General features: G+C 35.7%; 2 long non-coding RNA genes across 2 annotated transcripts; one reads left to right on the top strand and one right to left on the bottom strand.

Moving 5' to 3' along the window:
• Positions 1-17,817: 17,817 nt before the first annotated feature.
• On the top strand, positions 17,818-32,338 carry LOC136844075 (uncharacterized). The gene is made up of 3 exons (XR_010854753.1): positions 17,818-17,941; positions 28,722-28,969; positions 30,066-32,338. It is a non-coding gene; the product is annotated as an uncharacterized lncRNA (long non-coding RNA).
• Positions 32,339-35,567: 3,229 nt separating this feature from the next.
• Positions 35,568-54,680, bottom strand: LOC136844069 (uncharacterized). The gene is made up of 4 exons (XR_010854752.1): positions 54,583-54,680; positions 46,003-46,210; positions 44,765-44,894; positions 35,568-43,408 (listed from the first exon to the last, which is right to left on the bottom strand). It is a non-coding gene; the product is annotated as an uncharacterized lncRNA (long non-coding RNA).
• Positions 54,681-72,089: the final 17,409 nt, after the last annotated feature.

Raw genomic sequence — 72,089 nt, 5'->3', positions numbered from 1 at the left:
AGAAGTACTTCATCATCTTCGTTTTTATTATTATTATTATTATTATTATTATTATTATTATTATTATTATTATTATTATTTTAGACCCTCTTTTATTATTACTGTATTAGAATTTATTTTATTACTTTTCTATTATTATTCTATTTTCTATTGATATTCATGAGAATATTGGAAGTCTTTTTTATCAATCAGAAATCGTTCTCTGGGTTCAGGTTCTATTGTAGGTACCGTCGACATGTTTCGACCAGCTCGTTGGTTACCAACCCGAGCACCTTGTTTTTCAGAACGTCCAGAGGATGACCAACGAGCTGGTCGAAACATTGTCTTTATTTCTGATTTGATATTTTAATAAAAGACTTTCAAGATTCCGCACACTGTCCTTTTCCAACATGAATATCGGCCAGTTACTGACTAACATCGCTGAGCCTGAAAAGCGAATCATAAGGAGGATAGAAAAGACACTATATAAGATAAATTCGCATAATACAGCCATCCTTTTTAATATTATTATTATTATTATTATTATTATTATTATTATTATTATTATTACTGATGAGTTTTTATTACTCTATTATTATTCTATTTTCTATTGATGAGTTTATCTATTACTCCTTAATTATTTACTTTTTAAAGTAGCATCAAATTGTCTTTTATTTCATGAAATACAGTAGAATGTCCAATACTATACCAATTTTCTAGTAAGGGACAGAATATCCCTATAGTATTAATATTATAATCAGTGCCAATATTATTTTTTATTATTAATGATTTGCTAATGAACGAGAGGTGGAGCATGAAGCAGAATAAGTTGAAGAGGTTGGAGAGCCGGGATTTTAAGAAACCAATAGGAAGCAAAGATATCTATCTTTGTCCCCATCTAACTTTGGTCCAACGAAAGCGAGAAAATGGACGCAAAGGAGAAAGAAGAAGATTGGGTTTTAACCTTGAAGATGGAAGATTCTAAGAATTGAGTGGAGAAAAAATTTGGAAGATTTTTTATTATTATTATTATTATTATTTTATTTTTTTTTTTTTGCGGGGAGTCGTTTCCTTCACGCATATTTTTGTTGATAATGGTAAACGTGAGACGCATTTTTAGTTAGTTTTCTTATTTCATATACTTTACTAGCGTTTCTACGACGTCTGTTGTATATCCTCACAATATCTAAATAGCCTGACATGAAAACATCAAAATACCTAACGGCCTCAACCCTGAATACTGGATACATAGAATCGCCATCATAAGGCACAAATGAAGAGTGACGTGGAGACGTAGAACAAATGGTATGGAATCAAGAGTGATGTCTGAATTCCAGGAGCAGAGTGGGTTAGTGAGAGAGACTACGTCACCGAGCAAATTCAAGTGCATAAAATCAGTAATTCTTGCAGAAAGGAAGGAATTTCAAGTAATTGCTTGTGTATCTGACAGATGCCATTCTTTCGTTTATTCTCTCTGCTTGCTCTCATATCATATATGAGTTCTGTACTTGGGATCATGGATTTACAAGGTAATGGTATTATAGGATTATTGTAACTAAATGCGTGGATAATATGAATATTAATTAGAACAACAGCAACAATAATAATAATTCAAATTATATCATTTAAAATACACCTGATTTGTGCATTTTAACATAGCTAAAATGAGTCATCCTAAAGTATTTTAACAAGAGTAATAGTGATGGCAAAAGTAACATAAACAATCTTAATCCAGGATAATTTGATTATTTTTGTTGTCGCATGTGTTGCTGAAAGCCTTTTTCATAATGTAACTAGTATCGACATCCTGTTATGAATTAGTTATTAAAGTTATTACACTTCTCTAATATGCATCATTTGTAAGTCAAGGATCTTCACATTTTATTAATGAAAGATGTTGAATATTATATTATTAGCTTTGGCCACTAAATTTAAAACAGGTGATGGTCTATTGATAATGATTTTTATTGCTTAGATAATTTCATTAGATTTACTATAAAAAAATATATGAAACTGTACAAGTTTCAAGTTGTCGGTACTCCAGTAGGTGGTTACCGTCAATAAATCAGTGTTACGTGAGAACCGGGCAGTGAACGGTAAAATTTAAAAGCAGTTAGTTCTAATCTTATGTGTTAGAAAAAATGAAAGAGGAAAAATATTTCTTAATAATTAAAGTAGATCCCATTGGGGGATAGTGCCGTCAGTGCGACTCATGCGGTGCGCTGTAGGCATTACTTAAGATCTTTTTTGCAGCGCCCCTTCGGTCCCTAGCTGCAACCCCTTTCATCCTCTTACTGTACCCCTGTTCCTATTCTGTTTCTTCCATCTTACTTTCCACCCTCTCCTAACAATTGTTTTACAGTGCAAACTGTGAGATATTCCTCCTGTTACACCTTTGGAACCTTTTTGCTCTCAATTTCCGTTTCAGCGTTGAATGACCTCATAGGTTCCAGCGCTTGCCCTTTGGCCTAAATTCTATAGTCTATTCTATTCTTAAATTAGAATGTTAACAATTAAGAGAATAAGTGAAACTCATTGACGAATTCAGATTCATACCGATGATTCGTATAGATAGATGTGTCTTATTATCGCAATGAACTTGATTGAATTATTAGCGCAGTGAACTTAGTTAATATATCCAAGGGACTGTATTGTTTTGTTACAGGTAATGAAATGGGAAAAGGCACGTTAAAAGAAGAAGAAGAAGAAGAAGAAGGTAATGCTTTTTATTGAAGGGATGCAGATGAATGATGGAACATGGAAATTGATGCAGGAAGACTGAAACACTGACAGATTTAAATTTTTGACGTATAGATATCAAAAGAACTTAATATGATGGTAGTCTAGTGAGAGATTTGTCTTTTTTTTTCATGGTAATATTTTTTCATAACTAGACGTGTAAGCGAGCTAAACTTAAATAGACTGGGTATTACGGCAATGCATTTTGATGGAAAGCCACTGTTGTTTTACATCATAAGTTTTAAATAGTGGTCAGAAAATTGTCCCAGAAAATGTGGTTTTGGGAAACTTGGTATCGAAAATCTGATCTTGGAAAATTCGGTCTCAACTTTTGAATGCTACCACAAAGTGCTCTCCCGAAATCGATCTTCACTTTCTTGAGATTTAAATTTGGCAATAGATCTTTGAGTTTCATAAAAGCTGTATCATTTGTAGCTTTTGTTTTGTCAGGTAATAATATAAATGCAAGAGGAAAGGCTTTTCCATGGATATTAACATGTATAATCAGAACTTAACACCATCCACTTTGAGAAACTTCAAAAGTATCATCAGTTCCTAAATACAATGAACTTTGCGGATCATTAAGTCCCTTGTCTGAAGCAAATATTAAAATTATTTTGTCATCGTCAATTCAATTGTCACTTTGTAAAAAGAAAATTATATCATCACTCAAAACACGAAAGACCTGTGGCACTTCAAATCCAGTAAGAGTTAAAGGTAACGAAGGTTCACCAAAAGCTTTATTTCGCCAAATTACTATCTACCTTGAAATCGCTGGTAAACTCGGTATTTCACATCTTGCATTTTCATCAAGTTTATTAAAATCGTTCTTGTGCTAGATGATTCGCCGCTTTGATTTTCAAACTTTTTTTCTGGTATAGAATTTCGAGCTTCTACTATGGCTGATGTAGTAGAATGATTATGAGCGTCGATTTTCATAATAACACTTTGACTATCCTGGATTTTCGGCACTGGGCATATAAAAGTCTTATATTTAGTTATCCTCATCGATAAATTTTTCTTTTCCTCTTTCCGATTTAACGTACCTTGTAGCAGCTCCTATGGGTATTGTAACTAAAATTAAAAGTTTTTATGGATGGTGTCTCGTAGGAATAGTGTAATAATGACAAAACCTACTTGTAATTTTTTTTAACTGTTATTGTAATGTAATTGCCTAGTTTTGTTTATCTGATGTTAAACAACTAATTTGCTGGAAAACGCTTATTTTCCCTGCATCAAATAAAGAAAAACCAAAACTGCTCTACATACAGCTTAACTTCATGAGCAAAATATTGAAAGACCCAATTTTCTAAAACCAAATTTTCTGAGACCTAATTTTCTTATCGTTTACTGTGAAATTTCTTTAATGTTTTAATATGTTTACAATAAATAAAATATACTGAATTAATCATAAGTAAACATTTTTATTCAATGTAGATTTTGAGACCGAATTTTCTGATGCAAGATATCAGAGACGAGTTTTCAAGACCGAATATGCCTAGCACCTTTTAGCATAACAGTTCGAGCAGAAAATGATTCTGTTGGAAGTTACTAGAGATTAAAGAAAACTTTAGTAGCTGAGACATCAAAAGAAAAGAAGAAAAAGAAGACACTAAACATGGAGAATTCTCATAATGAAAATAAGTCTCACTAAAAACAGGAATGTTATGGAATTCCGACTCCTTTATGTACTGACAGATATACAGAGAACCTCTGAGCCTTGAGCAGGTATTCGAGAGCTGTCTGTAAATGTCTTGATATATTTTGCTAACCGAGTTTACTGATTTTACACTACATTATTATTGCTTTATCGTCGCCCAAAAACATAGGAAAAACAAAAACCAAAAGCACATAAGGCCAAAAGAAAAATTCTCAAGCACACTTAGAAGACAGATCAACAGCTTGCAGCGGAGGAAATTTGATATTCACCTCAAAAACTGGAGGAACATCAAGTTCAAAGTAGTGTAAACTTTTGGACAAAAGAGAAGTTACTGGGAGGAAAAATTCTCCCAGAGTAGCCCAAGGACCATAAAATGCGATTGGGAAACAATATTTTAGGAATTCTGTGGAGTACTTTTCTATCAGCATGCAGTCGACCTACCTTTGTTATATTTGATTGTTTGTATAACATAATGGGTGTTCACTCCAGGAATTTTTAGCTATTAAAGGTATTCCGCGGTGAAGTTTATTACGAATTTAATTATTTGTTTTGAAGATGTGTTTTAGAGGACTATAAAGGTGACGCAATGCGTATGTACATTAGCATACAAATTACTTATGTAGTAATGTACTTACACCGTAAAAATGACGGTCATATTACGAGAAGATATTTACGTACTATATAGGGTATTTAGACGGAGAGGCTAACCCAGGTTAAAAGACGACAAAGCCCAACCTTTGGGACATTTACCTCGGACAAAGGTGCTTTCAGTCTGTGGGCTAGTATAGAGGCCATTAGTGAGAGAGGCCCGGACTGATTGACGACATTTCCCGACGCTAGTGATGATACTTATGTATATGTATATGTATGTATGTATATATATATATATATATATATATATATATATATATACAGTAAATATATACAATATATACACACACACACACACACACATATATATATATATATATATATATATATATATATATATATATATATATATATATATATATATATAATATATATATATAATGTATGTATATAATATATAAAAATATAGTGTATATATTTTATATTTTATATATATATATATATATATATATATATATATATATATATATATATATATATATATATACATATATATATACATATCTGTACATAGAGGAGGTCGAGAGAGAGAGTATAAAATTCTCAAAATAATTAAAAGAATCTTAATAAAAAATATTCTAATTTCCCTCTACAGGAACAGATAATCATCCCAAGCTTACTTTTAAAAGTGTTACTTTAATCCTTAGGTAAGCAACTAACAAATGAATTAATCATAAACATTCAGGATATAAAATGAAACTCACGACACCAACTTCATCAGTCTACCTATTTTTTCTAATGTAGTAACATATGAAGGCGTGAGGTCTTTTATAAAGTTATCCATTAATTACATTAGACTCGACATTGAGGAAAATATTGAGAGTTTTGCATGCTCTGTGTAAAGGGGATCAGCTATTAATAACTAACGCGTTTCCTTCATTTACGGAAAAGAGGGAAGATTATTTGAACTCGGTGAATACTTCACTAGTGTTTCTAAATAAATCATTTTATCTACTGATGATCTGGTTACGTTATTGATTCATTAATGACGTTTACAATTATATATATATATATTATATATATATATATATATATATATATATATATATATATATATATATATATATATATATATATATATATATATATATATATATATATATATATATATATATATATATATATATATATATATATATATATATATATATATATATATATATATATATATATATATATATATATATATATATATATATATACATCCACACACACACACACAATGTCTTCAGCAGATAAGATTTTGAAAATTCTTGTCAGGTGTCTATTTAGGCGTTCGGGTCACTGGTTGACCCTTGTTTTATTTCCGTGCAAGCGCACGTACACACAAATACACACACACACACACACACACACATCATAAATCTTAGAAAATGTATAAAAAGGAATCACCAATACAGTTTTGCAACGCTCTTAAGGAAATCATAAATGAAAACAATAAGAAACAATACGAAGACAAAAAGTGTAAAAATAGAGAAGAAAACGACAAGAAATAACACCACAGCAAAGGACTGCTAGAAAGAAATTCGGGACGAAACGCCACATACATCCTTTTCCTCTCGAGAACTTGGGAGAGAAAGTCTCCCAAAAGCAAACAACTTGGAAAACCAGGTTTTGGTTGTCCAGGTACTTCCCGTGAAAGACCGACATAACTTCTTCCCTCATTTTGTTCCTGTCCGCCAGAGTCTTTGGGAACAGACCTATTGGCAGTTGGGGAAAATCTTTCGTCTGCGGTGGCGTTCCTGGAAAGAAGAGTCCTCTCTTTCCCTACCCACGCTTCGTTGTGCCTTCATAGGTCCAGAGACCATTAGGTTGAACAATCCCTTGTCTTTATCTAGCCCAGGTTCGAGGTTGACAACGAATAAGAGGTTTAAACAAAGTTCATCCGGGCCCTTGTGGAAGCGATGGATGGATGAATGGATGTAAAAGTAAAAAAAATGAACCAAGACAGAGTTCCTAAGGAACAATGAGTTCCGAGGATTAATTTCATAAAGAATGGAAGCAATTTTAACATTGGTCTGGATTTCTTTAGCGGATGCGATGTTTCTTTTGATATTAATTATTTCTGAAATAGGAAAAAAGTTTATTATTAATGTTTTTACGAGCTTGTTGGCGCTCGCTACGCACGCTGGAGCCCAGCGCTGCTGCCTCCCCTACCTTCCCGATCCCCTACTTACCCCGCCCCGGACAAACAGGTTTGCAGGAGGACGGTACATGTCTCCCCTACCCTCCCGTTCCCCTACCCACCCCACCCCCACCCGGGGAGGACAAACCGGTTTGCAGGGGGTGGGTGGCTGTGTCACCCAGGGGAGAACAAACAAGATCCACTCGGATTTTTTTTTATTATAGCTTATGACCAGTGTATCCGTAAGTCTAAATTATTGGTCATTTTAGAGGAGGTAGAGATACCGTTCCTGGCCCTGAGGACGTCCCTGAGGTGTGAACTACCGGCATTCATTGGACATTCTTATGTTGGGGACACGTGGGAGAAAAGCTTGACCCGGGCTGGACGACATCTATTCTAAATGCGGAGTTTAGTCCATTCAAAGTATCGTTATTACACATGAAAATAAATATATGGATACACGTTGTTATTATTATTATTATTATTATTATTATTATTATTATTATTATTATTATTATTATTATTATTATTTATAACATGCCAAGTACATTACTTGTCCCAGTTCACCGCTTCCTGAAGCTTATTAATGTAGGGAGAAAATTATCAGTTTGGAAAATATCCTTTGTCATAGTCTTTTGCTAATAATAAAAATAGATAGCTGTACAATAAATTAGAATGGTTTCACATATTTGAATATTGTGTATGGTGTTGGTTACATGTTTGTGTGTGATTTTTGGATATATATATATATATATATATATATATATATATATATATATATATATATATATATATATATATATATATAGTATGTATATATATATATATATATATATATATATATATATACATGTGTGTGTGTGTGTGTGCACATATGTTTGTATATATATATATATATATATATATATATATATATATATATATATATATATATATATATATATATATATATATATATATATATATATATATTGATATGCTAGGTTTTTGTACTTTAGTACAATTACATGTCAGTTCATTTGCGAAATAAATATACTTTAATTTTTATAGAATAATAAAACACTGTTGTCCTTTATGTTTCACTTATTTTGTATCAGTTGGCAAAGCTCTCTGCTGATCGTTTTATCTTTAAACATTTTACAGGTATAGGAAATATATGTTGAATCCTGACAAAATATGGATTCGATCAAACTCCCATTTGATAAATATATAAGGTAAAGTCCGGAATTCAGTTGTATTTTTACGTATATTCAACGCTGCTCACTCTGCATGGAATATTCTTTCCTTGATTGCTGACAGTAATTTTCCTCATAAACCTTCTTTGATGCCTTTATATGTTGAGTTTATGTTAAGTACTCTTTATTATATTTCAACTCCTTGCATCTCGCTACCCGAAAATCTCGAAGTCAGTCTTTCTTTTCATCTAATACTCAGTTCGGTGTTATTGAATCTCCATTTTCACAAGTCTGTTCAATATTCTGAAAGAAAACATGAATTACTATTGTAATGTGAACGAGTATGAAAATCAAGTATTAACAATGTTTATTAAGGCATCATAGCAGTGCCATTTCGTAATATTGAACTAATGCCTCGCCAGTGTCTTAATAATTATTCGTATCAGTTAGCATAATTTCTGTTTCAGATTTGATCTGTTGGTCACTTCTCAGTTCCAGCAGTAGTGGTAACTGGAAAAGCAGTCGTCAGACTACATAGGACTTGAAGGTTTGAATAATTCTCTTGCAGGTAAGGAAATATTAACGTATGTCCTCACCCTAACATCCTGCTATATTTGGCAAGGTAATTATCGTCTCTTTGAATGTGGTAATGTGTGATAAACGAATCATGTGCTAAAGTGATTATATATATATATATATATATATATATATATATATATATATATATATATATATATATATATATATATATATATATATATATATATATATATATATATATATATATATATATATATATATATATATATATATATATATATATATATACATATATTATATATATATATATATATATATATATATATATATATATATATATATATATAATATACATATATATATATTTGTGTCTTTGTGTTTGTCTCGTTGCAATATGTTGAAGTTAGCTGTGTCCATCTAAGGTGCATGGTCGTGCCGTTTGCACCCCTGTGCCAAAACCAGTGATATGAAATTCGCAACATATCTTGGAAACTTATTGAGACTGTGAATGGTTTTCAGTGAGAAAGTAAGAATGAGTTGAGGAATGAATATAAATACGTGCTGATTGTTTAATAAATATTTTAACTGCAAGTTAACGCAGCTCCGTTTCAATTCGGAATTTGGTTAATCAAAATCAGCAGTATGTTTAGAGACTAAAATGATTATTTTCATGTTGAATTCGATTTTACTCTAGCCGTATAATACATGCGTCCGTCCGTATATGGGTGTACTCTTTTCATCTCGTGATATACTGTAATATTAAACTAGGTTTTGATGCAATTCTTTATAACCTGATTTTTTTTTTTTTTAGCAAAATTGTTTAACAAGGTACCGACCATTTTAACTCTAGGAAAATTTCATTAAATATCTAATCTCTGCCAATATAACTCCTTAAATGAAAAGATATCAAGTTATTGTTTGCAGAACAATAAAACGCAGGGCGTAAAAATATTGATAGATGGATATATAGGTAGATTGATGGATAAAAAACTTTACGTGCTTTTCCACCAAAATAGTGAAAGAAAAGTCAAAATGCTAAGCGACAGAAAGTAAAGAGACTTCTTGCTCGGATAATTACCAGAAAGGAGAATAAAAAAAAAAAGCTAAACGCCTTTGAAACTGAAATGGCTGTGTGCACTGGGCTGTATCTATTTGCAAACACAGTTCGCGAAACCGGGGGATAAATGTTTGCTCACAAGCCGTAACGAAAGACCCGTGTTAACCGTCAACCCGTTTATTAAACGTCACTCAGCAGGAACTCGTCCCGCTTCGTTGCGCGCGGTTGCATTTCGACCCAGATCATATCCCCGGGTGCGGTTCGCAACAGATCGAGATCTACACGCAGAGCGCATGGAAGACTTAGTGTGTATGCTGTTTACTGCTAAATATCCCGCTGTTTAAGCTTTTTAGTTTTCTGTAAAAGAAAACTGTTGAGATGGCTTTGTCTGTCCGTCCGCATTTTTTCTGTCCGCCCTCAGATCTTAAAAACTACTGAGGCTAGAGGGCTGCAAATTGCTATGTTGATCATCCAGCCTCCAATCACCAAACATAACAAATTGCAGCCCTCTAGCCTCACGGGTTTTTATTTTATTTAAGGTTAAAATTAGCCATAATCGTGCTTCTGGCAACGCTATAGGGCAGACCACCACCGGGCCGTGGCTGAAAGCTTCATGGGCCGCGGCTCATACAGCATTATGCCGAGACCACCGAAAGACAGATCTATTCTCGGTGACCTTGGTTATATGCTGTACAGAAAACTCGATTGCACCAAAGAAACTTCGGTGCGTTGTTTACCTTTGTTCTACCTTTTTTTTTTTTTTTTTTTTTTTGCCTTAGGCAGTCCAGAAAAAAGTATATTCAAACACGTGTTCTAAAGGTTTCGAGCTCTTGGAAGTCGTCACAACAGCTCAATAGCTAAACGCAAAGCGAATGGAAGATTAAGTGTTTATGCTATTCACTGCTAAATATTAAAGCTTTTTTGCTGTAGGTAGGGATATTCAAATGATGCGTCTAAACGTTCTGGGCTCTTGGAGATCGTTTTGCGAAAACATGACCGCCGGCCCTTTGCCCTTCCAAATGCTTTTACTTTGTGTGGAGGTGAGTGGAAAAGCGCTCGTAGAAATCGTTCCCTGAAGAGGCCTCTGCGTATGTCAACCTCTATTTTCTACAGCTGCAAAGGGACTCTCTTCAATAGCAAAAGGAAAGCAATAGTGCTCTTGTAAGAGAACTGCATCAACAAATATGTTTTTGCTGATATAAAGATTGGCACTTCAGTTTAGAATTTAATGTGTGCTGCTTTTAAGGATTTCATTCCATCTTTATGAGTAAACTTAGACAAAATGCTCAAATGTTTTTCTCCGGTGTTGAAATACAGTCGGTTGTTTGCGAAAAATATATTCTCAGAGTATTGGATGTTCTGACTAAAACGCACTATCAACTTAGGTATAAGTTTAGGTATACGTTCCATTTTCCAATAAAAGTGAAAAAATAAAATTTCCCACTTTCACAGAAATGACTGCAGGAACTTGAACCTTTGAGCAAAAAAAAAAAATATAGCGTTTAAATAAAAAAAAAAAACTGCCATGATTTTTCATGCCATGGCAGTGTTAATTTTTCTCTGAAAAACAAAATGCTAGAGAAACAAACTTCAGAGGTAATGGTGAGAAAAGCTAACTAAAAGCTTCATTAGCCCGGAGAGACATTCCACAGTTTTAGAAATTTTCAAAGAATATGAGCAAAGAATCACAAGTCAGAGGCTTAATTGTTTTCTAGAATTAAGCGTTCACATTATATCTTATGAATCTAGTCACTGAATATTGAGCAGATTTTTTTTAATGTGTATGGTATATCTCTTCATTGAATACATGGTACATGAAAGCTAATTCATTTTAATAAAATTTACTGCTTACGAATGTTTTATGTGTGTTCACCTTTGAAAAACTAAAGTCACATTCTTAACTATCCTTAAGCATATTCTTTCTGCACATTTTGAATGTAATGCCCGATCTCATCAATCTGATGTCTTTAGGCAACTCCCCTCACCGTTACTGTGATTTTATAATTAATCTAATTATACTGCCAGAGCAGTAAAAACACCCCTGAAAAATCGCTCAAAAAATTACAACACTTTTTTTATTTTGTATGTGCTAGGAGAGGACTTAATGGCCTTCTAATCAGGAAGTGGTTGTAGTACACTTTTCTCTTTCTACACATTTCTCTTTCTACTTTCATTTTTTTTCCCCACCCGCCGTTTATTTTTTCATCAATGATTACTCTCTCAGTTGCTGGTCAGCTGACTATGTTCTATACTATCTTAAAAAGAAAAAAAGGGATGGGAAAAAGAATTTCGTGATATCCTGGAATAAGTTTCATTAATGGATAATTACCCAAAATTAGTTCGTGCCTGGGATATTTAGTAAATGTGGTAAATAACCTCGTCGTAATGCCTGTGCAAATAATTCTTGAGAACTTATTGTATTTAGTCACGATAGCAAAGCAGACAATCTTAATTGTATTTAGAATTTTTGGTTGTCTATAAATCCAAAGAAAGCATAAATTTGCCGCTATTGTCGCCTTTATCAGTTTTTATGCTTTAAAGTTTTTTTATTATAAAAAAATTTCTACTTGATCGTTTACGCTGCAAATACACGATACGTATACATACTTTGTAAACTGGTGCTTTTACCACAGAACCATCATCTTCGTTTTGGTGAACAAAATAAATAAGAATAAATGGCAAATAAATAGACAAGTCAGTCTATTTGAGGACTTTCTTCAATTCATCTTGTTAGCAAACTTTTTCAAGACGAACTTGCAACTAAAGCAAGACATCCCTTTTTGGAAAAGTCCTTGACGAAAGAATGAAGATATGAGAAACTAGGAGGTGCACACACACACACACACGGGATGGTGAATCACTATTTTTTGTGTGAATATCTTTCAGTGACTGCCGTTTTAGATCTCACTAGATATAGTATTATTATTATTATTATTATTATTATTATTATTATTATTATTATTATTATTATTGTTGTTGTTGTTGTTTTTGAAAAGGATGGCTGTATTTTGCGAATTTATCTTGTACAGGATCTTTTCTATTTTCCTCAAAATTAGCTTTTCAGGCTCAGCTATGTTGGTCAGCAACTGGCCAATATTCCTATTTGAAAAGGACAGCGTGGAATAATAATAATAATAATAATAATAATAATAATAATAATAATAATAATAATAATAATAATAATATGAAGGAAGCAGACCCTCTTTCAAACAAGTCTTGTTGAAAAGGATGGCTGTATTTTACAAATTTATCTTATACAGGATCTTTTATATTTTCCTTATCATTGGCTTTTCAGGCTCAACTATGTTGGTCAGCAACTGGCCAATATTCATATTGGAAAAGGACAGCGTGGAATCCTTTTCAACAAGACTTGTTTGAAAGAGAGTCTGCTTCCTTCATATTATTATTATTATTATTGATGCTGTAGTTGTTGGGTCGTGTTTGAAAGATCTATAAATTATAAATTAATCTCCATAGACTGTAATGGACCAGAAAATACCAGTTAATGAAATCAGATAAGTTAACGTACAAGTCAGGAGCACAAAAATAAGTCACAAAATAAAAAGAGAGTTTATGCCACATTAAAGCAGCGTTTTATTCCTGATGAACCTTTAAGAGCAACAACGTAGAGGTATACAGTGTTGCGGCTATTAAGATTAATTATTGCAGATTAGAAATGATTGACTTGGTATCCTATCTAAAAGTAATATACCTGAAAAAAAAATATTAATAATAATAACAGCAACAATAATAGTAAAAAATGGGTACTCTTCATGGTTGGTCATCTGAGGAATGTAAAAAGGATATTCTTTTTTTATATGAAATTATAAATTGTTTTTTAAATGAGTAGAGGTTGTTGGAGAATTAAAGAGAAGGCAATAATGAAAAGCAGATATATATTTTAACAAGCAAAAAATGCGCCGAAGTTTCATCAGCACAATCGAGTTATCTGTACAGACCACCGAAAATAGATCTGTCTTTCGGTGCTCTCGGTATAATGCTGTATGAGCCGCAGCCCATGAATCTTTAACCACGGCCAGGTGGTGGCCTGTCATATATCGTTGCCAGATGCACAATATGGCTAACTTAATCCTTAAGTAAAATAAAAACTGCTGAGGATAGAGGGCTGTAATTTGATATGTTTGATGATTGGAGGATGTGATCAACATACCAATTTGCAGCCCTCTAGCCTCAGAAGTTTTTAAGATCTGATGGCGGACGGACAGACATAGCCGGCACCATAGCTTTCTTTTACAGAAACCTAAAAAGCCAGCCCCAGAGGTAAGAACTGGGTATCACTTACTTGATGTTTTGAAGATCCGCATTACTTTATCCTGAGGGAGAGATGGAGGTAAGTTTCACAGCATATGTTACTATGTATAAAGTGATGAAAATTCATACAGTTAAAGGGACAAAGGAGTGCCACAAAAGAAAAAAAACTCTTTTGTTGCCCTTTTTGAATACAGCAAGACGTAAACTTTCAATCTAATATTTCATTCATATATATATATATATATATATATATATATATATATATATATATATATATATATATATATATATATATATATATATATATATATATATATATATATATATATATATATATATATATATAGTAGTATAGGACGACCCGCAAACTAACAAACCATCTGTGATGAAGTTTAGGTCAGTGAGCTCCAAAAAATCATTACAACCTGTAAAATTAATTAAAATGACTACTTGTCAAAAGTGTAAATAGTGAAACTCGGGATGTGGTTAGTGAGTTCTCTGCTTCGGACGACGAAGCTGGTGATTTTCAGGGATTTGAAATGTGTGATGTTTTTTTTTTTTTTTATTTTACAATGCTTTTATTGGTTTAAAATTCCAGCTACAGGCTTGCTTGGCAGCTGATAAAAAGAAAGCAGATTAGTTGTACTTAGTTTATCTTTCTTTCCTATTTACCTTCATCTGGTAGGTGAGAATAGAGGAAGTACATTTTTTAAGCCTCAGTTTTTTGCCCACTGGATAGTGGGGAGTCTTGGTGGATACTATAAATGTTAGGCAAGTATAGTAAGAAATAATAACAGAAAATTGTTATTATTACTGTGAATCTTACTTAATCTTCATATATCTGACTACAGTACTGACAGGAATAGTGGAGTAGTACAGCACACTACAAAGGCTGGTAAATCCAACCCATAAGTAAGTATACCTTAGTTTAACCAGACCACTGAGCTGATTAACAGCTCTCCTAGGGCTGGCCCGAAGGATTAGATTTATTTTACGTGGCTAAGAACCAATTGGTTACCTAGCAACGGGACCTACAGTTTATTGTGGAATCCGAACCACATTATAGCGAGAAATGAATTTCTATCACCAGAAACAAATTCCTCTTATTCTTCATTGGACGGTCGGAGATTCGAACTCGCGGCCAGCAGAGAACTGAAACCACCCGCCCAGCAAGGAACTCAATCCAACCCATAGCAAACAAGATTTGTTTTAAAACATTTCTTCTTATAGGTTTACTCTGTATACATAAACCTTAAGGGCTCTAACTGGATGTAAGAGGACTTCCTCTTCATCCCCCACTAGCGAAGTGAGACTCGGAATAATGATGTAAGAGAGGAGCAATTTGGCTCTCACATAATTTTTTGCCCTAAGGTGAGAGTTCACTTGTAATTTTAGTTTGTAAGTCCAGCAAACTTAGTAACACAGTCTGGTCTATGTACATAAAATAAAGCTCATAGCAAACAAAAATCTTCAATCTTTTCTTTAAAAATTTGCAATGAAATACATAAAGTTTGTATATTTGAAAGTGTGTAAGTTAAAAGTTTGTATGTGGAGGACTGCCTCTACTTGCTAGTGTAAATATTGGATCATATTGGCTTATAAAACACCTTAAACATTCATTACCGTTTTGATTTTGTGAGGTATTTCTTGACATTAAACATGATTTGTATTTTATAAGACAGAAGAATTCTTTCTAACAACATACAAGTATTTTTACTAAAATGTAATCCCAAACCTTGTATAATGTAGTTCTGACTAGAGGCAAATACTCTTGCATGTGTTAACTGATTGCTCGGCAGAAACTTCATTCTGTAACGTCTGACGAGGTTATATTCAATGACACCCGTAAACTTTATTTCATATTGCCCTTGACTGTTAACCACAGTAAAAGAAGGTTGTTTAAGAATGCTGTAAAGGTATTAATTGGAGATTACTAACCACTAGCAAATGGTAATGAGGAGTGAACTTAACAATTCTTGATTTTCAGCTGTTTTACTCTCTGACAGTGGTTCATATATGATTTCAGCATACTACCACAAGAGAAATTTGGGACCCTACTGTGACTGTACAGACAGTCTGATGATGAATTCCACTCTACAGGTTTGGGAAGTTTTTCCTTACCTATGTATACACGAGTAGTCTGGCATGCTCTCCACACATTTTCTTCTTTCCAAAAAATTCGGACAGCAGTGAGTTTGTCACACGTTACTTGCAGACGATAGTCAATCTAAAGCCCAAACTAGTGTGGAGAAAGTTCCTTACCAAAGGCTTGCAATACTCAAAAAAAAAAAAAAAAAAAAATTTTGACATTCAAAATCCCATGACGACTTCGGACAGAATGGCCCTCAGTATCCCAGAATCCCCAGGAAAAAGAGAAATTAAATAAGTTCAGTGAAAATAGAATGATTAGCAAGGAAATAGTGTTAGGAAATTATAAGAAAATGTGTTGTTACCAAGATGGACCAGACATTTCATGCGTGCAAGGTGGAAGGTATAAAGGAAATAAATAGGAACAATTGGTGGTGATATGGAGAAATATAAATTGGTGGAAAGGCAACGAAACAAGACAAAAGGGAGTACTGTAATATGCACTGCCGGAGGTACCACATTCAGGAGGAGACCTAAATAGACATGTTGAAGTGAAGAGTTCCTTTTGAGAATGTGATGGGAAGATACAGCTTTGGATTGCAATAGACATTTTAAGGTGAATTTCACTTTCCGTCTGCATCCAACCTTTGTATCCCGCAGGGGGTTATGCCGTCAGTGCACTGTAGGCATTAGGCATTACTTTAGGTTCTTTGCAAAGTCCCTTTGGCCCCTAGCTGCAACCCCTTTCATTCCTTTTACTGTACCTCCGTTCATGTTCACTTTCTTCCATCTTACTTTCCACCCTCTCCTGACTTGTTTCATAGTGCAGCTGTAAGGTTTTCCTCCTGTTACACCTTAAAACCCTTTTTACTCTCAGTTTCCCCTTCAGCACTGAATGGCTTCCAAGGTCAGAGCACTTGGCCCTTGACTTAAATTTTATATCCTTACTTCCAACCTTTGTATATGGCAGGATCCTGGTATATGGACAATTAGATTAAAATAAAAATTTTCTTACCATTTTTCCTTTTAAAATTAGGCTGTATTTTCGTATATTTAGCTGAAGTACTGTTAAACTGAAGTTGTCTAAAGGAACTTTTTTTTATATATTACAAGCCATTTTCAACGATTTTACGTATTTCATCTGTTGCTGCGTGGAAATCACGTGAAGCAAAGCCAACTGAATATTTCTTTGAACAAATAAAATGCGGTAATGCCGTTTTAAGCAGGTAAATTAAAAACACAAAATTATGATGTACAGTTTCCAATATCGATTCGCGGTCCCATGCGCATTAATGAAGACACCGAAGACTCCGCTAAAGTATCGGAAAAACCATAGAAGAAGAAAAACTCAGAAAAGTAGTCCCGGAGCATCATGAAAATTTCCAACGTCAACTACTTGATCTTTTAATAGTTTAATGAAAATAGCTGCAGAAGTACTCTTTATTTTATGTTATATTTGAAAGGATACATTCAAAACAAAGGCTGTAAACAAACAATTTGATTAGCGGTGAGCTGGTGTTCTTACCTGTCATTTGTATTCCTCCGCCCTTGGGCGTGTGTGACTGTAGTCCTTTCTGGGTTGTGAGTTACATCTTCGAAAATACTCTTTGTTGTGCTTTTATTTTTTATTATGGAAGTTTATACAGCTGTCGAAGGTTGGTAACTTTGATTTTGCCATTACTAGGCATTGAATAGCGAGGGAACTTAATTATTATTTTTCGTTGAAAATAGACAGTAGCCTATATCATGTCAATATAGCTTGTATAGCCAAGCTGAAGGAATAGTTTACCATCAAGGAAGTTTGTATGCATTTTAAATATTAATGTACCGAGAACAAAAGTTATTTTCAATAGTTTATGAAAGTGAGGTAATCATGGAAACGTTTGCCAAAAACCTTTTGCTTTTGTCCTGTAGTATGGGGTCATGAGGTCTTTTAACTTGATAGCGAGCCTGTAATCAAGCAGCTGGGTCGGTTGGTAATGAAAATGTTTTTTTTCGGTCATTTTAATTCAGCTTCAGAAATATGGACATGGCCGGGCAGTTAACATAGTTAAATTACAGCTTATCATATTGCAAGCTTTCAGAAGTGAATATGATTAATGATTTTCCACCCTAATTTTTAATGGACCCTTAATCAAATGATGATCGAGACATTATTTTCTTTGTAATGTACGAATGGCAAATATTAAAAGTGGTAAGCTAAGGTATTACAATTAAATTCGCGCCAGAACCAAATACTTATGCTGAAATCCTTTAAAGGACACCAAGAATATGCTTTAGGTTACGCAACTAGCCAAAGTTGCCATGCATAGGCTATTTACAGTAGGCAAAAAATTTGTAATTTTAAACATAATAATTACAGTTAGGAGTTGAGAGAATGTTTTTCCCATTTTAGTGAACGTTTTGAAAGATTTTTCGTTTATTTTTTTAGCAAATTAACCTAGTACTGTAGTTTTCAAGATGCTGGACCCCCCTTCCATCTGACTGTTAGGGGTACCACTGTGGCAAATTGTGGTTTTTGGGTGGGGAAAACACAAAATGAGTGAAATGCAGAGATGTATTCTAACCTAACCTAACTTGGCGTGCCAGCTCCTTACCTGGTTGCATCCTAGCCAAACCTAACCTAAGATGCTGATTACTTGGCAGGTGGCTGTTGCCCCAATTGACCCCCACACCAAATATAGCTACCGTAGGTCACCAGGTCCTGAAAGGTGTGAACTTCTAATGGGAGCACCTTTATATACCCCTAACTTAGTAACTGTGCCTACACTGCCTCTTTGTTTTTGGAAATTTCACCAAAAGGTTACAGTTCCCCAGGTGTCTGTCTTCCCCAGATGCTCAAGTGCACATGCGACAGAGTAACTAGGAAGAACTAAATGTTCATGAAAAGCAATAACCTGCCTCAGTGGAGCATAAAATTTGGTGTGAAGTTAGGCAAGTGTTTCAAGGCAACATCAAACAAGGTATGGCCAAGAGGCCGAACTGATTGTAAAACTTAAACAGTGCATCAGGACAAACATTATCGTAAACAAAGAACCTAGAAAAGTTTCGAGTGGGTAACAATATTCACAGGTAAATAATATGTTGTTAACAGGAAAGTCATAATGGATTTTACTGTTTATTTCACATTAAGCAGGTTAAGGAGACAAACAGAGCAAGAAGATTTCTATATCTTGAGCTGGTACTGAATAAAAGAATACCCAGTGAGATCATTGGTTCCCATTGCACCAAAGTCACCCCTTGGGACCTGCAGATTAATTTCTGCTGTATGCCAGTGCAGTATGCATAGATGTTAATAAAGTCATGATGGCATATTCCATGTTAATTGTCAAATGTACACCATCACAATACAGTATTTGATTAAAAGCCCTCAGTTTTCCCTTAAAAACTTTTATTTTCAAGCCCTCCTAGTATCAAGTCAGAGCTTAATGTGCTGTCTTAGGTCTGTGTATGTGATCTATAAAATATATAAAGTGTATCTTGACCCTGATAATGAACGTCCATGAGGTTGTAGGTTTGTATTCTTTTTTGAAGAAATATCAGGTTTTAAAAATAGTTGATATTTTTCATAATATACAAAGCAGAGCCATTTATTATAATCCGACCTCCACACATTGAGCAAGGTCCCTGTATGCCAAAGGAAAAAATGATGGGTTAATGACAGGGAAGTGCCTGCCACCGGTTAACAAAGTTTTCAGTCTTTTAAGCTTATGCCAGGAATACAGTAGAGTACTCCTCTATAAAAGACTACAGTATGTGTATCTAAGGAAAATACAAATTATCTTCAGACTATAGTATTTTAAACATTTTGTAAACATTGCCATTCCTAACAATATAGGTTACAACACCCTTTATTGATTTGCTGCTCCATTTAGTATATTTTGTAGTATGTCAAGTAATATCTTCGGCAGGTTTTGGTAGAATACCAGTAGTTCACTTTATTAATGAGACAAAAGTTTCTGAATTGAACAACTCATGATAGCCTATATGTTTATAAAGGCATAACAGTATTTATAAGATGTTATGCAGCAACCCTTACAATCTTACTGATCTGTGTACTGACAGAAAAATATAGTCCAGTAGCTCACATAAGTCATGTACTTCATAAAGTATCTGAACTTGATTTCTGTTAACAAACATGTAGTAGACTTAAAGTTTTTTGCTGAAAATGCACCATGAGACATCTATACAGCAATAGCAGTGGTTATTATTATCATCATTTTACTTTAGTCTTTGGTAGATATTTGACAATAGCTAATTGCCTATCGGTGGTATTTTATACCTACACATGTTTCTGGTAAAGTAAGTTGGGATACACTGCTGCTTTAATTAATAGTATTGCAATACACTCCCTGAACACCTGAATTAGCCCTGGTCACCTACCAGCCCGAACTACATCCCCATAGCTTTTACCCACTAAGTGGGTAATAAACTGTCAGCGTTACCAACGCTTACAGGAAAATCTTGTCAAATGAGTTACCTGAAGTACCGTTGACAACACTGCTGCAAGTCCCGGCCGAGTGAGGCCGAGATCCCCAATTGCTTTTTATTCGCCATGCTGTGGGGGTGTCCCACATCTAAACTTTTGGTCATTTAGCCCAACCCCATTTAAGAATTTGGACATCAGATCACGATTTGGACTGTTTTCAACGCATTTTCTCCTGGATGGATACTTTATTTGATAGGATTTTGGAACTTCTCTCCCGAATTTTACTTTGGGATCGGCATTGACCGCTGATGTCAAACAAGACGCCGCCGCCTGCTGGCCCCATGTTTCCACTTTGTTTATATTCGACGATAAGAGCTTGCCGGAGATGCTGACGCCATCGCCTACACGCCTACAGTTTAGATGAGTGTACTTCAAACACGACGACATTCTGCTTGTATTTTATGTAGGAAGATATGGTGTGGTATCAGCCGATAGGCGGCGAAGGCCTTGGTCGGGTAGATCAGATGGAAGAATTATTCAAAAAGTTAGAGGATAAGTTACTAGCTGAGTATGTCTAGTCTATTTTTCTAGCTATGACTAAGTTAATTTAAACTAGAGATATGATAGCAGTAATAGTGCTGTAGATACTAATCATTCTTTTCAGCCCTTCCTGCCTGTTCCAGAACCAGCTCTAATGGGTGCCGGGGTCATGGAGAACCGGCAAACCTCGAAGCGTAGATCTGCTGGCCTGGCAAGCAGGGACAGCAGGCAGTGCTGGCAGCAGATTTCCCCCTTCCCTCTAAAAGCGTAAGTTCTAAGGTGGATTTAGAATTAGGAATCACTCAGAAGGGTAGGAATTCTAATTTAGGAAGTATTCAGGAAAAGTAGTTGAACGTGGTCGTCTTTGGGTTCAGGTTTTGTTGGGGTCGCTAATGTTTAGGTCTCTCATTTAGATCAATCATTGGTTTTATTTCCTGCTTCGTGCTCTGTGCAACAAAGTTCCCAGATCCGTGGAGGGTCGTTCAGATTTGGTTTCAACTGTATGTGGTCCTGAATTTTTGTTTTCCTTGAATACTCGTTCTTTGAAGGTTTCTTTTCCTTTGGGGGTTTTAAAATTTCTTTCGTCTTGCGATGGTGGTAATTCTGGCGATCGAATTTTTCCAATATTCATGATCATGTCTTAAAGAATTTTCTCTGACCTGATAATGTCTATCAGATTATCAGGGGTGGGGGAACAGAACCAGTCTATTTTCTTTGAAATCTATGGCCTCGGCCGCAAGCAGAATTTCCCGTTTTTCCCTATTTCTTCTAAGCCTTCTTCCATTGCCCTTCTCAATCTTCTTATTCAGTTCTTTGGAGGGCCTCTTTAGGTCTTTGTTGCACATCCTGTTTTCTTTGGCTTTTAACTCAGCAGAACAAGTGCTTTCTGCTTCAACCCTGTATATTAGAGTTCAGCTGCCCTCTCTCTTCGGGGTTAAGGGAAGGGGTACTTTTTACGGATCCATCGTCTTTATCACCTTTTGGAAATCTGGTAGTTTCTCAGGCATCCAGTCTAGTTGCTTCTCAGGTGTTTGCGGAGGCGTCAGCAACTCCTTATTTCATTCTTTATGGGTTCCTAACTGTAATGTATCCTCCGCGATTCTTGCGGATGCTACGGCAGTCGGTGATTCGCCTGCGCCAGCGTTCAGTGTATCAGCACCGATAGTTTCCTAACTGTAATGTATCCTCCACGATTCTTGCGGATGCTACGGCAGTTGGCGATTCGCCTGCGCCAGCGTTCAGTGTATCAGCACCGATAGTTTCCGCAGCCTTTCCATTCTCCAGGATAGTTGGTAACTACCTTCTTCTGTTACCTTCGGTTCAGTACCTCGTAACTTCCCCTTCAATACTCCTTTGAGTTTCGGTCCGGTTGGGACCTTCTCCATCTGTCCAACGTCGGCGTTGGGCGCTCCGGTGGTTACTCCGAGTGTGGCTTCTTCTTCCTCCTTCGACTTCTTCTTCTCAACTTTCCGGCAGGCTTTTTCTCGTCCTCCGTTCAGGCTTCCATGTTGGTTCAGGTTGATCCCGGCCTTCAGTTCCGGATTCCCATTCATGCAGTTTTGATACATCCTGATTTGAGTGGTTCGTGTTGTGGCTCTTCACCTTCTTTGCAGGAGTGGGGCGGGTCCGCCAGGTGTTACAAGGCTATCCTGTTGGTGGTGTGCGGGGTTTGCGCAACCTACTTGGGTGCCTCCAGTATGTTCGCGAGCTGATACGCCAGGTGTCTATCTCATGCACCCAGGTGCAGTGCAAGCCCCAGGTTTTCGAGTTCGGCGCTTGCTAGGGATTGGCCTGTCTTCCTGTTCCGCTCGGTTGGACTTTCAGTCCAGCACTCCTCTAGCTGTTGGTCGGACTAGTCGGACAAAACCTCCGCTCGGTCGAACAGTCGGGTTGGCGATTGTTCATTTGAAGAAGAGGATCTGGTACCGGTTATTAGTTCTCTTCAGCCAATGAGAATGAGTATAGGCGATGGTCAGACTTCTCACTTATCCTCAATCCAAGGTTCCGGAGACCACACCAACGGTTAACGATAAACTAGTCAAAGTATATTGCTTGGCTGGCAGAACCGGTAGTTGCTCAAACAAGATGATACTCCCTCCGGTCCGAATACCGCCTGACACCTCATCACTTGGTGTCAATAAGGCTGGCATACCAGGTTAACATGTCGCCCGACTGCAACAACGCTCAAGGCAGAAGAGGAGGGGCTTCTTTTGAAGCTTCCGCCTCGCTATACGGGCATTCGGAGAGGGTTCTGTTGAGGGCGCCTTTTGCGCTCTGCAACAGTCTTTTAGGGAGGAGGATATCTCCTCCATGGTCTATTTCGTGTAGCCGTCGTCAGCAGTAGCGCCACAGCAAGCTATGATTAGTGTGGCTGCTCTGGGTTCAAGGGATGTGGCCAGCATAGCGAACTTGTTGCTTTAACTCATGCCCCAGTGCGTCGGCAAGTACTATGCACGTTGAAGGCACAAGAATGTGGAAGTAGAGGGTTCCTGCTCCAACAGGGAACAGCCACCTCTTGAAGAAGCCTCTTAGGGAGAATATCCTCCTCTCTCTCTCTCTCTCTCTCTCTCTCTCTCTCTCTCTCTCTCTCTCATTCCAGGTCTTGTGTCTCCGCATGCTTGCCCTTCTCTCAGGTATGTCCGGGAATCGCTGGGACTTCCACATCGAGAATGCAGGTTTAATCTGGAATGATTCTCAAGCTTGTCGGATCGCTCTGTGATAGTCGGAAGAAGCTTATCTGACCATCCAGAAGGTTCATAGTCTCCCTCTTCCCGACGCTCATCTGTACCAGATGCGCCATATCAAGGTTGGGAGCAACCTTTTGAGGAACCCAGGCTTCGCCTTCTGGAGGGATTATTGGGAATGAGAGGAGTCATAACCTTTCGAACTCAACAGGCTGTAAAGGAAGCCCTCAGGTGTTTCTCAGTTCTATGTGCAACACAGCAGGGTCTGCTTTGTGACATCGTGAATGCCGCGGTCGCATCTGAGAACTCTCGGGGGGAACAAGATCATTAGAACTTAGAGGGTAGTATAATTTTCCGCCATTCGGTCTCATTCATCAGGTAATCAGGAATTGCGGTAGTGTCAAGACGTTTGTGACTCTATTCTTTGCTGGCTCTAACGCCTCTCGGTCCCGAATTCCTAATGCTCCTTACATGGAGTTCCACTAAAACTCCTCCTCATGCGGAAGATCTTAGACAACCGCATTTTCACCATTATCATCCAAACTCGTGTGATGAACCTAGCTGCGGCTGCCACTGCCGAGCGAACAGTTTAGACAGTCCAGGAACTCTAAAGCCATGTCTAGACAGTGTTTCTTTCAGCTTGAGAAGTCAACCCGTAAGCTTTACCAGGCTCAATTAATACGGTCTGTGTTGTAAGGAAGGCCACCCATCTTTAGGCCCGCTACAACCGAAATAGCTGGTTTTCTTTATTCCTCGAAAGTCAAGATTCTTCCATTTTCGGTTATTGCTGGCACCGCTTCAGCACTTTGTAGTACATTTTTCTATCTTCCCGAAAATTCTAGCAGGAGATCTTCTTTGACTTGTTACATTCCCTCAGGCTTTCGCAGAGATTCATCGAAGTTCTAATGTTAAGATAATTGGTTAGGTGTTTATTTTTCGGTCGCTATTTTCGCAGATAAAAATGGTGAGCTTTCGAAAGTTTCTAGGTTGGTCTCCTAGGCAGGAAACGATAAGTATTTCTCTTCTTCCGGAAGTCGTAGCCGAGGCTAAAACTCTGCTTCGTTCGTTTAAGGTTCTTTATCTGCAAGTGTTCGGTTCCGGCATCAGCGAGGATGTCTTTATGTCCGATGTAAATATTTATCAAAGGTTGATAAACTCCGCTCGCTTCTGTGCACTTCTTGTCTCACCGCGGAATCCTTCCTGTCTGCTGTCACGGATGCGACTAGTTACTTTCGGAGAAAGGGTTCCTGGTTCCTGGTTCATAAGCGCTCACTATACGAACACAGTTACGAGCACACTTCACGATTCTCGTGTGGTGCGAGGTTTATGCCCTTGAACGCAATTTAATTTGACGTAACATTATATATAGTATTTGACAGTTTTTTTTATTACCGCACAATATTCGGAGTATGTCCACTTCATCTTCCTTTCTAAGGAATGGTTCAGAGTCTTCTATTCTGGAGGTAGTTTACTTGTGAGCCCATCTTTGTTTTCTTCCTTACTTAAGAGGCGCTCAATTCATCCCACTGGGCGATAGTATGAATTCCTTTCTTATCTAGGTGCGCAGTTCAATTAGCTGAGGTGGTATTCTCTTAGAGCGAAGACTCAGAAGGTTATTCACTTAGTCCACGTTTAATGGCAAAGTCTATTATCTAGGGTGCGCTCATTTAGCTAAGGTAGTATTCATGTAGTGCGGTGATTATTAGGTTAACCAGATAGAGAAATTCCTTCTAGGCTTTAGAATCTTAAGCAACAGTGATAGTATAATCACATGAACTTGGTTTAGCACATCTTATATCTCTAGTCTTTGATAGTTTCCTCTACGAGAGTCCGGGAAGAGGTGCTCTCGTAGGCTGTAGCCTAGGTTGTTTCGTCAGCGCTGGATACTTCTGTGCTCACTGCCTTATTTCAGCAATCCTGCAGGCGAGGTCATCGGCCAGCACACTGCCTCATTCCCTCCTTAATGGGTAGGCCTGAACAGTCACTCTGGGAGTTGCATCGTTCTCCTTTACATGAAAGTTATTCTCTTAGTCCGTGTGTAGCCGCTAACCCTTCTATCGTGGGTGCGTTCATTTAGCTAAGGGGTACTCTCTTAGTGCGGAGGTTCTTAGAGGTGGCCACTTGGAAGTCGGTGTCGGTTTTCACGACTTTCTACCTAAAAGACGTTCAGTTTTCTTCGAAGAAGAATTTCTCGCTTGGTCCCTTTGCGACGACCAACTCGATCTTATAATTACGTAGTAATGTTAAGGGTGGGGGGAACTCTAGGTAATGAATGTAGTCTGAGGAAATTTGGAATTTTGGATTCTCTGTTAGTCGGGGTTCATAGTGAGAATATTAAGTTTAACGTTAGTACTGTGAAGATTGGCAGATCCAGTGGACAGGTTTGGTTTCTTCAACCTCTTCTGCGCAGACATCGGGCGGCAACAGACAGCTACACTCAAAGACCTGCACACCCAACTTCTCCACACATGAGAGGCTACAATAGCCACATGGGAGGTTCTTCATACCCTCCATACATGAGAGTGCTTTGATAGGCCACATGAGGTTCATCGTACCCTCCGCACATGAGAGTGCGTTTTTCATTAGCCACATGGGAGGCTCCGTCGCTCTCCACTAATCATGGGAGGCTGTGATTAGCCACACATGGTAGGTTGGTTTTTATTTTTTGCTACTTATCCATGAGGAGTGTTTGAATACCACATGAGAGGTAGTTCGACTCAGACCCTCCATAAAACAGGAGTGTTGATTAGCCACAGGGATGTTCATTGTTCTCACTAATCATAGGAGGCTGTGATTAGCCACATGGTAGGCTGGATTTATTTTGCATCTTATCCATGAGGAGGTTTGAATACTACATGAGAGGTAGCTCGACTCAGACAGTACCTAGACATGAGACTGACATCGGGGGCACTTCACAGATTCTCACTGCCGAGTGGGATAACCAGGTGAGGATACATTCATTTATAATATTAGTAGTATGAATAATGAGTTATTTGTTTTTCCTGTTCGGGGCTGAATTAGATTGATCCCACTCCACCACTTGTTAATCACACCTGGTACACCAGATGTATTGCACATGAAGTTTTGATAATAAAATAATATTGTAATACTTACCTGAACACCTGAATGATTCCCACCCTCCTCCCCACTTCAATTTGAATAGTGGATAACGCAATTGGAGATCTCGACCTCACTTGGCCGGGACTTGCAGCAGTGTTGCCAACGCAACTTCGGGTAACTCATTTGACAAGATTTTCCTGTAAGCTTTGGTAACGCTGACAGTTTATTACCCACTTAGTGGGTAAAAGCTATGGGGATGTAGTTCGGGCTGGTAGGTGACCAGGGCTAATTCAGGTGTTCAGGTAAGTATTACAATATTAGTTTTATTATGAAAACTTCATACTGTATTATTAACACCACTGATTCTTGTTCCTTGGCAATATATAGCACTGACAAATAATGATTTTCAGTATGAATGTGTAAGGTTAATGCTATCTTGTAGACCATCAAGAAATTAAGTTATAAGTAACTTGAGTGTAGATAAGGAAGCACAGCATAATAGACAGGTAATATGGAGCTGTGTGTCAGTTATTTGCTCCTTATACACAGCAGATCGTTACATTATTGATTAATAAGCCCAATAATGTGGTCCTGCTTTATGGTTCACTGTGAAGGCAGTGCTTGATGTGCTTAGGCTTTCATAGCAAAATATTAATTCTGGCCATGCACCTTAAAGTTTTATTTCAGTAGAGCACATTTATTTTTGCCTTTATATGAGTTTTACAAAGCAATAGTAAGGGGGACAAGTCAATTGCTGTTTTAACTAAGATGCATAAAATTTCTTGTGAAATAATACTCGGAATAAACATGGAAAAGGCAAGTAAATTAAATCTGTAGAAATGGTAATAAATTTTAATTAATCAGGAAAGCAAGGATAGGAAGTAATTGTTCAAGAACTGTAACATGTTTATATGTAAAGATTTACGGTACTGTATTAAGTATCTTATTTTCACTGCTTAAATGCTCCAAAATGAAAGAAAAGTTGTATGGATTAACTGTCCTTTAATCAATATTGAATTTTGTCTCGGGGATCGTTTGAAAATATGATTCACTTGATACAGGTGCAGTTGCAACTATCACTGTAAAAACAAATCAAAAAGGGGTTTACACATTTATTATGAGCATTCCCCACCTTACCATCCCCATCATCATCAGAAAAGCCCCCAACCTATTTAAAGCAACGAGTGAAATAGCCATTGACTGTTTAAATTTGTCAGTATTTTGTGCACATTTAATCAGACAGCGTTGTTCTTAAATGGCACTTTATAAATCACATGAGAGCTAGTGGGAAAGGAATCAGCTCAGGTCACTGGTCTGTTAACTGAATATTTACTGCAACATCTTAGGTACAGAGACTGGAATGTTTACTTTGTACTGAATAATGTATGACCTGACGACCTTGTGAGAAAATTTACTCTGAATTAAGTCACCAGATACTACAGGATGGGTTTAATTAGGCATTAAGTCTGTGAAATGACTATTAAAGGTTATCAGCAAGGCTCCTCAAAGGTTTTAATTAATTTTTTGTTTAGGGAACCGATAGTCTGTCCAGTATAGCCAGTGGATGGATACAATGCTTTTTGTAAGCCATACTGTACTAGATGTAAACACACGGATTGTCATGTCTGATTTTTTTTTATTTTATCTGATGGTACAATATGCTGAAGAGTGTTAATAGTACATTAAGTAATCTCCAAACTAAATTTTAATCATCTGTTTCAGGAACAGCTTGAATGTCTCTCTCAGGTGAAGCTTGAACTTGGAGTTTTTGGAGAACTGGTTATACTGTTATTCTGCCATCATCTATTGTGAGAACAAGCTGGTTATAATTTTGCAGTCAAGATCGAACAGGTTATAAATTGGCTGCCATCCATTGAAAACTAGTTGACCAACCTGGCGCTGCCTAGGAGAACTTTGAAGAGCTCAGCAAAATTTTCCTGCATCCTCTTTGAATTGTTTTGTCGAGTAAAGTATGTGTACTATCATTGAAAACACTTATATTTTCTGTGATTAATAATTCTGTCTTGAATTCATTATTTTAAATAAATATATATATATATATATATATATATATATATATATATATATATATATATATATATATATATATATATATATATTATATATATATATATATATTTATATATATTATATATATATATATATATATATATATATATTATATATATATATATATATATATATATATATATATATATATATATATATATATATATATATATATATATTATATATATATATATATATATATATATTATATATATATATATATATATATATATATATATATATATATATATATATATATATATATATATATATATATATATATATATATATATATATATATATATATATATATATATATATATATATATATATATAAGTATATATATATATATGTATATATATGTATATATATATATATATATATATATATATATATATATATATATATATATATGTATATATATATATATGTATATATATATATATATATATATATATATATATATATATATATATATATATATACAGATATATGATTAAAATGGGGAGAGAGAGAGAGAATTATTGACTTGCAGTGGCAAATATTCCGGTTTTTTTCTAGTATGACTTGATGGTTTACCCCATTCATAAATGGAATTTATAAACAAAAGAGAAAGAGATTGCAAGATTTTGCTCCAGATTGTTTGAGTGATGCCTTGAGAGAGAGAGAGAGAGAGAGAGAGAGAGAGAGAGAGAGAGAGAGAGAGAGAGAGAGAGAGAGAGAGAGAGACAGATAGACAAAGAGTGAGTTTGGTGGAGGTGGTTGTGAACTGTTGAAGTTGGTGTGCATGGTAGTGGTGTTGCCAAACTATCTGATAATTAATTTCAGACCTGGGCTACAAGGTGACAATTCCTCATTATTTTGTGGTAATCTTCCACCTGAAGAGAGAGGGAGGGAAAGGGAGGTGGGGCAACTGGAAGATTTAGGTTTATGAAATTGTATTTTATTGTAAAAACATATTTGTTATTACAAACCAGTCTAAATTGCAATTTCAGATCGAGGACAAAGCACATGAGCCGTAGAAGAAAGGAATAAGTCTAATCCCAGGAGTACAGTGATGGACTTCACAAAAAAATCCTCTTTACAATGAGATTTCCCACAAGAAATGGGCTCACAATTAAGGAAAGCCAAACTAGTATACTCACAAAGTAAAAAAAGGCATAACAGGTGGTATTCAGGGATACATGAATCTCCAGATAAATTAATTGTGAATCATGAGAATGAATGACCCGGGTCCCATCTCTTGGAAAGTACATGGCCTTCCTGGGTGTTTGAAACTTATCTACAAGCTCTGAGACAAAAAAGAAACCCACAAAGAATTAGTGGCTCGAATGTGACTGCATCTGATAGAGAATGAAGCTGCTGAAATGCTTAGAGAAGACCAAGGTGATGAACATATTTTTAATTGTTAAACTAAATTAATGCAAAAATACTGAACATTAAAATTCCTGGGAAAAAGAAAACTCCTATACAATTAAAACAGTAGATGCTGTAGGCTACACAGTGTAGCTTGAGGTAATGCTGTTGTTGCTCTCCAAAGGTTAAACTAAATCAAATAACTAAGCAAATATACTGGATATCACGTTTTGAGGATGAGGTGATAAGATGAAAAGGTGTTGAGAAGTGGGAAAAGCAGGACTAGCTCAGCAAAAAAAAAAGTGGTCTTGAAAAATGGAACCATCATCATATGATTGCAAAGTGCACAGAATAATGAGGACTGCTTTTATCTTGTGGCCAAGTTAAGTTGGCTGGCACATTTACAGAGTGGGCCCTCTACTTTTCAAATTGATGTGCCTGGATCAGTTCTTCACAGACTAAATTCTGTTTGATTAGTGGGATTTTTAATAACTACTAGGTTTGTCATTAACAAGCATTTTAAGCCAGGCCTATTGTGATTAAGTATTTTAACTCTTTAGTCTGGTTATGGGGGTGTTGAGTACCTTAACTCAGTGGTTTAGTTAAAGTACCTAATAATGATGTTAGTTTGGAAATACTGTATGTAAAACATATTTTCACTTTCTTTCCGTCTTTGGAAATACTGTGTAAAACATATTTTCACTTTTTTTCCGTCAGCCATAAGTAGAAATGCTGATGCTGTAAGCAAGATGTTAATGATCATTTCCTTTGATGATTTTTGGGCATTAATTTGATGAAATGTTAATAAGGGCACTTGTGACATTTGGCTATATAAAATAATGTATTTCGAGTAATGTTTTAAATACTGTTTTTCTTAACTTGCAACACTGAAGGATCTGGAAGCAACAGCAGAGAATGTGAAAATTCTTTAGCTATGTAAAATAATGTATTTTAAGGGGTATTTAAATGCTATTTTTCTCAATTGGTAACACTGAAGAATCTGGAACCACCGGCTTTGACTTTTAAAGACAAGTTGGCCACTCCAAGGCAGATTAACCAGTACGTTTTCCTCTGTGAATTATGCTTTTGTTTGGTATATTTCAACCAATCTGAAAGAGTTATTTTATAGGGTCTGTTTATTATGGTAAAAGAGTAAAGGAAACATGAGCTGTTAAAGAGCTAATTACACCCTTACCATAGAAAATGCGGGTGCAAAATACTTTTAAGAAATCTATAAAAAAAGAGACCATGAATGATAGAAGATATAGGAAACAAATGGCTTAAGTACTTGCAGAAAGTGAGACATTGAAAGGTAACTGAAATAGTATTTGACGGTGGTAATGTAATCCCAACCCTTCCTACAAATGTAGTGGCATATGCTATACAGTACCTTAACTTACTCTTTGCACACACGAACCGTTACTCGTTTGTTGTAAATATTGACTTTATTCTGGTCCTTGTTTGTAGCTTTCTCTAGTATTTTTATCCAAACAGAAAGAGTTGTAAGGTGCTGAGTACATTTTCTGTGAAACGGGTGTATTTAGCCCTTCAATTATGAAAAACCACGAATTCGAGAGTAGGGTTTACGCAGTTTCTAGACATCACGTCTCCTTTTCCCTGTGGAAGAGTTGTGATGTTTCGAAACTGCTTGCGAATGTTTACTCTGCTGCTCGATTTTGTGGTTTCTTCATATTTATAACAATTCATTGTGGAGCTCTGTCAATCACATCACTGCGTTTCATTGCGTGATTTGTCACTAGCAATGAACGTTATCAAGTGTAGATGAAATAGTGATTGCAATATGAAATACAACAAATATTTTAAGGAATAGGCCTATCAAGATGTATGAGTTAATTTTTGTTGCATGAGAGTACAAGTTTATGCTGATAAGAAATAAAATGTCTAGAAGTCATACACTTTTTATTTATCTTTGTAAAACTTGGTAATACAATTTTAGAACTGAAACAGGAGTAAATAAAAATATTAAAAGCCACTGCAGTGAGTATTCTCCCCAAAGCAAAACGTTCATATGACCGAGCGTTCTCCCAGAAGGCCCCCCAACTTTCCCACGACCACCCCATTTCTCCCTTCCTCCCATAGCCCAGCAAATATGCCTTTGTCTTCGCCACAAAAACAGCCAGATTGCTCAAGAAATAGACATGGCTTTTAACTAGCCACAAGTCCATTTAGACTGATTCATTTCCACATACAGAGGTCGTTCACTCCTTCACTGATGGAGAGAGGGCAGTACCACAGTGTGCTCTTATAAGTACGGTCAAATAGTTGAACTGTAATCCGGTATTTCATTTTGGATCACCCTGTCCATTTCTTAGCTCCAGCTGACTTCCTTTTTTTTTTTTTTTTAACAATCCATGTCAGTATTGCCTTGGTAGTTTTTAAATTTCTCAAACGCTCGACAATTTAGTGTTTTTAGAGTCGAACTCAAAATTTTTGCACAAGATTTACATAAACGGTACTTTGGACTTTCGTTTTCTACGAAAGAGACGTTAGTGAGGATACTTGTATTATTACATAGGTACTTGGAACTCAACAAAATCTGGCTTCAGAAAAACGAAGAAAATTTATGCAAAACTTTTATTGTAGAAGATTGCATGCCATACATAAGACAGGTTTCAGTATCATCGGATTACAATTGAAATATTTGGAGACGGTACAGTCAACGGCAATAAACTGATACCAAAGTCATAAAAACCCCATTTTCTGAAAACTCCAAAAACGAGAAAGTCATAGAAAACGAAGCTTTTCACCGTCCAATGAGCGTAAAATGAGTCAAGAAAGACACACAAGCACCTTTCCGTATCATATACGTCGCACTGAAGAGACAAAATGCCACGTTTCTCTGCATTTCTTAACTGAAGTTCAGCATTTGAGGTCATATGCGTCATGACTGTGTTCGTAAGTAGTGTTTTCACACAAAAAATATTTAAAAAATAAAAGGAAAAGGAAAGCCCACCAAGGCCCTCCCCAGTCCCACCTAGCAACTGAAAACTACTAAATTTTTGTTATGATTAAGCAAAGTTACTAGGCCCTTGAATGCTTTCCTTGTCCTTCCCCCTTTTTTTATTTTTTATTGCAAATTTTACAAATTATTCCAGCGATTGTGAATTAGACACACCAAGAGCAGTATGAAAGTTTTTGAAATCTAATGCTACAGCATTTGATTTTTTTATTGCTATAAGGCAGTTTAACGAGATCTAAGTCACAGTACTTAAAATGAGATATGCACATTACAGTAAGACTAAGTAAAAGGAGTTTACGCATTTAGGTGGGAGGAAAGTATTCATTTTACAATTCTGGAAAACAGTTAATGGCTAAAGTGTAAAGGGGGTTGAAAGGTCATCATCAGTCCCATGTGCAATTTCAGCACGGTTAAGTTACTCACGAAACCTGAAGCCCTGTCAAAAGCAGACAAGATTCGCAACTGACCAAGAGGCCTCTCGCTTTCGTCCCATTTCATGTACTTGATTGAGTCGGGTAAAAGAGAAGAGACACGCAAGATTACTGCCCTGACTATCCGATGCTTCTTCTACCCAGCAGATAGCCAGATCGGACCGAAGTACGCATTCACCTTACGCATGGACCACCAAATCACTTTAGCTTCGTCTGTATAATAAGTTTTCAAATAAGAAACCTTTGGAGTGCAACGTGGAGAGGCAAACTAAACCATAAGACAGACATACTAAGGCAACACACAAATATTATAATATATATATATATAATACCATAAGACAGATATATATATATATATATATATATATACTAAGGCAATATACAATATATATATATATATATATATATATATATATATATATATATATATATATATATATATATATATAAAACTAGAAAAACTGAAACCTTAGGGAACTGGCTCCTATTAATGCAAACAAATGAACAGCACCTAGAAAGCACAAAGCACTTGCCAACAAACAAATTAACCTACATTAGGAAGTTACTATCGGCACACAAGCCTTATAGTTTCTAACAAACAAACAAGAACGGCCAACCAATTAAAATAATGATCTGCGAAATTAAATCGTACGTTCGTTACGACTAAACTACCCGCTGTTCATCACCTACCGAGATAGTTCCTTGGGCCCATTTTGTTCTGCTCCTTTGTAGCTTTAACGTAACTGCTCGTCTTACAAAACTACTTTGAATGTAAACAAGAAATTTAATCTTATATTAACGGACGTTTTGATGAGCGAGAGAGAAAAATTCAAAGTTATATTTAAACGAAAATCGATGTAAAATCCAGAAAATAAAACATTATACTCGGAGTTACCTTGAACAAAATACTAATCGGAATTCATTTGTCTCATACCTCGCAAGGCCAAGTAAAAGGTAATCGGGAAAACTGGGTAACTAATAAAATAAAAACAGTATGTACAAGAGAAGACTAAATAAGTCTCAGAACACTGAATATTTTAATTTGTATTCTTAGTGGTTTGCAATAACGATCATATTCAGTATTTAGCAGTTACTTAAAGCGTAGCTTTTCAATGAAGTATTTTAGGAACATGAAAAGAAACTTTGATAAAATGCACAAAAATAGGAACTGCATTATGATCGATTCCAATATTTATTAATGAACAGCCCTTTCGACTTTATAAGGGAAAGATAAACTGTATGGATGTAAAGAAATTCAAACCCTTTGCCATTAATTTCTACGTAATCTCTAGAATAGTTGATGTTCTCGTTAGCCTTCAGCAAACCACAGACTGAAACCTTGTTTTCATATGGAAAAATCGAATATTTTACTCTAACGACGGGAAATGTTTAAATTACACTTCAGAATTGAAACCTCCGATAAGTAAATGCTTCTTGAAAAATGTACTTTTTCTGAGTTCATGCAACGGTCCCCCATAGCGGGGTTTAGTACCGTTAGTGCACTTCCCGAGGTGCATTACTTAGGGGTCTCTTGGCGTATTTTCGGCCCCTAACTGCAACCTATTTCATTCCTTTTGCTCTACCTCCTTTCATATTCTCCTTAATCTGACTTTCCACCCTCTCTTTAACAATTGTTTCATAGTGCAACTGCGAGGTTTTCCTCCTGTTACACCTTTCAAACCTTCTTAATGTTAATTTCCCTTTCAGCGCTGAATGACCTCATAGGTCCCAGCGCTTGGCCTTAAGTCTAAATTCTATTTTCTGTTCTATCCATATAACGGTCGATCAAAGAATTTGCTCTTTAACATAAAAATACCATTATAATGCATTTAAAGCTTTCCAGCCCTGAACAGTTTTAAGATCTGTAGGTACGTGAGATGTATTTAAAAGCAATATAATCACTGAAGTTGAAAATTTTTGCTCAAGAAAAATTATTCGAGAGTCGTAAGTCTGAGGCTCGCAGTAAGGCCGACTATTAAGCACCATACGGAAATTGGATTTTTTCCAGTGACCTTATTCATGCAAAAAATTTCCTTTCAGAATTACGCAATTTGCAAAACCCTTCCAAATTCATATCTGCTCAAAAGAATAACAAACCACCCTTAATTCCATTAATTCTGGCGCAATCAACATTGCGATTTAATGATTTTGAAAACACAATGAAGCTTCAACCTACTGGCCAAGCGTGGACAACTAAAAATGGAGGAAAAAGAACGAAATTTCATTATGAAGCCACAGACTATCTTTAAACCAAACATTGCACAGAACTCACCAACTTCTTGCGGTGGAATCCACAACAGTGTCAGACTATAACACCCACATATTTCACCTAAATAACCAGCAACGCTTCAGGACAAATACACACATCAAATTCCCAAGTGTACCTTGACTTTATAAACAAACTATACTGATGTGCAAAGAATGATGATTTGAAAAATATTCATCAAACATCACTAATAAAATTCGGAAACCAGTAACTAAGAATAATTTCTTACAACCATTGAAGTCTGCCAAGTTTACTACCTAGGGAATCCTGAGACCAGTCCAAGCACTGACATGGTTATTGAAAATATGAGAGAGAGAGAGAGAGAGAGAGAGAGAATCTTGTTCATGAGGAAGGAGTTCGCCTAGTGTGATGTTACCCAGGTTTACTAATTTCTAAAACAAGGACCATTTTTTTTGTTTTTTAGTATAATCAAAGAAAGCTCTATTCCTTAAGCTTTACTACTTTAATCTTATGCCACTACGGCCGTTCTTTTACAGTTCCTTCACGACCTCTACCCAACAGTCAAATCACTATAAACCCCGAAAGTGTAGCTCCTGGAGCGGCTATTAACAGATGACCAGACCAGCGGTTTTCTCGTGAGTGCAGGGTGGAATCGAGATGTGAATAGAGAAATGGCTTCCGTAAGCTTTACCTTAAAATTTTCATCCACTTTTAATCTAACAATGTGTATTTCACATGCGAGTCGTATTTCCCTGGTTGAACTCTAGTCAACTATAGAAATTTCCATAATTTTCATGGCATTATTCTTCACAAAGCAATCTGTATGGTTTGTTCTTAGCATCTATAAATTATCACTACTATTATGGTTACTGCTGATTCTCATGAAAGATCAAGTTATACTGTGCATACTAGTCTTATTTTTAAAAAATAGTATTGATATATATTGCATCATTTGCTCGAAAGCCATTCCTCGTAGCGTTAGGAATAAGCTGCTGAATTTTAATGTAAATTTCTTAATAATTCTCGCCATATATCAACCCTCAAAAATGCAGATGAATGTACTAGTTATGTACCAGAAGAAAATGATACGTAATATATGGTATTGTGTGTAGCCACAGCACATTTCCATCGTCCACATCTGTCACCCTCTTCCTAATTAAGATATGAAAGAAAGAGAACAGTGGAAATTATGATTTATTCCTACTGAGTTTGAATTAATTCCCAAATAGCGATTCTCGATTCAGTGGGAGCTTTACAATATTACCAGATATAAAACTCCTAACAATTTTGGTCTACAGTACGAGAGATATTCGCCACTAAAGGATGCTGTTAAAAAAAGTACTAAAAACTGGTATATTCCTGCACATCAGTATCGCACACCAATACGTTTAATAGCTACACACACAAAAGTTTACCAAAGACCATTTCATCTCCCACAGACGTGCTGGAAAGAACAGCAAACCAAAACAAGGCACCATATCCTAATTAACGATAAGAAACGAAATAATTAAATCACCAATGCGGGAAGCTTCACCTTTAAAACACGACACACACGCGCGCACACATACCTAGACAGCTTTCATACCAGCGAGATATTTGAAAACTTATTACACACTTTTGTCTAAAGATGACTGTAGCAGTTCTTTAGCCCTTCTTTATGTCAAGGACACAAATAGTAGCAATCAGAGGCGAAATGGACATTTGTGAACCCAGCTGGACCCCTTTTCAAAGAGCTCCGGTATCTCAGCGTAACAGAAAGAACTGAAACGCAAGACTTCAGAATGACCCTCGCATCCAATTCCTTGATACATTTACGTTAAAAAGAAATTTTATTAATTTAACATTAATTTTCATTAACCTTAAACTTCAAATTTTCGCAGACTTTAACGATGACTAAAATTTCATAGATTTCACATCAACTTCAAAAAAATTCATACATTATCTAGGTGATATTTTAAACCACAGTCTTTGTACATTAGGTAAAATATCCACTACTTACATTACACTGTTCATGGCATTTGATAACAATTTGTCGTCATTGGAAACTAACGCATACATATTCACTTATGACAAAATTGTCAAACCAAAACCTGTACATTTGACATTACAAACTCCTACAATTCAAGATGCTGAAATATATTTTAACAAAAGTTAATCATTCATGCTACTTTCTAAAAACTTCTCATGAACCAGAAAAAACTTAGTTGTGATTTTAAGGAACTTAACAAAGCATGATAAGACAAAGGCAATTACTGATCGTAACTTGTGCTGTCAAGATGAAACCTTCGCTGACCAGACAGCTGGAAAAGTAAATGGACTACAATCCAAAATATTTACCATGAGAGCATATCAACATTTGACAGGTACAATATACCCAAGTTCACACACTGGGCTACACTGCTCTCATTGCATCAGATAAAAGAATGATCCAGCTCTGTACGTGGGAAATTCATGAACAGCTTATTGAACGAGTGGTTCCTCCAGTTAAAAGCAAGATCTAGTTCTTGGATCACTGACCCTTTTGTGGCGAGGAATACAATGGCATGTGCTGATGCTAGCAAGGAGGAAGGGACGGGGTGAGAGAGAGAGAGAGAGGGCGGGGGGGCGAGGCTAAGGTTCACTCGTCAGTCATATGAACGTTTCCTGAGTTTTTGTTAAGCGTTTTTTTAAACATTTCCAGTTTGGGAGAGGGGTAGGATCAAGGAGAGGAATGGGAGATCTGAAATTGTAGGTAAGCATCAGAAGGTGAAAAGAGAAGTTCTGTAGGATTCAGTCTAAATGTGAACTCACTCAAGTTCCCTTGTTACTTTTAACAAACTGTTGTATTTATTGGGTGTGCTCATGTAGCCCTATGGGGAGAGAGAGAGAGAGAGAGAGAGAGAGAGAGAGAGAGAGAGAGAGAGAGAGAGAGAGAGAGAGAGAGAGTTTGAAGGAATTTTTTAAAATACTTTGCATGTACGCCTGTAAAACATTCTCCCCTAAAATTCCCTATAACCACAAAACGGTAAACTGTTCCTTTTCGCAATAAACCGTTAACTCAATTTGCTGCCACATCCTTATTCTAAAATTCATGTCTCCTCCCATTCCTGAGATACACTTTGCATTATATTCCCTCGGTCATCAAAAAATCCAATTTTCGCCTTCTTTTACCCCTTATTTCATAAAGTTTGCAGTGACCACTTACTTGCGAGTTTACTCGAATTCCTGATTCTATCACTCAAAATTCCCTATGCATTCATTTTCAGTTGGAGCTTTGCAACAAACCAAACATTTGTGGCATCTGTCAAAATATTGCTAGAAATACACCAGTTATTTCTTTCACGCACAGTATATTCCTTAACCTTAACTATGCGCAATCTGTTGCCGTGAGAGTCAAGGTGTATCACCGCCGACAACTTGAGCTACAACATTTTTGAGTTCGTTGTAGGCTTAGTTTTGAATAAGTAATATCAAACGTAAGGGTAGTGTTCGGCTTTTGTACAGATATTTGAATTTGTTTTAATATAGAAATTGGCAAACAAGCATATTTTTTTATTTTTATCACAGCATACTTTAGGGAAAATATTTTGATTACTTTTGTTATTTTTACCTAGTGATGACAAGACACCTCAATTGACTGAGTGCAGTAAAGAAAAGTTAAGAGGTTTAAAATCGAACCTGGGAGATTTAAATAATTTAGAGGCAAATAATCTCCTGTTGGAAAATGATGGACTCTGTGACGAGTTTTGACCATAAGTGATGAAAACTGCTCATGGCTCCCTTGTAACAGGAAAAAAAGCTTGTTAAGATTCCCGTTCTTGAGTATTGGAGATGGGGCAACACATATGCCAAGATTCTTTTTATTATGACTGAAGAATGATTTTTAACAATCATCATCTCAGACTTTATATACTGATCCCAAACTAACTGTTCTTTGAGTCAACGTATTCAGTATAATCAACTTAAAGATTCCTTATTTTAATTCCATTTTCCATTAAGTGTGGCACCGCCCGTAAATGGCCCTAATTCAGTTCCAACCCTCAAGCTACAGAATTGAATGCGAATATTTATCTACATTCCATAACTTTCAAATCCATTCACCTGTGCTCTAGACCTATACTTGAACTCGACTATATTCAGAGCTTGCCATATTCACCAAAATTCATATCCAGTACACTCATTACCCTAGGTTCCATTTTCATTACCACTTATTTACTCATTGATCCATAACCTACACACGTTCCATAACCTATCTTTTCATTAATCAATAATTCACAATATTAGCTTCTTTAGCTTATATACTGCACCTTACAGTTTACTCCCATTAACCATATTTCACACCATTGCACCCAAATTCCGTTCACAACGTCTTGCGTCACTCCATTTTCTTTAACAAAAAATTTCCTTCAGATGAAAGAAACGTGTAGGGGAGAGAGAGAGAGAGAGAGAGAGAGAGAGAGAGAGAGAGAGAGAGAGAGAGAGAGAGAGAGAGAGAGAGAGAGAGAGAGAGAGAGACTCGAAAGTGATTAAACACTTCATTGTACAATATGCTTTGATATTTTGGAGGATTTAAAATTCATAATACTTTACAAGAGATCACATACAATGACTATTCTTAAACTAGCCCTTAAAACATCGATGCAAGTGGGGATTGTACCAGTCAATTACCCTTTAAAAATTAGAGATACGTAAGATCAATGTATAATGCTATTATGTAGAACTGAAAATATTGAAGGGGATTACAGTAAAGTATTATCCTTTAAGCAATTCGAAATACAAAAGAGAAAGCAGAATTTTGAAAGTAGGAAAGAAAACTTGAGGGGCTACATGAGAACTAAATACCAAAAATTTCATAATTACAGAACTTCCCTTTTAAAAGCCACAAAAACTTAACCATAGATATACTAACAAACTAATATAAATCTCACTCTCATCAGTTACAATACAAAGCTTATACCAATACCGTATGACCTATATTCATAGCTGTATTTTGGATCCTCAGAATCAAACAACCTTGGACATAGAAACATAGACAGCCTAGAGTTACCGTTTTAGAAGGCATACTAGTAATCCCCACAGATTCATAAATAAAAGACCTGATGGCTGGCTCAGCAAAAGTGACGATATGAAAATTTATTTGCTTCTGTAAGGAAATAACTTTATAAAGACTGGAAAAATAAGTAAACCAAGAAGTGCTCCGAGGAACTCCAAAGATCGAGGATCACCCTATAAAACTTCATAAACCGAGGAGTATCCAGAAAACTCTGCAAACAAAGGAGTCCTGAAAAATATTGAAAACCAAGGAGCGCCCTGACAAATTTCAGGAAACAAGGAGTACCTCGAAATTTTCTGCAAACCGTAGTGTTGCATGAAGTCCATACACTAAAGTTCATTATTTGGAAGAATAGTTTGTAGGCAAAACCATCTTATAAAACCCGGTATCAACAATTCAGATTAATACAAAAGGAAAATTAACGATTGCTGATGTAAGAACTTTTTCTTCCACAAAAAGGTCATAGTAACAACCTACACATGTAGCACCTTGGGCCACCTTAAAAGACAGAATTTTCTAGCCAATGATAAAGGTACAAAGCAAACAACGAAAATCCTAAGCAAGCTTCCAAATTATTTGTCATCAGCAGCAGGGTTGGCACTAAACCCAGCGAAAGCGAAACTAAGTTACCAATATTGCTGCCAAAATAAACTCGTGGCAAAGCATGGTATTCGTCACAAGTCCAAAGTTCGTAATATGCATACACACTAACTGAAGAAAAAGGCTATTGACCAACAAGTATCCATAAAACAGGAAGCCTTTAAGGGAATGCAGAATTACAAGCACAATTCCACAATTTCGGATTAAAAGGCTAAAATTCCGGCCAAAGAGCCTAGCATTAAAACGCAACTTTGCAGTCAGTCAACCTTGGACCGATATCATTGTAATTCGCAGAATTACAAGGATGATACTATAATATCATAGGAAAATTATCACTACTACTATTATTACTAGCAAGATGTAACCCTAGTCGAAGAAGCAGAATAACACAAACCCAAGGGCCTCAGTGAGTGGCAGCCCAGTACAGGGAAAGAATGACAAAAATCAAAGAGTAAGTCATAAGAAATAACAAAGAAAAATAATACAGAACAAATAAACTGCGGAATAAGACACATGAGAAGCTGTTCAGGTCAAAAGCATTTGCACTTAACCTGAACTGAGTTTCCACGGATTCAAACATTTGGTCAGGAAGATCATTTGATAGCAGCTGGAACAAAATTTCTAGAATCCTGTGTGGTATTGAACCCACAAAAAAAAAAAAATAATAATAAAAAGGTCAGTACCTCAACTGACTAATTATCTGATGCTCTGATTAGCAGCAACGACTTGCTCCACCATGTCACTGAGTTTCAACATTTTTTTATCGTGATGTAGAAAGCAAAAACAAGTGTTATGACAATGTCGCTTTAAAAACCTGGTATCCAAAACTTTAGCAAATTTTTTCAGTTTCGTGACTAAGCTGTAATTAAAATGTGCTATGGTCACTTAAAAATTCAGAGAATTCATAGAAGCTGAAGCCTTAAATTTACTGAAAATCCATTAAGCTGAAACATCATCATCATGTTGATTGTTAACAGATTATTAAAATTAACCAAGCTGTAACTTAATATAACCTTTCTCTATATTCACAATAAAATAAGTAAAGCAAGACATTGTGTGAAAAAGCTTCCACAGCTACCAGTACACTAATGAGAGTAAGATTTATTGATGAGGCTCTAAATATATATAGCAAGCCTTAGCATGACCCAAGATTCCAAAGACTAAAATGTTGACCAAAGTTGTTAAAGTAGTGATTTAACGTTATATAAAGTTGTGAATTACAGAGATCTAGTAAATTTACATTTAATTCCTTCTTGAAAATTTAAAATAAGACTGGCTTTTTTTTTTTTTTTTTTTTTAAATGAAAGACGGGTAGGTAGGTTTAAGATTGATGCAATTGCATCCTATGAGGAGAAAATCGACTGCATCACATCGCTCAATATTTTAGGAACTGAAGCAAAACTAATAAAGAGCAAGATAGGTTCTGTAGTGCCACCTAAAAGAACTAATTTTAACTGATTAATTGCTAAGTAACGAGTACTTAGAGCCTCACTGTAAAAAATGTCATAAACAAGAACTTTCAAGATTAGGATCAGCCACGGCACTCGAAATCCTTATATACTCTGCTGATTCCAGTCCATAAAGTCACAGATCCCCTAGGCAGCTTGCAACACAGACTAAAGGATTTGATTGAAGTTAATGGAGTCCTTGTTTTACTTAACCACTGCTGCTGTTACATATACTTTCTTTTCAAGCAGGCGACCACCGTTATTCTGAAAGAGGAATGCAATAATCACTGTCAATAATTTTTGCGAGATAAATACTTTACGATATATATTGAATTTCTATCAGCAGCTATCATTACATAAACTTTTAATCTCGGTAACTATAAAATTGTTTGCTAAAATAATGTCACTCATGAAAAAGCTCCATTCAATATTAGTTCCCAGGAGATAAATGCTACAGTTGTCCAGCAATGTACTGTACTTTTCTCAGAAAATTTAACTTGACGCAAACAGAAAAATATCTATGAAGAATCACCTCCAGCTGAAAATAAGGCCATTGAAGCCTCTCACGAACATAAATGTTTTCTAAACTGTCATTTGGTGAAAATATTACTGTAATCAAAGTTGGATTTTGTGTACTCGGATACAGATAGGCAAACCAAACTAGTTCGACTGAAGATCCCTATTCGGGTACCTGCATTACAATTTCTTATAAGCCTTGCATCTATTTAAAGGCATAGTAAAAAATTTTGATATTTGTTTTAGATATCTGAAAACTTTTTTTTTATCTGAAGGCAGATTTTGTTACCGAACCTTGTTTAGCGCATTATCGTTTAAAAAGGCTAAGTTAAGTAGAGGTCAAAACGCAAATTTGATAAACGAAATGCTTCTGTAACCTTAGATTTAGTACTAACAACGCATAAACGGCAAAATTCACATTGTTCTTAAGAACTGACTGGCCGTTCTTTAAAGAAGATAATATCTGTTAAGATTTCAAATGTCGCCAATTTCATCATATGGCCTGATTATATCACTGTCGTTAGAAAGAAAATTTGGTTTAAGTTTGTTTCCAAAAGAATGCTTTCTCATAATACATCTTGCAAATTTCAAATCATTATTCAAGAAACTGTTTTCAGAAAATTTCAGGCAATCTTTAAAGTGAAATTTTGGTCAATCTAATGGAAAACTAATTTTAAGACCCACTAAAATACTTTAAACATTAAAATGCAAAATATGCAAAACACCAACTTAAGACTTCTATATTTTACGAAACGAACTGAAATCACTGAGGGCAAATTACCCAATTCGTAGTTTAAATGTAAAAGGAAAAATGTAAACTGAATTGTCTGGAGACATTTCCATATTAATGAACTTTTACTAAATACCTTCATGACTCATGTAACATGAGACCTACAGTCCAAGCAAATTTTTAGTGAACACTGCACCAAACAGCTACGCTTCCACAAAGTACAATAAACTAGTACCCTAGTTCCTGATAGCTGGAGATCTTAATATCATTTCAAGACCACTTCTTTCTGTGAGTGAGTATCTAAACAAAATGTCCTTTTAAATACTTAGCTGTACAGTATTATGTAATATTTAGTTTTGTAATATCTTACGTACAGAATTATGCTCCACCCTGAATACCATAAACCGTTAGTAACTGAACCTGATTTAAGCAACTTCCATCAGTTAAACGCGTACAAACCAATCTTGCCAAGTGCTTCCTCTGGAACTGCTGCCATGATGTAACCTGAGAAAAATTCAACAGCTCTTGTTAATTTCCAGTTTCAAGGTTTAACTTCTTTTGTCTCTGTTGGGAAACTCCTTTACTCATTAGCCCTGTATTAAACAGTGCCTCAAAATTTAACTAGTTCCGGCGCTAATTAGCATTTATTTTTTACAGTCAGGTTACGTCACTTTCTGCCTTCAAGAACCTATCTGATGTCAAGACCAAGGTTTCTATGGCACATGCAGACATTTAGTTTTCGGTAAACTAATAAAATTCTCTTAAAAACAAAGACTAGAGAGATGAACTGACTGCTTCATATTACTTTAAAAAATTACATGTGTAGGTTTAAGTTATAGGAAGTAACTAGGTCTTTCTCCTCTAGATAGAGAACGGGATATGCTGTATATCAGGTCCATAATAATATTCAAGAATTCACCAATGATTATTATTGTGGACCTGATACATAGGAAGCAACGTTAACATTACACCGTCGAAGAAGGGATACTGGTAAGTTTCTTGAATTCACTTTCACAATTATCTAAATGGGAACCATGCATGAGGCGAAACACTGAAATTATTGTTAAGCAATACTGTAGCTATCAGGTGGATTCGATTTAACATTTTGGGATTAATTTATGCCACGATTTCTTAACGTGATACTAATGCTATAATGAGTGATAAAACTACGACCTACTTGAGTTATCTTTAAAATATTATTTGCAATTAAAAATACATATAAAAAACATGGAAGACTATTTTAGATAGGTTTCTCAGTAATTTATTATTTCAAAACGGTTAATTTTTTTTTAGTTTTTAGCTTTTTAGAAATATAATAAATATTCTTTATAGCAGGACGTGGCCATGTGCGTTTGGCTTTATGGTATAAATTATGTGTATCCGGTATCGTATAAGTCAATGGACGTTGTATATATTTTAAAAATATGGCATGTAAAATAACCATTGTAAAATGGAAATAAAGTTTTGATTTGATTTGACCTGATTTGATATTCAACAATACATTCCGCAGCAAGTTTAAACGAGCTGCCATTGAATAAGAGCTTATCTACTGTGTAGCCTAACTGGTATTGACGTTTCCAGGGAAGCTTTGAACGAGAAAATATGAACTTACTTTTAAATAATGACTAATAAGTTCAACAGAATTCATCCTAATCATAATGTTTGATGAAAGTTTGCTTCAGTTTATCCTCTGCCTTCCAGGTTCCCTCATTTTTCATTTCCTTCCATCAGCCAAAGACAAATTGGGCTTCCAGTTGAGAGTTTTCCTCCCACCTTAGGCCACTGGATTTTGTATGTGCAGGCAGTTATACTGTACATTTCTGAAAGGAAAATTTATACAATTTTTATTACTAAAGTTTTGAAAACCTCTAAGCAAATTTATTTAAAGTAACTTGATTCATGCACGAGAGAATGTTTCCGGAATATCATGTTATATAACACAGTTAAGTAGTTTACTTTCCTCTAAACTGAGTGGGTCTTTGCACCTGATGCTTATGAGTATTTAACTACCATGCTATCCTGTTTTTCAGAAATACCTATAGACAAAAGAATGCTAATTATAGAATTCAAGAGAAAACTAAGTTCAAAACAAAATGACAACTCAGGAAAGTTTTTTTTCTGGTGGTAAAAGACTGAAGTCCTAAAAAAAATCCAAGGAAATAGAATTTGGAGGGAACCAAAGACTAACATAGGTCTAAAAGTGGTTATCGCGAAAAGGTCCTGGCGGAAAAATAAAATTAATAAATACACTTGGCAAAAAGTATTTTTCCAAGTCCGTTTTTGCAAATGCTGTTGAATATAGCAGTGTTAATTTAGCATCAATTCAACGGCTGAGAAAAATCATTCCGGAGTAGCATTCATGTACAACTGGATGGGTGGATGTGGCTTTTGGTAAATTTTGATATTCATTCAGGATCATGGCAGTAGATATATTGAGTTTAGGTTCAGTACTTTTCAAGAAACATTCCTTTGTCAAACTGCAATTTGTGGGATATAATCTTGATAATTATCACAATACTAACGTTCTCAAGGCCTCTTGCACAAAATTATTAAAACTTCATTTCCTTACTGACTTGACTGGAAACAACCTAAATACATTCTTGGCTGTTTGGAGACGTAGCCATTACCATATTAATAATGGATAAAGCTGCCATGCTAACATCGTTTCCTAATTTTGGTATCATTTACAATATTTTTGTGTCAACGGATCATGACATTACGAAACATAACATAACAACCTAACAAAATGACGTTTCGTACTGTCCACAAACCAGCTTACGAAACATAACATAACAACCTAACAAAATGACGTTTCGTACTGTCCACCCAAACCAGCTTAACGAAACATAACATAATAACCTAACAAGTTAAATGACGTTTAAATAACTGTCCATAAAACCAGCTGGACCATTACAGATTTGAGCAAGATTTTCAATTCTTTTTGGGGTTTCTAAATGAATTTCAACCCTGATGTTTATTGTGGGGAAATCAAGTACAAAACGAAAGTTCTACCTGTTGATTAAATTTTTGTGTCTAGTCCACCCAGGTATATAAGGCTAATTATATGATAACCTTCAGCATCAAAAACAATGAAATGTCTTAACATACGTTGTGCCCATAAGATATGTTTAGTTTCAGTTTAATACATAGCAACAATTTAATAAAATTCTGAATTTAAATAATCATGAGTGAAGAACTGAAAATAAAACATGTGGCACATTTAAACTAGTGTATTTATAAATGACATCACTGGTTAAGAGGAACCAAGTAGACACCTGAAGGAGAGGCCAAACCAGACACAGCAGCAGTCAAAATAGCAATGGATGAATTAGTAGTATAAAACAATTCTTTTTGCACGGGCACTAAATCACAAAGAATTTCTAACCATCTGATGTGAAATATTGTGGGGACTTATCTTTATCCATAAATTTTTTTCCAGTACACAATAACTGGTCAAAATTCCCTCTGTTCATCACCCTGTCTAGCAGAGATTAAATTTGTTCACTTGAATACGTAAACTAGCATATCTATATAAAATCTTGTGGATGGCTTAAATTTCTGAAGAATTACATCATCCACTAAAACTCGTAAAATTTCCTTAGGACAACCATTAACTCGAAGGAAAATCTTTATCAAAAATATAATCTTTTAACCCTTGTTTTTACATCCTCATGGCATACCACTGGCAGTAAATGAAAACAATGAAATGCATTAACATACGTTAAAAGTGCCCATAAGATACTATATCTGTGTTTAAACTCCGTGAAACTTTCTAACAGTGAAAAAAATAAAATTATCATTACTAATACTGTACCAGAGTTGAAGTGGAAAGGAAAGGAAAACACTACTAAGTACGAAATACTTCCCGTACATATGCATCACAAAATAACCTAAAATAAGCGACGCGGAATTTAAAATGATCCATCCCGCAGAAAATATTACACGGGTATACCAGTTACTCTGCACGAACTTTACCCTATATCTTAGGTACTAGATGCTTATTATATCAATTTCTGTATACCAGCAACCTTTCATCTTCCACATCAGGGTTCTGGTCCCTGTTAAACTAGATACCAACAAACTTTACTAAACCCTTGATCAAATCAGGAACTACTTATCAAGATAACAGGGAAAACACTTCGTGAGTTTATTGCAAAGATAAGAAAAGGTGTAAAAAAAAAAGCAGTCACTGCTGCTAGGTAAGATATATTTGAGGATCTGGCTACTAATATAACAAGAATGGTGTCTTTTGATGATTACATTACCAAAAGGAGTGCCATAACTATAGGAACTATGAACCCTCCCAAAGTGATAAAGGTTGGAGCATGCGCAAAACTGAGAAGGTGCCAACAGAGAAACAAGCATTATAAATCTGTTCAGAAAATAGTAGCATTTGACACCAATATTAATATCTCACAAAATAAGGATAACTGTCAATACATTGTTATAGTGTACTGTAGCAGCTGAAATTTCTGTAATTTACCTCATTTCAAAATGTACATCAAAGTCACAACATTCTGAACTGTCTGCAAGATGTCCAGGTGACAAGTCCTCCTAAGAAGGATCCAAGGTATCCCTGGAGACCTGGAAAGCTAAAAGTGGTACCTCTTCCTACATCAAAGACCACAAAACATCGTTGGTGGCAATGAGCCATGAATATTCTAGTCTTTGCCTGGACGCTGAAGCCTCCTATATCTATCATCTAACGTGTACTGAGTATGAATTAAGGAGTAGAATTACAGGAAACCAGTTACAACTCAGCAACAATGAAAAGAACTGCTGCATATTATCATGTTATAATAAACTCATGTAAAGTAAATTAATAAAATTAAATGATGGGAAGTTAAGATGCAATGCTGGATGTAATGCAATGTAGTTTATTTAACACTGGTATGTACTGGAACACGATACTGTCAACCCCAGTGAAATAGACGTGATACTACCAAATATTGCACACAATATTGAATAGTCTCCTGCTGCTGTCTGACAAACTGACTGCAGTATATGCCCAGGTTTATTGCCCCTGTATAACACATGAACGAGTTTAAAGCGTTACTACGGAAAGCTACTTTGGGTGCCTTTTTATACAGCTAGGAAGCATGATTGAGACTACCTTCTATATAAAAATCATTTGACAGCATATAAGCCACGAGTAAAAATCAAAATTATGAACATGAGACTATTAGCACAATTCCCAACCACGAAGAAAATTACCATTGAATTGAAAAGAAAGACAAAATACTTTGAGGTCACATACAAAATAACACGATTTCCTGCCTACCATGACAATCCTTAACATTTTGAATACTCAGTATAAGGAAAAAAAAGTGTCTTTAAACAAATTTTAAATGGATGAATTAATATTAATAACAGCTTTAGCTGCAGTAATCCAACTGTTATACACTGCATGAAAATATCATAATTAACCAGTACTCCATTAACCAAAACAGTCATCGATCATTTAAATTTTTTTATTAACAAACCTGCATTGCAAGATTAACCAACCTAATTTCCGTAAAAAATTATTTTTGCAAGACCAAACAGACTTAAAACCCCAAGCAAAGTTTTTCAACAGCCTGGCTGCTGAGGGCCAAACTAATACCGAAAACCTGTGCCCACAAAATGCTGGCCAACTGAGAAAATTTCACTGAATCTTCAAGGGTAAACAGCGTTCCCAAGGTAAAGTATCTGGTAGTTTTAACAATATCGTACGTTAAGAAATATATATTCTTCTTATTACATTATAATGTTAGGTTCGATTTTATTTACTTCTGGTGTCTGCATATGAAACCCAGGCTAGCACCTTCTGTCATTTTGACATTAACGATTCTAAACAAACAAAGTAACGTGAGTTATTACAAACAAAACGCGAGTTCATATCACATGGAGTTGGAATCTGAAACTACATTCATGAAGTGGGCTGACTCTGTCTGGCGAACTTTACAACTCTGGCTCTCAAACATCATGAAAAATACGCTTAACATCGTAATTCACAACATTTGTCAAGAATGCAATAGCGCTTTGATACTTCAAATGCCTTGATCAAGAAACATCATTAATTCCTTGTTTCAGCTGACGACTCTCAGACATTTTTAAACTTTTCATTTCAACTTAAATAATTTTTCCTTTTAAAAAATTTAATATATGATGGAGTTCACTCTTTCATGAAAGTGATGTGCGTGCCCTTTAAGGCACAACTACACCGTCACTTTTCTCAACAACGCTGGGGGTTGTGGGGCCGGGGGTGGGGAGCGGGGTTTGCAGGTGATAAATTGTACCTGGATTCAGGGATCCTAAGGTGTTCCAAAATTTCCTAAAAAAGTATGTAATGCATGCTAGCATTCGCACTTGGTGTGAGCCTAATAATTGTTTATATCTGCCAATAGCGGAAATTAGGGTCCATAATACTATGCAGAGTCGGGATACGCATGGGTGTAATGAATGATATAATTTCTGACCATTATGATATAATTGCATCCTTATGATTTAATGAGGAAGCAAATGAGTCCAAATGGGACCCAATGCCCACACCACTTTTATTGAATTTCACAGGAATGCCTATAAAATGTTAATAAACCCTTCAGTGGGTTTAGAAAATACCTACATTGGTTCACTATATTAAATTATCGAACATTACATGTTCATTTTTGACGAAATACTTCCTTTAATACCATTACAGAAAAAGAAAAACTTTGCCTGCGAGTCTGAAGTCTAAAACAGCTGCAAGTAGGCAATTGATTTGTTGTGTGATATCTCAGCTGTTGCACCCTTATGGCGCAAGTTGTCTGGTGTTGTTAATTTTTTATTTATTTTTTTTTTTGGTGGGGGGGAGCATGCGGTTGTCTTAAGTGGTAATGATGCTGCTGACTGCACTTTTTTTTAATAATTCGAACTACACATCACTTGTCAAGTTCTGATCTTAAACAGTAGGACTCACTATAAAACCGTATCTACCGTTTTCTTCATGTGTCTGAAACAAGCCAGTCACACCACATGTTGAGAGCGACAATTTCTCAGAAAACAGTCATTTTGAGTACTACGATTTATTGTTCTGGGGAGCATTCCAGGTATTTTAAATGGCTAAATGCAGCCTTTTGCAGCTCATTTACTTAATCAGATTAGTTACAGACCTCATGAAACTAAATCTGATGGATAAAAGATGAAAATCAGTCTGTATATCTGTGGTATGATATCATTTGGTATGAGTTTGTTTGCTGAGTCATTTGGATGGGACAGACTTAATGTTTGCTAAAGTCAGTAAATGTAATATTTTAATTTAAAACGGACCACTTCTTATCAGAAACACAATTTTGTTAGCTATGGAGGGGTTGGGGACAGGATCTAACCAGGAAAATCATTCGATGGGGAACTAGTTTTTCTGAGAAACATTACTCTCTTTCTGAGAAACATTGTAAAAAACCTCATTTTACAGTAAGATGCAGAATTTGAAGCCAAATTCACATTTCCGAATAAAATTACTGGTTTTAACGAATCTGACCTTTAAAAATCGTTATTTAAAACTGTCCATCCTGGCTTAGTTAAATGATTAAGCTCGTATGTTCTGGCAAGCGGTAATATTGCGCTGTGCGCGCTTGCCACAGGGGTTACAGGGAACGAAATTTTACCCCTAACGTCTAGTTACAGTTTCGGTGAAATTCACGGCCGAAACTGACAATGCACTCGATACTAAATGTTTTTTAAATAAGTGGAAACGACCAATAGCCTCAAAGTAAGACGATATCTCTGAAGGGGCCTGCCTTTATTCCAAAATCGTGTTTTGGTTTACAATCAGGTTTGCAAACTTATAATTCATAACGGTTGTAGCAAGATTTTTAGCACAATTGACAAAAACAAAACGCATCAATCTATAAACGCAACTTGATGCAAATCTTTTTGCGGAAGATGCTAGTAAAATATCTCACAAAAAATCTTGAAAGTAATATTAGATATCCGAATTTGACCGAAAGTTTGGTAGATCTATGTAAACAAAATAGAAAATTTTACAATGCCGATTAGATAATATTTAGCAAGAAATGAGCTCAAAAAGTGTTCTTATACAAAGTTTTATTATTTTATATTGTGAAAATTTGTTTATTTACAATCTAACGTTGTTTTGACCCAAGGGGGGTATTTAGCAAGAAATAAGTTTTAACATTTTGGTTGTTTAATTAACTAACCCTGAAGTCCCTCCAACAAGGGGTTTCCATGCGCAATCTTCACAAGACAGAGCACGGCTACGCCTGTTTCGAACGGTTCATATCCCATCCGGCAATTGCAATAACTTGTTAACGTATGGGTACCGACCCCCGCCACGGGCCAGTACTAAACAAGGCGAAGGGACATTCCATTTGGCCGACAACAAACAAATGCACCGCCAGTGTCAGAAGCCCTAAAAGTTGTTAGAATTATCTAACAAATCAATTTTAGGCAAGTCTTTATCTTTCAACTTACCTGCACCGTCTTCAAGAACAATTTCTTCTTATTCTTCGAATTTTAAAATCCTTAAATTCACTCTTTAAGAGAAAGAACACCCGTTCTTTTTTCCGACTGGTACCGCAAGGCTGAAGAATCCTTATCGGACCAAAACCGCCAACAACTCCGTTTTCTTCCTTTGTCCGAAACTCTCGAACAACGTTGAAAAATAAAGATGGGAAAACAAAACTGTTTCCTTATAAGGAATACAATTAACATTAAATTAATTCAATTAGAATACAAAAAGGGGAAAGTTAAGAATTTACATTTAATATTAACAAACGGCAATCATTCAGTTTACTTTCCGTCCATAAACGAACACCAAAAATGGGGACAAAAAGTAAGAACCAAACGAACTAGTCAGTTCGACTATTCTCCCACGAATGAAATTACCATTCTCAATCAACTATTTCTACAAAGTATAGAAAAAACCAGTTTCCATGGTATTGCACTTGCCGGACGGGATATGAACCGTTCGAAACAGACGTAGCCGTGCTCTGTCTTGTGAAGATCGCGTATGGAAACCCCTTGTTGGATGGACTTTAGGGGTTAACTACAGGTTAATTACAGCCGACGCCCCAAAAATAACGTTAAATTGTAAATAAGCAACCAAAATACTATACGATACTGCAATTTCTCGCTAAATGCCCGCGTGTATCTATTGTTTAGAAATTCCAAAAGTTTTTCTTTTGCGTAAAACCCTGCCGACTGTTCCCCACATCTCCCAACATAACCTGACCTATGACACCATAAATTACTGAGTAAATTAAGGCCTAAGATTTTGGAAGTTTGGTTCCTAACTGTGGTCCCCTTTTGCTTTAGACATGAAAGAGGGTAAGGAGTTAACCAAATATTTCCAAAAATGAACATCAAATTATATAGAATGGTACAAAAAACACTAACGCTTAAAATCAGTTCCAAAACAGCCTAGGATAATCTAGATTTCTAAAACCTGTTCACTTCCAAGGACAGCATTCTTACCAGAATACACAGTCTTCGGGATTTTGGACAATACCAAGTCCACAGATGCAATTCAGCACTAAAAATATTAAGATTTTTTACATAAAATCTTGAAATATCGCCCAGTGATGTCAGTAAATTATGGCATTCTCCTCTGAGTGAAACTAAATTAACATCACTTACTGGCTATGGGTAGGGAAAATACCAAAACGAGTGGTTTGTACTATAATTAAGGGCTAAAGAGGGTTCAACGTAATCAGTGGGAAAAATAAATGGCTCTTGTACTTAGTGAGGAATAACTATAAATTACCTTTTTAATTTTTCGGTGGATTATGTTTTTAAAACATATCCTACCAATTATATTGATATACCTTGATTTGGTTTCAGTTTTCCTCAGTACTTCTAGTAAACATTTTGCCCAAGGTACATATTAAAACTTGAACTCATTCGATTCTTGTGGTGGCTTAGTTTAGTATCTGCTAAAATCTCCTTTAGGCTATAAAATAAACTTTTGGGGGGGCTAAGTGTACATCCCTGTAGACACCACTTGACCCTTTGTGTAACAAGAATAGCATACTCATCCGGTCCCACTTAGCCTAAGGCAACCTGCAGGACCAACAAATACATTTGCCATAGGCCCATACACTTATGCACAAACCTTTGAAGAATTATAACTATCAGAACTATCAGAACGCGGGTATTAGTTTTTTTTCTATTTCTTAAAAAATCAGACAATGTCACACGGAAAAATATCCTTTACCTGTTCTGAGAGATGACGGTGCTAGACTTTCGGCGCTCGGCTTTGACCTTCAATAAGGTCCCGGTCCTTGGTTCCAGTAACGTTCTTCTAGAGTTGAAACTATCGTCATTAATTTGTTAGAGTTTAAAAAAAAAATTAACCTACATCCTTACCCATTACGTATAGACGTAAAATTAACAACTGTATAGAAATATGAAGCTTTCGAAATGGTATTAATCTTAAACTCTGCGCTTGATATGCACAGAATATTTGGACCCATAAGAAGAGATTTTAATTGCAAATCCTATATTCAGTTGAATACAGTGAGAAAAGAGGTTGATTTAAAATAATATAATTTATTTATGAACTTAGTCTGAAAATCTTTATTTAAACAAATTTTAATTTTTCCTAACAGATGGAAATACTTCAGAAAAGAAGAAACTCCGAGGATACCTACTGGCAGATAAGAGAACTAAAAACAATCCTAAAATGAAATACTAACTGGCAACTATAATATATTTGAAAAGATACTTTCGAATTAACAAACCAGGCAATAGTTTATTATTGTAATCGCACAGGAGAGATTATGCAATGAAGAGATTTATTAGAATGAATAGGCAATTTAGTGGCAGTAAAAACATTTTTTAAATAAGTGGTTTTAAAATAGCATCAGGGAGTTTTCATCAGCCAGTAACCTTTGCAAAGATAAAAAGAACTATTGTAATTAATTTTAAATACATCTTATAAAATCTATCGTATAATACAATAAATCAAATATACTTGAAATTAATCAAAATTTTAGACAATTATGCTGCAGTTTGATAGGAATACGTAAACTTTGTAGGAATTTCGGTAAGAGTGATTGGGTAAACAAAAGAGAAATATGACTAAAGGAAATATCTGTTTGTAAATACGAATTCCAAGGTACTAAATTTCTCATGAAGTGCAGATATTTCACTTCGAGTCTTTTCCCTCCCCCAAAAAATTTCGTGTTGTCGAGCTACGCTGCTTTTAAAAACCAGAATTAGTTACTAATTAAAGCTTTGTAATGAAGCTCTTCCTCTTATAAAAGTCCTTGAAAAGGGGGACTAAGCTAAACGAAACTGAGGGCAAAAAGCTTAGCTATTGACTTTAGTCAAAGGTAATTTGTTTGACTTTCGCTAGTGTTAGTGTTAATTCTCTTAGATAATTTATTCATAACTTTTCAATTTTGTTTTCTGTACTGGGCTGCTTTCCGAATAGGGCCTCTGGGCTTGTGGTCTCTGCATTTCCAGGTACGGTTGCAGTTTGATAATGTATTAGTGATACTCCTATTTGACGTCAATCAACTTCGGAGATATAGCCCAACATTAACAAGCCTGTATACGCATCCTGACTAGAAAACCGCCAGTATCCTATCTGTTTCGTACTTGAGAGCAACACAAACTCACAAAGAATGATTTCTTTATTTGCAGTGAAAGTGAAACCTTTAGGAGGTATAAGCTACTATCACTGGCAATGTGATTGTTTTTTTGAAAGTCAACCGAGCAGTGTTAGGCTAATATTGATGATATTGCATACTAAAGATGTTAAATAAAAGATAAAAGTTGGAGCAATAGCTGTAATAGCAGCCGTAGTCGTAATATAGAGATTATAAAAGGAGGAGCAAGACTAGCAGCAGTTGTAGCAATGGAAACTGAATACAGGTGCTAGTAGCATTAGTCATGGGCATAATTATAGCAATAACAGAAATTCTAATAGCAATGGTGACAATGATAAAGCAGTAGTAGCAGTAACCATAGCACAATAGTAGTATCAGTAACAAAAGCAGTGGAAAAAAGTTGTAGCAGGATACACAAATGCCTGTGGTAATAGTTGGCACGGGAAAATTAATGATAGTGGCAGTAGTGGCACAAATAAAGAGAGAGAGAGAGAGAGAGAGAGAGAGAGAGAGAGAGAGAGAGAGAGAATTCTTAGTACTATAAAGAACAATTATACCAATTCCTTCAATATACACAGATGCACGGTTATTTTGTTTTGTTGATTCTTTTAAAGTCAACGTGAGTATGGGGCTCTGAATTTTGAAAATGTTCAGAAAGTCGATATCAACTTTTCATACAACTGCATTATAATCACCTGTTTTCACATCTCTTTAGAAGTCCCGAGTTGTAGCCTTTCTGCAGTGTGGCAAGAGAAATTTAGGAGAATTTAGATAAATCCATTTCATCAAAATACATCTGACTACCCCGACAAGCTCGGTCGTCATTGAAGAAAGTCAATGCGCCAAATGCATCAGGAGTTTGGGATTCTCTCTCTCTCTCTCTCTCTCTCTCTCTCTTATTAAGCAAATTTATTGTATCCAAAAGTTGTTTGCGAAGGAAGAATGCTTGCAGTCTTCCCTAACTGATATTAAAAACCAGATATTTGTAACTTAAATGGAAATGACAATGACTTTAAATAACATCGTTTTCTTTGGTTGAACAGTGTTGTTGGGGAGAAAAATTGGAGTGAATATGAAATCTGTTTACGACAATTTATTACATGATAACAAATAGCGCCCACTCTCAAATTCCTTATGAACGCTTCATAACTGTAAATGGGAAGAGAGTATGAGATGTCAGTCACCGTTAGGGAAAATATTCATGAGAATTGTATAAGATGTGCAAAGAACAACTGGAATTTCATATTATTTTTTTTTTCACACACACACACACACTCTCTCGGAGAGAGAGAGAGAGAGAGAGAGAGAGAGAGAGAGAGAGACAGACAGACAGACAGACAGACAGACAGAGATTGATGCATAACTACGTTGGCGTCGCTATCTTTTTAAAACCAGTCCAAATAAAGTATGTGAATATCGCTCTGAAGAAAATATATAAAGTTTTATTTTTGTTTTTGTTATACAGTATAACGCTTGCTTCCTCATACCTTATGTATGTCTATAATTTTGTTTAATTCAGATAGGTTCATTTACTTAAATTACTCTACACTACTTCTGAGAAGATATGCATTGTGCCGCCTCATCATCCGCAAAATAGCAACATTAGCTCATTTCGGCAAAAGCAGCAGCCTGTAGCATCAGTAACTAATAGCAACTCTCTCTCTCTCTCTCTCTCTCTCTCTCTCTCTCTCTCTCTCTCTCTCTCTCTCATTGTCGTTACTTAATATATTCAAAAGCTGTTTCAAGAGAATGAATCATGTGGACTGCAACAATTAATAGGCCTATCAAAATTTCGATAATTGTGAAAGGAACAGAGGTAACAATAGCTTTGTCTAAAAAGTTCTCCATACCTGCTAGGTTTTGCGAACACCAATGAGGAACATTATCATTTGAAACCATCTTGATTTGGAGAGTACACAAACTCACAACGCACTTTCAAAATAGAACAGTCAGTAGACTTATAGATTTTAGGCGTACATGCCAAGCACTGGGGCAACAAAGCCCATTTAGCGCTGAAACAGAAATTGACAGTAAAAAGGTTTGAAAGGTGTAACAGGAGGAAAACCTCGCAGTTGCACTATAAATCAATTATTAGGAGAGGGTGGAAAGTCAGATGGAAGATGGAGGGGGTTGCACCTAGGGGCAAGGGACGCTGCAAAGAACCTTAAGTAATGCCTACATTGCTCCGCATGAGGTGCACTGACGGCACTAACCCCCTATGGGGGAACAGTCAATAGTAAACCACTTGACAAAACCGAGAAGGTTGTCATGGTCGCGTTTTCTGTGTTGTTAAAGAGCAAACGTAGAGAGTATACGTTTTCTGTTTAGTTGATACTGCCATATTTAAAAGAGGCGCTGCGTATCTCGTCACCGACGACATCTAGTGACAGTTAGAATAACTACTAATAAAAAACTATGCTAAATAGTAACTGACAACTTTTGAGATGCACGGAAACATTGTCATTGAATTTATGTAAGCTACGATGAGTTTTATTCATGCGATATAAAACATGACTCGAAAAGAAAAAGAAAAGTTTCAATAGCAAGCTAAGGCTAATTCACGTTTGTAGGGAAACTACTGAAATAAATATGAATACAAATAATAAGTAGAAACTCGTACATCAGTTAAAATATAAAACTATTGTGTTATCTTTCACAATCCTTTTATAAAATAATAATGTTCTGTAAACATAAGATACTGTTATGCAGTGGGTGTTATATATTAGTTTTGGATAATAATAAAATCTAATTTTGCTGAAAAAAATAGAGTAATTTAGGGGTTTTTGCTAATTATGTTTGTAAACCTAGAAGCAGACCACTCTTAAAATTCGAGACGAAACTAAAACAAAAATCGAATATTAATCATTTTATTATTGTAAACTTCAGTGGCCTTAGGTGGAATGAGAAACTGTTGTCTAAATACGGCTTATAAGTGTTATAAATTACGTTGAACTAATACTTTTTAACTTCAAGTCCCAAAGGTTTTACAACTGCAATACAAAGGCGCCATATTTAAATTTCCTTGATTGCTCAGGACAAAATTCCAAAAATGAAGGCTGAGAGAGAGAGAGAGAGAGAGAGAGAGAGAGAGAGAGAGAGAGAGAGAGAGAGAGAGAGACTATATTTCGTTTTCCTCTTTCCTTTGCTGTTTCTCATCGTTCACTTCTCAAGCAGTTGCAGGCACAGAGTGCTTTTACAGGTGCAGGCAGAGCGTGAAGACTCGTATAAATTATTACAGGATAGCTGTTCCTCATTCCCACACGGAGTTTTGCCTTACATACATTCTAATCCTTCCAAAGTCAAATCAAACTGCAGTCCTAACTGATGGTGGAAGTAGTGACTAAGGTAGCCACAATAGTTTTGTCTCTTTTAAAGGTAACTCGTTTCTCTTCTTTTTTCAGTTGCCTCTCCCTCATTGTGAACTGGGTTTCTCTGTTTTATTTGTTGATTACTTCATCTATAAAACCTTATTCTTTTTTTCTATCTGCTGCTACACGAACCTTAGTCTTCTGGTGAGATTTTTTCTATATACGTTAAGTATTAAACACTTTCAATTTCCATTCTACGGGTATGCTCGAGTCGTTGTCAAATTCCATTCGACTGGTACGTTTACATTGCTCTTTATTTCCCACATAACAAACGGTAAACTTACTGTCATTCCTTTTTCTGTGTTCGTTAGCTTACATCACATATTTCTTGTCTCCTGTTCCACAGGTTTCGTGTCATGTTTCTTACATCTGGGCCATTCTTAAAGGCTTTTCCTAACACTGGTAGTCATCTTTACGAGATTCGGGGTATCAATTGTTTCTTAATTATCTGTGAGACCATCCAAGACAAATTATTCTGTGTACTTACAATCATTGCAGATGACTACAAGTTCCCGGTCTCCTCTTACTCATGCGGTACTTGACTACTCCGCATTGAATACTTTCGAGCATATTAAGGCGAGGATTTTCCGTCAGGAACAACCTCTGATTATATTTTATATTACTTTTGCAGGGGAAATTACCAATGATTACGTTCAACTAGGCTTGGTTTGATATTATTTAGTCTACTCTCTTTCACCATCACTATGCTATTACTTTTGGGCAGCCGGTTCTTATCAGAACTATGTAATTTCTTGTGTCTTTACAACTACAGGAGCTCCGAATGCGTACACTTGTGTTGAAACAAATCTCTCCTCGTCTTCAACAGCAGAACCATTGGTAAAGTTCTTTTTTATCATGCACAGAGCCCTGGCCCCTGTAACCTGCCTGAGACTTTTGAAATGCATTATTGCAAATATAAATCACAAAACATTAAGAAAAAGCACAAAATACAGAGCAAAACACGAGGCAAATTGAATGAGCCACCTAAATGCACGTCCTACTACGTCTACAATCTTAAGTCACACCTTTCCAGTTAACTGAGATACTGCTGGGCACTGGGCAGTGGTCAGAGCAGTTGATGCCTTGTTGGCTGCATTGCCACATCAAGGCTCCCAACATATCGTACACTTCATGACGGCAGGAATGGAAAAAGGCACTTATAAATAATCCTTTTTTCGAAAAATATACGTAAAATAAACATTATTTGTAAACAGATGGACGTGGCTGCCCAGAAGTGTGGCAATTTAAATGCATCCCACACGCAAGAAGACTTGCAGATACCGGTAAATTTTCGAATATTTTATTTTTTTTAGATTTTCGATCAAATCCCCCCCCCACCCCCACCCCCGGCCTCCTCACCGACATAACAGAACCAGCAATTTGCTTCTGAGAATGATCGTCATCAGAAGAGGCAGTAGGTTGATGTCCAACTGAAAAGACCAAAGGGAATCGTGCATTGCATTTTACATACGCATGTGAATATCTATTATAACTGATTTCATTCAGGTAATAGTTGACTTGAGTTTCCATAATGGGGTTAAGAGTTATAAAACACCACATTGCTACTATTAATTTTATGTATTTAACCAGGGCACCGAGTCAAATTTATTTTAAGTCTCAGCGCTAGCTCTAAGGATTTATCCTTGAACGAGTGAAAATTGGAGTAGAGCACAAGTCAGAGCCTAGTGGGGAAAGAGTTAAAGTTATTGGAAGCATACTAAAGACAACTAAATGCTGCTGAAGACAAAATAATGTTACAGAGAACATTTACAACATCCAGCAAAAGATACAATGTACAGCTCCAAGTAGAGTCTTGAAATGAGAGTAAGGCTTCGAAATGAAAAAGCTAAGGCTTATTTCATACTCTATTCATCAGAGATCGGTTGTCCCCGTGCACATAATCTCTGTTGTTACAGTAACATTAATTGATCTATATGCATGCTGTATGTGAATATTTATAAGACCCAGTATTTTCACAGTACTTTCCACTGTTTGTAAAATGCTACAGTTAAAAATCCCACAAAATATATAACTTTAGGGTTATTGGGAAAATAACACAATGGCTCAGTAAAAACTGGTGACTAAATGTATTTTATATATAATTACAATACTATATAAAACATAATAATCTATTTCACTAGAGCCTGTGTGCAGCTAACTTCCCCTCCTTTCATAAAATAAACATTGCATTTGCTGTTACTCACTAGAATATCTAAATATGTCTAAGTTCTGGACGAGTCTGGAAATGTCTAGAGAAGAAATGTGACTGAGGAAATTGAATCAGTTATTAGAGTTAGTAAGTGAAAATCTGAATTGACTGATGCAAGTACAGTACACGTTTGTGAGAAATGTGAACTCCTTGTTGATACAACATCAAGTCATGATGCATGTACGTACAATGAATGTTCTTCAAACCACAATTCCTTGCTAGAAAATTAATGACAAAGTTTTCTTGTACAAGAAAATAGTGCCACTTGTGGGGACTTTGGTCTCTTAAGTTTAATGATGAATATGAAATACAATTGCCGGTGATTTTCACTGACCCATAATATGACTGATGATTTTAATATAAAAAAGACTTCTTTTACAGATAAAACACATTTACAGTATCTTTTAAGTATAGAGAGTGAATTAGTATTGGAATAAGAAGGGAAATTTAGTACATTACAGCAGTGAAATAAAATCTATACATGAACAATGATTCAAACTGAAAATAGATTAACAAGAGAAGCGTGGGGTGTCACCCCTTTAATATACTGCCACATTACCACATGGAAAGAAATATAGAAACCTGGCTATGCACAACGTTGTAAGATACCGGATGGCTATGCATAACATTTTTTAAAGATATAGCGGGTAAATGGGAGGGCACAAGAATATGGTAATTTTAACATCATTCACATCTTTGATTAATCTAACACTCATTTCTGACTTGCCTGTACAAAACATACCCCACATCTAATTTCTTGGCACAAACAACCAATGTGAACTCTATGGTACAGAAACATACATCTGTCCTACAGTGTCTTGATATGCTGGTTGCGCCAAGCTGTGCTAAGTGCAAATAGTAATCATAATAATAATAATATAAAAAACCTACAGCCTCTGCCCTCACAGAGGAGAGAAAAATAAATAAAAAGTACCAACATATTAAATCAAATAATCCTACTCTTTATCACAAGATACCAGGAATGGATCTCACTTCTGGGAAATAAAGCACCAATACAGTGACTGTAACTACAGGTGGATTTCATAACTGGAAATGCAGTACATTTTTCCTCACAACATGCTTCATAATATGGTTTTTTTTTTAATACTCATGGGAACATAACCATGCAGAAAACTCAACTAAGTAACAAACCACTAATCAAATGTTTACACCAAACAAATGTTTTCTTGCATAATGTTTTACCTGTAATAAACACTTTGCACAGTTTTAAGGATGGGTATCCATGTCGAAATATACAATTTTCCCAGTCAACATAAACCAGCTTAACAAATGGGAAACAACAACCAATCTCTAATACTGCCAGCTATACGTCTTGTAAATGGCCCATATAGCTTTCAAAACAAAGCATCTGAGTCGCAATGTTTACTTAGTTATTGCAGTTTAGGCTTGATGTCTTGTGGTGACTTGGCCAGTAATTCTGAGTTAATCACTAAAACTCACTTTCTGCTCCTGTAATGTTGACGTGAAAGTGCGATTTGCTGAAAAATTCTCATTGTTTCTGAGCAGGTCACAAAAGTAGTCCATTTTTAAGAAGAAAGAAGACAAGGTTTTGCTTTCTCCCTTTCTAAAGTCTTCACCCCTTAAATTTGTAAAAAAAAAAAAAAAAAAACTTATCACTTTCTTTACAGCTATTTTTCTTTTCAACTCACAGAATTTTTTTTCATGTACTGAGGAATCTTATAGCCACTTTTTTCAGCGAAAGCCTTGACCTCAAATAGGCATCATACTGGTACTTAGGACAAAGTCCAATAGAAATAGGCATTAAGCATCTAAATAATGGACATAATTGTAACAAAAATTTACAAAATATGTCTTGCCATCTCTCTCTGCATCACTCCCATATTTCATATTTGTCTGTCCATATGAGTATAGTACACAATACTTTTAATTCACACTGGAACGTTAAGCAGCAAAATGATATATCATTGCAGGACCTAGCTATTTTCACAATACAAAAGAACACTAGGTTTGTGATATGTACAATGGCCAGCAACGAATCCTTAAGGAAGGTATGGAAAGACTGCTTAAAGCTTTCACTCTGCTACACCATTCTTTCTCGCACATACTTGCTTCCATAGACTGTCATGGTCTTTTATTCGCACAAATATGACATATTTCTGCCATAACCCCGCCCCCACTCCTGCGCAGTTATGTTATCTGATTTAACCATCTGTGCCACACAGTCTACCTTTATCACATGAGAGGATTACTGTATTCTCCTCTCGGGGAGATGTGTACAATGTGTGAGAAATACACTGTTTGTACAGTGTGTACAGGTTCACAGCACTACACTATACGGTGGTATGTACATGGGCCCCACCCAACTCCAGGGATCACGTGTGGGAAGCCATTCTGCTTCGCCTTCGCCGACGACCAGTGTCACGTCTAAACACGACGTTAGTTGGGTCATCAGCTAACAATGGAAACCGATGAATAGAGTGATGATCAGCTGCCGAGTACCCTGTTACAAAACCTTCACTCACGAGTTCTTCTCGCTCCTCAACTGTCCACCGATGCTTAGTTGGAGAGCCTCTCTCAGCTAAAAGACGCTCCAGGTCCCATGCTCTTTCTACAGCCTCTGACGAAGTAAGCGATGGCGAGCAGCAGGTGGATCAATGCCGTACAAAATAACTAATGATGCATCACTGTCAACAACTTTGACTTTAAGGTGCTGTCTTTCTTCCTTGGAAGTGACATTGAGACGACCAGTCAGACGATGGAGTTGCTGAAGATCATCGAGGCGCAAATCTGCATTTTCGTTGACGCCGTAAAGGGTGTGATGGTAGTGATGCGTGAATGTTATATCTAGTAAGGCAGAACCATTCAGAACACCTCGGGCTACATCTTGTACGACTGGATTTTTCCGAGATGGAACTAGGGTAACCAGTGCTCTGCCATTAGCGCAGGATACAAGTACACCTGGTCCAAGAACAGGAGGTGATGAAGAGAAGCGACCTAGTGCTATACTGGTATAGCCCAGGCTGGTGAAGCGGATGTAACCAGAGACTTGGGTAACAAAGTTAGCTGGGCAAACTGTTTTAGAATTCCTTCAGTAGATTAAGAAAGACTAGATGTAACATTCAGTGCAGGTGTTAACTAGGGTGCTGCCAAAGCTCCCACTGGCTGTTCAACTGTCTCATCATGGTAGCTTGAACCCAACATCTTCGTCATATTCACTCCATATAGCTTGAGCCAGCTGTCCAAGTCTGAAAAAAATAGAAATTGGTTATTATATTCCAAGATGTGTACTGACTTAAGGGTGTCACTATTTTTAGCTCAAATTACTATTGTACATACTGCTAAGTGACTTAACATTGCATGCACAAATCATGTCCAGTTTTGTACTTCTACAGTGCATGGTTCCAAACACAAGGATTGAATTGTATAGTTACAGCAGAATTAATATGTTAAATTATATAGCTATAGAACTAACTATGTAACTAATAAGGTATAGTATTACACATTAAAAAAAAGTGACCTTATCAGCTTCATAAGAATGTTACGAGTGGCCTTTTTTTTTTTTTTTACAAGGCAAAGTTTTATCCAAAGTTGTAGTGTATTTGTATTAAAAAAGTTACAAGCCTCTTTATTAACTTAGCACTTGCAATATATCATATAAAAATACAAATCAATAAAGCATTACAACATTCCTGCGGTAGGTGTAACTATACAGCCTCAGTCTTTGTTTCAAGAATTTTTAAAAGTTGAAAAAGTAAAAAACAACAGCTTTCAAAAATGTCCCATCTTCTATTGTTCAATTCACATATGTTGTAAGCTATATCTCTATTTCTGTTAGCAACTGACAAGCTGACCTTCCATGAAAAATCAAATTACCAAGAAGAGATTTTTTCTATGTTGTATTATTTTTTACCAAAAACAAAATTTGGTTGAACCTAATATATTCATCTGAAAATCATTTTAGCACTGTGTAGATATAAAAAGTCTAAATCCATTAGACCCTGTATCAAAACAATACCTAATTTTTCAAAAGTGTGAAACATAGCTGTCACTGACGATTGTCAATACATTTATTGGTTACTCATCAGTTACCCAGGAGGAAATAAATCACTGTTTTGCTTTATGACAAAATTTCAGCATTTAAGAGTACCAGATTTAAAGAATATACAAGCCTGGTGGTTTCTCAGGTGGTTTCTTAGCGATTTTGCCTGGAGAATGATGTTACCTTTGGTGATACAAATAGTTCTTTAGAACAAATGAAAACTGTCAACACACAGGTTTTTCCATGAATCCATCCACAATGGTCTTTATTGGCCTATAGTCCTCATCTTTTCTGTTTTGCTTGAACGTCTTCAGGAGAAACTATCCAACTTGCTTATATTTCTATTTTAGACAATATGCTTTGGGTTATGGTCTGCTGTTGTTAAAGGAAGCACAGATGAAGGCTCAAACATTGGTTCAGGATACACTGGTTGTTATATATGCCATTCAGTAAAGGTTATATTTTATGGCAGATACCATAGCTGGAGTTACTATTCATCATAAAAATGCTTTCTGCCCTCAAGTCAGAAAATATCTGATGTAGAGGAAGCATTATTTAAAATTTTTTTTCTGTGACATTAATATCTTTTGTGAATAAATTTTTCTTTGTGAGGTTGATTTATTTTGCATTTCAGTTGAAATTTACTAATTACATATTAGGTAATATTGTTCTCCATATATGCAAGTAATCCCATTATATATATTATTGCAAACGGCGATGACTAGCTAACAAAAGCCATATCCCCTCCTGCTTACTGGACATTATAACCTCACTCTTACCTACATTTACCCTCATACCACCACCATTCAGGAGATTCCTGCCACTCTCTTACCTTTCTTTGAAATTCTTCAGTCTCTGCTGTTATCACCAAATCATCTGCATAAAATCATTCCAGGAAATTTTCATCCCTAATCCATTCATTCAGTACATCCATAACCAGTACAATAAAAATGGGCTGACCTCTCAAGTAAACCTCCTCTAACTTGACTCATTTCTGTTTTCACCACAGCCTGTTATTACTGGTGCTCTTGTTCTCTTTTACACCATTTCAGCAAACCTAACCAACTGCAAATAGATAACGCGATTCTTAATTTCCAAACCGGAAAGTTATAGGACTTTAAAAGTTAATCGTTACATCATTTTTTTTTATATGCTGAGGCAAGTTGTAACGTCAGTCTAGATGCCTTATTCATAACAGGTCCGAAGAAACTCCCGTCTCATCCTCTAAAAATTAGAGGCATATGGAAAAGGCTAAGAACTCGAAAGTCAAGGTAAGTGAGAATCGTCCCTTGATCTCCTTTTGCAGTTCTTTTGTAATGCAGTTAAAGTTTTTCAAATTGTTCTTGTAATTCCGGTTCATTTTCATCAACTATGAAATGAGTAAAGGGCTCTCGAGAAGTATTCAATATTTTGTAGCATGAAAGTTATTTTGTGTTTGATTAATGGATGTTATAATAAAGTTTGTGCTGAGGTTAATTTCTTTTATAATATAAGTTTTCCGTTATAATTATTGTTTTCCTTGAGATTAATTTCCTATGTAATACAGATTTTTCTTAAATTCATTTCGTGGTATTTCACAAATTATAATTGAGGTATACATATTCCTTTTTGCATATGTGAGCAAAATTATATATAATATTGCAAACGGCGCTCACTTTATAGCAAAACTAATTTCTTTCAACGCAGTCTAAGGATCATGAAGAATATTACGCTGGGCATAGAATTCATTTCGGCGCAGTGAAAAACTGCATATTGCATCCCAGGCGACAAATGGAAGATATAAACCAACCGGACTATTTCGGCTTTTAAAGCGCTTAAGAATTTCGGGGAAAATTTGCATTGGATCGTTTCCAATTTACTTCTATTGCTCTTCAACACTGACCTTTAGTAAAGTAAGGCGGAGAGAGTGGAGGCATAAAGAACGTTGTTCTCATTACAGAATGAAGAAATCGTGAATATTACAGTCACATAAGGAAGAATATTAAGAATAGGTCTCATCATAAAACCATGCTATTTGAATTATTCCGAGCTAGTGAGTAAATTTCACCGATTAAACCGAAAGAATAATAGTCGGTTTTCCTAGAAAGGTCTTCTGTGTATTACTCCGTAATATTATTACTTTTTTTTTTTTATCAGAATCATGTTAAAAGATTTGTCGTCTTAACAGTATTGATACTACTCTCTCTCTCTTCTCTCTCTCTCTCTCTCTCTCTCTCTCTCTCTCTCTCTCTCTCTCATACACATATGTACATTATGTTAGCTCTCTTCACAATGTAATAATAAATATATTATGATAATCGATATCGAAGTTGTAACTCTTGATTGCGTATGTACTTGTATACAGTTTTGGAAGTTGATTCATTTGTTGTATGCGAATATTATGTAATCATGTTAAATAATAATAATAATAATAATAATAATAATAATAATAATAATAATAATAATAATAATAATAATAATAATAACTCTCTTAAAAATGTCCTGTTAGATAGCCGGCAGCATCATTCGAGTTCACTTTGTATGGAGTCTTTTCAGTATTCCTTATAATTCTTTTCTTTCCAACGTTAATATTTGAAAATAATTGGCCTATATTCATATTTTGTTAGAGATAAATATGTCAGTAGCGTGTGTACATCAGCTTTTATTCTGTATATGACAGAGAAGATAATGAAATGGGGGTTGGGGGGGGTGATAAACCCATATTCCACTACCTTTTCTGTTTTATAGGGAATAGAAATAGCTGTACGCACGCTGGTGATGTATTTCCCTCAACCAAAGACTGAAAATTGGCCAGTTTTCCAATATTAGCAAGGAAGAGAAAAGAATCTTACAGAAAGCTGAGGTAGACTTTATAAATAATAATAATAATAATAATAATAATAATAATAATAATAAGAAGAAGAAGAAGAAGAAGAAGAAGAAGAAGAAGAAGAAGAAGAAGAAGAAGAAGAAGAACCCGGAGAGTAAACACCACCAATGTCGAACTATCTTTAGCAAATTTCTTTTGTTAATCGAACCGAAACCTTTGGTTGTTGAGATCCAAATGAAATCCTCCAGGTTGAGACCTGCCCGCCAGTCTAACTCGAAAATTCGTTGTTAATGTGTTTACATAACTCTACGGTAGGGACACGACACTTTCCAATCACTACAGTCTTCGAACATTTAATGAAAAAATGTTGGAGACAGCAGGGTATCCCATAGTGACTCTAAACAATTCCCTACAACCCCCACTCCCACTCCCACCCCCACCTTCACTGTCTTCCTCCCCTTACAGTAACTCCCCCTTCCCCCCGATAAAAAATTAGCCTTAAATAAATTGAGGTCTCTCCAAAAGTCCAATTACTTGTCGCCAGTCACATACCCATCTTTAATCAAATTCTTGTAAAAATAAAAATAAAATTTTGCGCATTATTCCGAAAGCAAACAAACAAATAGACGCAAAACATACCCGTTTAGGTGGACGTGAGAAGGCTGAGTAATGAAGGCTGAGTAATCCACCTTCAAAGGGAATCCTTGTGCACAATTATAGCCTTTCTATCACTTCCAAAATCTAATGACTTGTCAGTTATGAGGTCTACTTTTGGTAAAGTGTTCATAAAATTTAGATATCAATTATTGCGTAATCTTGCTAACAAAAATACAGACAAGCAGAAAAAGAAGAATAATAATAATAATAATAATAATAATAATAATAATAATAATAATAATAATAATAATAATAATAATAATAATAATAATAATAATAATCAACATAGCTTTGACATGTTTAATACATCTGGAGCTACAACCCCCAACATTTACTCAACAGAAATCAGGAGTCTTCCAGTTCCTCTGTTTATATTGCCGTTGCTTTGCATTTCTCTTCCAATCTCCTCTTTCCCTGACTGTTATTTCCATCGTATCCATCGGCTATAAAATGAATAAGAGCAGAGCTATCGCAGTATTATATATGGTAATCTAATTTCGTAACAATGACCTTAGTATCGAGGTGCAAAGCGTCTCCACATCCTTTTCTCTTTTCATCTGTGAGTTCCTCTTTCTAGTTTAATTTCCACCCAGAACCTTCAACTGATAACAGAGCGAAAGTGAGAATGTAATTTCCCCAGTGCCCTTCCATATCTCGTCTAACGTCATAAAGCCATTTTGCGAGGAAACCCCTCTTTAAAGAGCCCTGTACAATATTTCACTGGTTTAGAATTCCGCCAGCTGTTCTCTACCTATAAATGGAGATGGTACTATGCTTTTTATTACTAATTTTTATTTTTGTATTTTTTTATATTCATGATTATGTTTATTGTTATATACGTGAAGCATTGATTTACTTACTCCATTCTAACTATACTGTAAATATTTTCTTTCATTTTTTTGTTACGTTTATTTCAGATGTGTACGTTCATCTTATTCTCTGCAACGTTTGTGTCTTCATCATAGTTCTCTTTCAGGTTTACTCCAGAGGCATATCTTATAGGGCCAGTCGTTAAGATCCCAAGACGAAGCCACTACACGTGTATCACTTTTCACTGAATTTGCGTAAGTACTGATAAGTATTTGTACAACTCATTCTTTTTCCACGACTAACCTGTCAAATTTTAGTGATTCCTGGAAGAGAGAATTGGTATTTTCAACTTATACCTATAAAATAATGCCCAAGTAAGGCTTTACGATGACTTTAATAGATCTTCAGCCTTTCTTGAAATTAATTTGGTTTATTGAAATATGATGATCCAGGAAAAAGATTAGGAAACCATCACGTCGACTCAGGATGCAATTTTTTTATGATTTTCCTCCTTTCCTTTTGATCTAATCTTTGCTAGTTTTCCTGATTTTAACCTTCAGTTTATATCTGTTCATTCCTTGAATGAACAACAAAACTCCCGCAGTGGTTTGACAAAGGAATGCTAGGTTGGTCTAAGCTTTAGTAATAGGAAATACTTTTCAAAGAATCGAAAGTTATTAAATCTTTTCAACAGCAGATATTATGAATTATTATCTAAATGAAACAAACCATTTATAAAAAAAATCACAAATTATAGCAACCCAAACTAAACTTTCACAGTTATATATCCTAAATTTAGAGTAACGTTGAGTTCGTTAAGGCTAACAACCAGATCTTCGTAGAACATTGTTAACGGTTAGTAAGGAGTGGAATCAAGATTCGATTTCAAACATATCATGTGGTCTCGTCTTGTTCGTAAATAAGCATTATTATTTGTTTCCTGTTCTTTTTAGAATTCTGCAAGCATCACGGACAGATGGCGGCAGTATGCGCTTTTATTCAGCATACGATACACGATTGCGTTCACAAATTAAAATTAAAACAAAACTAACCTGAAAAAAAATGTGTTCAGACGATGAGCATATATCTTAGGGTAACTTACAATCCCTAAAATACTTTGATACTTTGTGTTTACCCTTTAAACCTTCGCATTCCTCTGTGTCGGGCGCCTGTTGTCATTCTAATCCTTAGGTTACTTCCCAAAGCTTAAGCAATGAGAATTTTAGATGCGTGGAAATAATTTTGTAAATTGCGACTCGTTACGCTTATAAATGTGCAGTTAATACAATATAGATATCATGCACTTTCAGAAAATCTGTTTTATCATATATGCAAAAATGAAAATTTCCTGATAAACACGTTCTCATTTCAGGCAAGTAAAACTTTTAAGAAACAAAATTAACATAATTTACTTTTGTTTTTGTTATTTGGAAGTGGAAAAACTAACAAAATCTACACTACTTGCATTGATTGAGGAATGGATCCGTCCAGTAATTCTCATGCTTTGGTATGTTCAATAAAAATCGTGTATATAAAGCAGATTGCAAGAAACTACTCTGTTTGAAAGTACAGCCGTGGAAAGTCCGATAGTTTTGGTTCTTTAACAAAGAAGTCATCCATGTTCATTTTTATAAAAAGTTTATATTCCGCTAAGTTCATCAATTAATTTTCTACTCTTAATAAACATAAATGATAGACAAGAAAAATATGTGATATTTGAAAACGTCGTATCGTTCAGAGGTAGAGATGCCATCAAAGATTTTTCAAATACCGATTCTTCATGTTACCGCTTTATTTAATAAACCAGATGAGACACGTTCCCCAGATCGCTTTATTTATTGATAAGATTTATTGTTTGTGTTGACAATATTATCTCAAAAAATATGCTTTGAGTAAAAAAACTTCAAGTGGAAATAACTTGAAATTCTTAGTGTATTACGATATTTCACAGGCAAACCTTAACTGTAGCGCAGTGCAAGAACGAAGGGCACTGTGCCATCTCCAAACTTAACATAAGATCGAAGCAGTGAGCCGATACAGCGAAAACGGAACCACAGCCCCCTCCTCCAGCTAGGCGACAGCAGTCTCCATCACCCAGACCACTAAACGGCGTCAAACACCTCAAACCAAGGTGTGGACTACACGCGCATTCCAAAATCGAGGGTAACCATCCTCGTACCTCCCATTTTACCCTCAGGACCTCCTCTTCATCATACCCGCACACCTTCTTCCTT

The sequence above is a fragment of the Macrobrachium rosenbergii genome, chromosome 2 (assembly GCF_040412425.1).
Source record: "Macrobrachium rosenbergii isolate ZJJX-2024 chromosome 2, ASM4041242v1, whole genome shotgun sequence".
NCBI classification, from domain to species: Eukaryota; Metazoa; Arthropoda; class Malacostraca; order Decapoda; family Palaemonidae; genus Macrobrachium; species Macrobrachium rosenbergii.
Note: the sequence above shows the minus strand (reverse complement) of the source record. Positions and strands in the feature narration are given on the sequence as shown.